Here is a 72,089-nt window from a genome sequence, read left to right as displayed (position 1 = left end):
TGTCGGCGGATGATTTGGTTTATGCGGAGGTTTGTAGGGTGGAAGGTGAGCACCAGGGGCGTTCTGTCCTTGTTACGGTTGGAGGGGTGGGGTCTGAGGGCAGAGGTGCGGGATGTGGACGAGATGCGTTGGAGGGCATCTTTAACCACGTGGGAAGGGAAATTGCGGTCTCTAAAGGAGGAGGCCATCTGGTGTGTGTTCTGTGGTGGAACTGGTCCTCCTGGGAGCAGATACGGCGGAGGCGGAGGAATTGGGAATACGGGATAGCATTTTTGCAAGAGGTAGGGTGGGAAGAGGTGTAATCCAGGTAGCTGTGGGAGTCGGTGGGTTTGTAAAAAATGTCAGTGTCAAGTCGGTCGTCATTAATGGAGATGGAGAGGTCCAGGAAGGGGAGGGAGGTGTCAGAGATGGTCCAGGTAAATTTAAGATCAAGGTGGAATGTGTTGGTGAAGTTGATGAATTGCTCAACCTCCTCGCGGGAGCATGAGGTGGCGACAATGCAGTCATCAATGTAGCGGAGGAAGAGGTGGGAGTGGGAAACATCCTACCCACATCTATCCTGTCACATCCCGTAAGAATGTTGTAAATTTCAATGAGCTCAACTGTCATTCTTTGAAATTCTAGAGTACAGAACCAGTTTTTCAATCTTCTCAAATTACAAACTTGTACATATACAATGGAACAAATACAACTTGCTTACAAATGGGAGTAAACAGGACAACATGAATGATGCTTTTGCTTTTACAATTGGTCGTGTACTCACTATTTCCTTCAAAACTTTAAATTCCCCTTTACACTTGATCATGTGCTGTGTAATAGCAGTGAATACATTTGAAGCAGTTCAGAGAATATTGTGCAGACTAATATCTGGAATGGCCAGGTTGTCTTAAAGCATGGAAACAGACCCTTCAGTCCAACCAGTCCATGCTGACCATATCAAAAGCTAAACTAGTCCCACCTATCTGACCTTGGTCCAAAGATTTCTCATTCACATACTTATCCAAATATCTTTTGAAGGTTGTAACTGTGTCTGCATCCATCACAGTTAGGTCCAAGATGGCAGCAGGATGGGCCTCCACATCCAGAGCTCGTCTGCTCCATCCGCTGAACAAGCCATAGAACTGTACAGCGCGGAAACAGACCCTTTGCTCCAACTCATGCACATTGACCATATATCCTAAATTAATCTGGTCCCATTTGCCAGCACCCGGCCCATATCCCTCTAAACCCTTCCTATTCATGTACCCATCCAGATTCCTTTTAAATGTTGTACTTGTACCAGACCCTGTTGGGGGGAGGGGCCAGTGTGGGGGAGGGGCCGGGGTATGGTGGGCCGGTGTTGTGGGGGGGGGCAGTGTTGGGGGTGGGGCCGGGGGTGGTGTGGACTAGTTTGGAAGGACTGGATTAGAGTGGTGCTGGAAAAGCACAGCAGGTCAAAGCACCTGCTCCTCTGAGGCTGCCTGACCTGCTGTGCTTTACCAGCACCACTCTAATCGAGACTCTGGTTTCCAGCATCTGCAGTCCTTGTTTTTACCTAGTTTGGAAGGACTATTCATCTGAACATTTTATTTCTTTATTTTTCACATTTATGTTTCCTGAAGTGTTTGTACTAAAGAAACTGTAACTAGGTATGTTTGTATCTAAGATGGCACCGTAAGTGGCAACTTGTAAACTTTTCCCTGAAGTCATTTGAGTACATGTGACAAAAAAGCTACTTTTAAGATTTTAATTCCTCCAACAGTTCTTTCCACACGCGAATCATTCTGCGTTAAAAAAGTCACCCCTCATATCTTATTAAAACTTTCTCCTCTCACCTTAAAAATATGCCCCTCGTTTTTTAATCCCCCACCCTAGGGAACAGACACCTGCCATTCACATTAGCTATACCCCTCATGATTTTAGAAACCTCTATAAGGTAACCCTTCAACATCCTATGCTCCAGTCAAAAAAGTCACACTGCCTGGCCTCTCCTTATAATTCAAACCGGCCATTTCCATTAACATCTTGGAAAATCTTTTCTGAATTCTTCCCAGCTTAATAATATCATTTTTATAACTGGGTGACCAGAACGGGACACAGTACTCCAGAAGAGGCCTCACCAACATCCTGTACAACGACAACATGCCCTCCTAACTCCTATACTCAAAGGTCTGTTAAATGAAGACAACTGTGTTAAATGCCTTCTTAACTATCCTGTCTATATGTAATGCAAACTTCAAAGAATTATGTACCTGAACCCCTAGGTCTCTTGTTCTACAACACTACCCAAGGTCTTATGTGGGAAAGTTGGACATGGAAAGTAGGAACAGGCAATTTGACCCTTCGAGCATGCTCTGCCATTGAATATGGTCATGGCTGTTCATCCAACTCATTACCCTTGTTCACTCTCACCCCATACTCTCTGATCCCCATAGTCTTAAGAACTATATATAGCTCTTTCTTGAAAACATTCAAAATGTGGCTTCAATCACTTTCTGTGGCAGAGAATTCCACAGGCTCATCATTCTCTGGGTGAAGACATTTCTCATCTCAATCCTCAGTACCCTAACTGTATCCTTAAACCATGATGCCTGGTTCTGAACTGCCTGGTCATTGAGAATATCGTTTCTGCATTTACCCTGTCCAGTTCTATTAGAATTTCATAGGTTTATATGAGACCCCCCCTGCCCTTAATTTTTCTAAAACTCAGTGAATATAGTCCCAAATGATGCAGTCTGTCTTCATGTAGCAGTCCTGTAGACCCAGGAATCAGTCCAGTAAACGCTTGTTGCACTTCCTCCATAACCAGAATATTCTTCCTTTGATAAGGAGACTAAAACTGTGCACGATGCTGCAGTTTGTTGCCTCCCTAAGACCCTGCACAATTCCAGCAAGACATCCCTGCTCCTGTTCTCGTATTCTCTTGCTATGAAGGGCAACATATCCTTTGCCACCTTCACCATCTGCTGCACTTGCATGCTTACTTTTATAAGGACACCCAAGTCTTGTTGTACCTGCCCATTTCCAATTTATCACCATTCAGATATTCATCTTCCTGTTTTTGCTACCAAAGTGGATAACCTCTCACTTATCCACATTAGACTGCATCCGCCATTCATTTGCACATTCACTGAACCTCTCCAAATTGCACAGAAGCATCCTTCTTATAGCTCACCTTTCCACCCAGCTTTCAGTTGTATGCAAACCTGGAGATATTATATTTAGTTCCCTGATTTACATCATTAATATAGATTGCAATTAGCTAGAAACAAGCACTGATGTCAAGCAGAACCTAATGGTTACTGGCTGCCACAGAGAAAATGATCCATTTATTCTTACTCTATTTCCTGTCTGCCAGCTAGTTCTCTATCCATGTCAGTGCACTGTACCTCAATCCCATGTACTTTAGCTTTGCTTGTTAATTTCTTATGTTGGACTTTATCGAAAGTCTTCTGAAAATCCAGATAAACCACATCCACTGGCTCCCAATTATCAACTTTATTAGTTTCGTCCTCAAGAAACTCCAACAGATTTGTCAAACATAGTGATGGACAGACTAGACATATCCATTGAAGTTCAGAAGGGTAAGATGCCAGTTGATTGAAATATGATCCTGAGATGTTTGACAAGATAGATATGAAAAAGATGCTTCCTCTTGTGGGAGAAAGTAACCCTCTAGTTGTACAATGTAAAAAAACTAAGGCATCGTTAAGTTCTGACAGAATTTGGGAGAAAAATATTTTCTCTAAGGGTTGTTATACTTTGAAACTTTCTTCCTCAAAAGTTAGTGAACGCCAACTCCCCGGATATTTTTATGGGAGTTGTAGATTATTTGTTGATAAGCAGATTATTGGGAGCAGGTGGAAATGTGGAATAAACTGATCAGCAATAATTGCATTGCATGGTGGAACAGGCTTAAGGGGCTGAATGGCCTACTGCTCAATGGCATCACCATCATCGAATCTGTCAACATCCTATGGGTTACCATTGACCAGAAACTGAATTAGGCTAGTGGTATAAACACTATGGCCGCAATAGCAAGTCAGAGGCTAAGAACCTTGCAGAGAGTAATTCACCTCCTTACTCTCCCAAGACTGTCCATTATCTACAAGGCACAAGTCAGGATTGTGATGGAACCCACTTTCCTGGGTTACTAGTGGTGTGCCACAAGGATCTGTTTTGGGACCACTGCTGTTTGTCATTTTTATAAATGACTTAGACGCAGACATAGGTGGATGGATTAGTAAATTTGCAGATGACACTAAAGTCGGTGGAGTAGTGGACAGTTTGGAAGAATGTTACAGGTTGCAGTGGGGCCTTGGATAAACAGCAGAATTGGGCTAAGAGGTGGCAAATGGAGTTCAATGCAGCTAAATGTGAGATGATGCACTTTGGGAAGAATAACAGGAAGGCAGAGTTCTGGGTCAATTGAAAGATTCTTGGTAGTGTGGATGTGCAGAGGGATCTTGGTATCCATGTACGTGGATCCCTGAAAGTTGCCATCCAGGTGGATAGTGCTGTTAAGAATGCATAGTGTGTGTTAGGTTTCATTCGTAAAGGGATTGAGTTCCGAGCCGCAATATCATGCTGCAACTATACAAAACGCTAGTGCGGCTGCACTTGGAATATTGTATACAGTTCTGGTATTTCGGGAAGGATGTGGAAGCATTGGAAAAGGTGCAGAGCAGATTTGCCAGGATGTTGCCTGGTCTGGAGGGAAGGTCTTATGAGGAAAGGCTGAGAGACTTGAACCTATTCTCATTGGCAAGAAGAAGGCTAAGGGGGGATTTGATAGAGACATACAAGATGATCAGAGGATTAGATAGGGTAGACTGTGAAAGTCTTTTTCCTAGGATGATGACGTCAGTGTGTATGAGGGGGCATAACTACAAATTGAGAGGTGATTGAGTAAAGAACTTGCCTCTGACATCTGTCTTAAATCTGAGAGTGGTAAGGGTGTGGAATGCCCTACCTGCTAATGTAGTCAACTCAGCCACATTAGGGAGATTTAAACAATCCTTAGATAAGCACATGGATGATGATGGGATAGTATAGGGGGATGAGCTGAGAATAGTTCACAGGTCGGCTCAATTTCGAGGGCTGAAGGGCCTTTTCTGCGCTGTATTGTTCTATGTTCTATGTGTTAGCTCCAACAACACCGAAGAAGCTTGACACTATCCAGGACAAAGCAGCCAACTTGTTCGGGTACTACATCCACAAACATCCACTCACCACCACCCAAACTCAGTAGCAGCAGTGTGTACCATCCACAAGACACACAGCAGAAAATCACCTAAGCTCCTCAAACTGCACCCTTCAAACCCAGGCCACTACAACCTAGAAGGAAAAGGGCAGCGGGTACATGGAAACACAACAATTTGCATGTTCCTCTCCAACCCATTTACCCCATCCGGATTTGGAAATACATTGCCATTTGTTCAGTGTTACTGTGTCCAAATCCTCGAGCTTCCTTCCTAATGGCCTTGTGCTCACCACCACTACCTTAGACTAAGATAGCAGTTTGAACGCAGTGCTGAGTTCAAGCTTCATGCTTGGGACTTACCTGCCTCTGTCTGCTTTCTTTTTCTTTCTCCATTTGCTTTTTCCCCCCCTTTTTCTTAAGGTCTTTTTAAGAGCAGACCTGGCAGTGCAGAGGAGAGAGAGCCATCTATTCAAGATGACAGCACTGGCACAGTAGGCCAACTACTCTAGGCTGGCTACATTTGTTTTTATTTCTGTCTGCTTCTCTTTTTTTTACTTGTGGAGTTCTGGAGAGAGAGGCAGCAGTAGCAATGGCATTGCGGGAGGCAGTGTCAGGCGGAGACCTGGTACTGTAATTGGAAGCAGCTGTGGGCCTGAGGCCAGTGTGGTTACAGCAAGCCTGAAGTGTTAGTGAAGGAGGACCCCGGCATCTGCAGGGTCAAGAGCAGAAAGCCCGAGGTATCCTGGAGAATGAGCCAAAGTGGAGGAGTCTGAACCCTTGCAAGAAGTGCGCTTAAGAAAGACTGTTGAACTCTTACCTTTATTCCTTTATATTTCAATTTAATACTAGGAAGGACTGTAATGTTAACTTTTAACTTTCTTTATTTTTCTATTTATACTCAGAGCAGCAATAATGCTTTGCTTTTAACTTTGTCTCTCTATTTTACTACTTGTATCTAAGTTTTGTATGTAGGTACTTTTGTCCATAACATGGTGCCATGTGCAATGATGTACATTTTTCACTGAATTTCTGTACTTGAATGCATGTGACAATAAAGCTTAAATCAAAATCACGGGTACTTAGGAAATGGCAATAAATGCGGATCAAGCCTACTTAAGCCCACATTCCGTAAATGAAAAAACATTTTTTTCTTTTTCTTACTTGTCACAGTATCATCTCCTATTGCTTGTATTGTCATTCCTTTCATAGCGAGAAGGCTGAAGAGATTAAGCACTCACAGACCTTCCCTTTTGTTCTCTTAGTCATTGTCACGAGAGTTCTATAGCATGGAAACAGACCCTTTGGTCCAACTGATGTGTGCTGACCAGGTATCCTAAACTGATCTAGTCCCGATTTGGAGTTGGACTGGGGTGTACAAAATTAAAAATCACGCAACACCAGGTTATAGTCCAACAGGTTTAATTGGAAGTACGCTAGCTTTCGGAGCGACGCTCCTTCATCAGGTGGTGTGTCACACAACCACCTGATGGAGCAGCGCTCCAAAAGCTGGTGCTTCCAATTAAACCTGTTGGACTCTAACCTGGTGTTGTGTGATTTTTAACTTTGATCTAGTCCCATTTGTCAGCATTTGGCTCACACTCCACCAAACCCTTCCTATTCATATGCTCATCCAGATAGCTTTTAGATGTTGTAACTCTACCACCTCCTCTGGCAGTGTGTTCCATATCTCCCACTTCGCTGCCTTTAAAATGTTATTTCTCTTTTTTTCCAGTTCTAATGTGTTCTGCTCAGAAATCATGAAGTGGTTTACAGTATTGAAGGAGGCATTTGTTCCATTGTGCTGGCTGTTTGCAAGAGTGAATTATTTCATCCCTGCCCCGCCCCCTGCCCTTTCTCATTATTTGCCATTCAATTTGTATCAGCCCCCTCTTGACTTTTCTGCCAAATGGTAACAGTTTCTCCCTGTCTGCTGTGCTTAGATCCTCTCATCACTTTGAACACTGTCTCAAACTTCACTTCTCGAAAGAGACTTAGCCTAGCTCCTCCACTCTGTCAATTGAACTTAAGTCTCTGTTCCTTCAAATCATTCTCACAAATCGTTTCTATACCCCTCCAGTGCCTTCGAATTCATCCTGAAGTGTGGTGCCCAGAATTGGACACAATAGTCCAGTAGAGGCCAAACTAGTACTTTTCAAGGGTTCACTTCACTCTGCCCAAGCCATCTTTGATAGTATGTGCACATATTCCCCCGGAACTCCCTGTTCCTGCAGGGCCTTTACATTTGTCCCCTATAAGATTGCCTCTCCTTGTTCTTCCCACCAACACATATCACTTCTCTGCATTAAATTTCATCTCCCATTTGTAAAATCATTCCACCAGACTGTCTGTGTCCTCTTGAAGTTGATCACCATCTTCTGCAAAATGCTTCCAAGAATTTTCATTTGAAATTCTGCCCTGCAGACCTATGTCTACGTTTGAATACTGATTAGGAAAGCATTAAGCTTTTGTACTGACTCTTTTGGTAACTGTCTAATTTCCTCCAGTACAGTCATCTGCCACTACTCTCTATCACCTGTGATTGAACCAGCCTCCCATATACATCATCCGGGGTGGTGGGGATGGGGGGGAGCGTGGGGAGCGGGTGGAGGTGTGAGTGGTGAGGTGGTAATGACTCAGGACTAGTAATCAAGAGATAAAGCTAATGTTCTCGGAACACAGGTGCAAATTTCCACTGGCAGACGGTGAAAAAAATCTGCAATTAAAATGGGGTCTAATGTTGTCAATTGTTTTTATTAAAAACCACCAGCTGGGATCATGACTGACCTTGAGGGAAGGAAATTTGCCATCCTTACCCAGACTGGCCTACATCTGACTCCAAACCGATAGAATGGCCCATGGAGCCATTCAGTTTAAGGACAACTATATATGGGTAATAAATGCTGACCAAAGACACCCACATCTTATGAAATAATTTTTAAAACCTGAAGTGTTAACTGTTTCCCTCTTGACAGATGCTGCTATGTATTTGCAGCATATCCAGCACTTGGGGCAGGCTGGTTTTGTAGAAGGGTCTCAGAGAGTGCAGAGTTGCGAGTGTGGTGCTGGAAAAGCACTGCAGGTCAGGCAGCATCCAAGGAGCAGAAGAATTGACGTTTTGGGTATAAGATCTTCATCAGGAATGAGGCTTGTGGGCGAAGATAGCAGGGAATGTGATGGGTAGATGAAGCTGGGGGAGAAAGTGATGAGTCGGAGGGGAGGGTGGAGTGGATAGATGGGAAGGAAGATGGACAGATCAAGAGGGCAATGCCAAGTTGGAGGATTGGGATAAGGTGGGAGGGGAAATGAGGAAACTGGTGAAATCCACATTGATCCTGTGTGGTTGCAGGATCCTGAGGCAGAAGAGGAGGCATTCTTCCTCCAGGCTTCAAGTGGTTAGGGTCTGGCAATGGAGAAGGCCCAGGACCTGCATGCCCTTGGTGTGTGGGAGGGGGAGTTGAAGTATTTAGCCACAGGGTGGTGGAGTTGGTTGGTGTAGGTGTCCCAGAGATGTTCTCTGAAATGATCCACAAGTTGGCATCCTGTCTCCCTGGTGTAAAGAAGACCACATCAGGTGCAACGGAAACAGTAATGCTGTGTGTGGAAGATTACAATGAGATCTTGATCAGATGATCCTGAGAAGTGGCAGGTGGAGTTTAATTCAGATAAATGTGAGGTGCTGCATTTTGGGAAAGCAAACCTTAGCAGGACTTATACATGTAATGGTAAGGTTTGAGGGAGTGTTGCTGAACAAAGACACCTTGGAGTCAGGTTCATAGCTCCTTGAAAGTGAAGTTGCAGGTAAATAGAATAGTGAAGAAGGCGTTTGGTATGCTTTCCTTTATTGGTCAGAGTTTTGAGTACAGGAGAAAGTGAGGACTGCAGATGCTGGAGATCAGAGCTGAAAATGTATTGCTGGAAAAGCGCAGCATCCAAGGAACAGGAGAATCGACGTTTCAGGCATAAGCCCTTCTTCAGGAATGAGGAAAGTGTGTCCAGCAGGCTAAGATAAAAGGTAGGGAGGAGGGACTTGGGGGAGGGGCGTTGGAATTGCGATAGGTGGAGGGAGGTCAAGGTGAGGGTGATAGGCCGGAGTGGGGTGGGGGCCGAGAGGTCAGGAAGAAGATTGCAGGTTAGGAAGGCGGTGCTGAGTTTGAGGGATTTGACTGAGACAAGGTGGGGGGGAGGGGAAATGAGGAAACTGGAGAAATCTGAGTTCATCCCTTGTGGTTAGAGGGTTCCCAGGCAGAAGATGAGGTGCTCTTCCTCCAACCGTTGTGTTGCGATGGTCTGGCGATGGAGGAGTCCAAGGACCTGCATGTCCTTGGTGGAGTGGGAGGGGGAGTTAAAGTATTGGGCTATGTGGTGGTTGGGTTGGTTGGTCCGGGTGTCCCAGAGGTGTTCTCTGAAACGTTCCGCAAGTAAGCGGCCTGTCTCCCCAATATAGAGGAGGCCACATTGGGTGCAGCGGATGCAAGAGATGATGTGTGTGGAGGTGCAGGTGAATTTGTGGCGGATATGGAAGTGTCCCTTGGGGCCTTGGAGGGAAGTAAGGCGGGAGGTGTGGGCGCAAGTTTTGCATTTCTTGCGTTTGCAGAGGAAGGTGCCGGGAGTGGAGGTTGGGTTGGTGGGGGGGAGGGTGGACCTGACGAGGGAGTCACGGAGGGAATGGTCTTTTCGGAACACTGATAGGGGAGGGGAGGGAAATATATCCCTGGTGGTGGGGTCCGTTTGGAGGTGGCGGAAATGACGGCGGATGATACGTTGTACATGGAGGTTGGTGGAGTGGTAGGTGAGGACCAGTGGGGTTCTGTCCTGGTGGTGGTTGGAGGGGCGGGGCTCAAGGGCGGAGGAGCAGGAAGTGGAAGAGATGCGGTGGAGGGCATTGTCGACTACGTCTGGCGGGAAATTGTGGTCCTTGAAGAAGGAGGCCATCTGGGTTGTAAGGTATTGGAACTGGTCCTCCTGGGAGCAGATGCGGCGGAGACGAAGGAATTGGGAATATGGGATGGCATTTTTACAGGGGGCAGGGTGGGAGGAGGTGTAGTTTAGGTAGCTGTGGGTGACGGTCGGTTTATAGTAGATGTCCGTGTCGATTCGGTCACCCGAAATAGAAATGGAAAGGTCTAGGAAGGGGAGGGAGGAGTCTGAGACGGTCCAGGTGAATTTGAGGTTGGGGTGGAAGGTGTTAGTAAAGTGGATGAACTGTTCAACCTCCTCGTGGGACAAGGCAGCGCCGATACAGTCATCGATGTAGCGGAGGAAAAGGTGGGGGATGGTGCCAGTGTCGCTGCGGAAGATGGACTGTTCCACATATCCTACGAAGAGGCAGGTAAAGCTGGGGCCCATGCGGGTGCCCATGGCTACTCCTTTCGTTTGGAGGAAGTGGGAGGATTGGAAAGAGAAGTTGTTCAGGGTGAGGACCAGTTCAGTCAGTCGAAGGAGGATGTCGGTGGAAGGGTACTGGTTGGGACGGCGGGAAAGGAAGAAGCGGAGGGCTTTAAGTCCTTCGTGATGGGGGATGGAGGTGTACAGGGACTGGATGTCCATGGTGAAGATAAGGCGTTGGGGACCAGGAAAGCGAAAATCATGGAGGAGGTGGAGGGCGAGGGTGGTGTCCCGAACATAGGTGGGGAGTTCTTGGACTAAGGGGGACAGGACCGTGTTGAGGTATGCAGAGGTGAGTTCGGTGGGGCAGGAGCAGGCTGAGACAATGGGTCAGCCGGGGCAGTCAGGTTTGTGGATTTTGGGCAGGAGGTAGAAACGGGCGGTGCGGGGTTGTGGGACTATGAGATTGGAGGCGGTGGATGGGAGATCCCCTGAGGTGATGAGGTTCTGGATGGTCTGGGAGATGATGGTTTGGTGGTGGGAGGTGGGGTCATGGTCAAGGGGGCAGTAGGAGGAGGTGTCCGCGAGCTGGCATTTAGCCTCAGCGGTGTAAAGGTCGGTGCGCCAAACTACTACCGCGCCTCCCTTGTCTGCTGGTTTGATAGTGAGGTTGGGGTTGGAACGGAGGGAGTGGAGGGCTGCACGTTCCGAGGGTGAGAGGTTGGAGTGGGTGAGAGGGGTGGAGAGGTTGAGGCGGTTAATGTCGCGGCGGCAGTTGGCTATGAAGAGATCGAGGGCAGGTAAGAGGCCAGCACGGGGTGTCCAGGTGGATGGGGTGTGTTGGAGGCGGGAGAAGGGGTGGTCAGAGGGTGGGCGAGAGTCTTGGTTGAAGAAGTAGGCACGGAGGCGAAGGTGGTAGAAGAATTGTTCAATGTCACGCCGCGTGTTGAACTCGTTAATCCGAGAGCATAGGGGAATGAAGGTGAGGCCTCTGCTGAGGACTGATCTTTCATCCTCAGAGAGGGGTAGTTCTGGAGGGATGGTGAAAACACGGCAGGGCTGGGAGCTAGGACCTGATGTGGGGCTGGAGTTGGGAGTGGGGGCGGGGTCGGAGATCGGCCTGGGGGCGGAGTTGGGCGTGGTGTATTGAGTACAGGAGTTGGGAGGTCATGTTGCGGTTGTACAGGACATTGGTTCAGCCACTGTTGGAATATTACGTGCAATTCTGGTCTCCTTCCATTTGGAAAGATGTTGTGAAACTTGAAAGGATTCAGAAAAGATTTACAAGGATGTTGCCAGAGTTGTTGGATTTGAGCTATAGGGAGAGGTTGAAGAGGCTGGGGCTGTTTTCCCTGGAGCGTCAGAGGCTGAGGGATGACCTTATAGTGGTTTATAAAATCATGAGGGGCATGGATAGGATAAATAGGCAAAGGGACAACTTTTTCACACAGAGTGTGGTACATATATGGAATGCACTGCCAGAGGATGTGGTGGAGGCTGGTACAATTGCAACATTTAAAAGGCATCTGGATGGGTATATGAATAGGAAGGGTTTGGAGGGATATGGGCCGATTGCTGGCAGGTGGGACTAGATGGGGTTGGGTATCTGGTTAGCATGGATGGGTTGGACTGAAGGGTCTGTTTCCGTGCTGTATGACTCTTAAGTACAGGTAAATTTCTGTTGAATGTAGAAGGATCCTTTGGAGCCATGAACGAAGATGAGGGGGAAGGTGTGGGCACAAGTGTTGAACTACTTGCAGTATTTGGGGAAGGTGCTGGGTGTAGGGGGTGGGCTGGTGAGGGGGGGTGATGACGCAGGGGTGGGGGGGGGCGACTTTTACAAGGGAGCTGCAGAGGGAATGGTCTCTCTGAGACACCAATAGGGGTGGGGTCTGTTTGTAGGTGCCATAAGTGGCGGAGGATGATGTGATGTATCTGGGGGTTGGTGGGGTGGAAGGTGAGGGTCAGGTGGGTTCTGTCCTTGTTGCGATTGGAGGGGTGGGGTTCAAGAGTGGAGGAGTGGGAAATGGAGGAGATATTGCAAGAGGGCATCGTTGACCACATGGGGAAATTGCAGTCTTTGAAGAATACACAATAGACAATAGGTGCAGGAGTAGGCCATTCAGCCCTTCGAGCCAGCAAACCATTCATTATAATCATGGCTGATCATCCACAATCAGTATCCTGTTCCTGCCTTATCCCCATAACCCTCGATTCCACTATCTTTAAGAGTCTATTCATCTCTTTCTTGAAAGTATCCAGAGACTTGGCCTCCACAGCCTTCTGGGGCATAGCATTCCACACACCCACCATTCTCTGGGTGAAGAAGTTTCTCCTCAACTCTGTTCTAAATGGCCTACCCATTATGTTTAAGCTGTGTCCTCTGGTTCTGGACTTACCCATCAGCTTCCTGCCTCCAGAGTATCTAATCCTTTAATAATCTTATACGTCTCAATCAGATCCCCTCTCATCCTTCTAAACTCAAGTGTATACAAACCCAGTTGCTCAAATCTTTCAACATTTGATAGTCCCACCATTCTGGGAATTGACCTCGTGAACCTACACTGTGCTCCCACAATAGCTAGAATGTCCTTACTCAAATTTGGAGACCAAAACTGGACACAATACTCCAGGTGCGATCTCACCAGGGCCCTGTATAGCTGCAGAAGGACCTCTTTGCTCCTATATTCAATTCCTCTTGTAATGAAGGCCAGCATGCTATTAGCTTTCTTCACTGCCTGCTATACCTGCATGCTTGCTTTCATTGACTGATGTACAAGAACACCTAGATTTCGTTGTACTTCCCCTTTACCTAACTTGACTCCATTTAGATAGTAATCTGCCTTCCTGTTCTTGCCACCAAAGTGGATAACCACACATTTATCCACATTAAACTGCATCTGCCATGCATCCGTCCACTCAACTAGCCTGTCCAATCACCCTGTATTCTCATTACATCCTCCTCACATTACAAAATCATGAGGGGCATGGATAGGATAAATAGACAAAGTCCTTTCCCTGGGGTGGGGGAGTCTGGAACTAGAGGGCATAGGTTTAGGGTGAGGGGGGAAAGATATAAAAGATATCTTAGGGACAACTTTTTCACACAGAGGGTGGTACATGTATGGAATGAGCTGCCAGAGGATGTGGTGGAGGCTGGTACAATTGCAACATTTAAAAGGCATCTGGATGGGTATATGAATAGGAAGGGTTTGGAGGGATATGGGCTGGGTGCTGGCAGGTGGGACTATTTTGAGTTGGGATATCTGGTCAGCATGGACGGGTTGGACTGAAGGGTCTGCCTCCCAGCTTTGTGTCATCAGCTGGTACAATTGCAACATTTAAAAGGCATCTGGATGGGTATATGAATAGGAAGGGTTTGGAGGGATATGAGCTGGGTGCTGGCAGGTGGGACTAGATTGAGTTGGGATATCTGGTCAGCATGGACGAGTTGGACTGAAGGGTCTGCCTCCCAGCTTTGTGTCATCAGCAAATGTGCTAATATTACTTTTAATACCTTCATCTATATCATTAATGTATATTGTAAACAGCTGCGGTCCCAGCACCGAACCTTGTGATACTCCACTAATCACCGCCTGCCATCCCGAAAGGGACCCGTTTATCACTACTCTTTGCTTCCTGTCAGCCAGCCAATTTTCAATCCAAGTCAATATTTTACCCCTAATACCATGTGACCTAATTTTGCTCACTAACCTCCTATGTGGGACTTTATCAAAGGCTTTCTGCAAGTCCAGGTACACTACATCCACTGGCTCTCCCTTGTCCATCTTCATAGTTACATCCTCAAAATATTCCAGAAGATTAGTCAAGCATGGTTTCCCCTTGGAAAATCCATGCTGACTCTACCTGTTCTATTACTGCTATCTAAATGAGTCATAATTTCAGCTTTTATAATTGACTCCAGCATCTTTCCCACCACTGACATTAGGCTAACCAGTCTATAATTCTTGTTTTTTCTCTCCTTCCTTTCTTGAAAAGTGGGACAACATTAGCCACCTTCCAATCCACAGGAACTGATCATTATTCTTGAACATTGGAAAATGATTACCAATACTTCCACGATTTCTAGAGCCACCTCCTTAAGTACCTTGGGATGCAGACCATCAGGTCCTGGGGAGTTATCAGCCTTCAGACCTAACAGTCTATCCAACACCATTTCCTGCCTAATATAAATTCCCTTCAGTTCATCCATTACTCTGGATCCTTCAGCCACTATTGCATCTGGGAGATTGCTTGTATCTTCCCCAGTGAAGGCAGATCCAAAGTACTTATTCAACTCTTCTGCCATTTCCTTGTTCACCAGAATAAATTCACCCCATTTTTGTCTTCAAAGGCCCAATTTTAGTCTTAACCATTTTTATTCTTTTCACATACCTAAAAAAGCTTTTACTATCCTCCTTTATATTTTGGCCAGTTTGCCTTCGTACCTCATTTTTTTCTCCATGTATTGCCTTTTTAGTTATCCTCTGTTGCTCTTTAAATGTTTCCCAGTTCTCCGGCTTTCCCCTCATCTTGGCTATGTTATACTTCTCTTTTATCTTTATACAGTCCTTAACTTCTCTCGTCAGCCATAGCCACATCTACCTCCCCTTAGGATCTTTCTTCTTCTTTGGAATGAACTGATTTTGCATCTTCTGTTTTATATCCAGAAATACCTGCCATTGTTGTTCCACTGCTATCCCTGCTAGGGTATTGAACCATTGAACTTTGGCCAGCTCCTCCCACATAGCTCCATAGTTCCCTTTGTTCAACTTCAATACTGACACTTCCAATTCTCCCTTCTTCCTCTCAAATTGCAGATTAAAACTTATCATATTATGGTCACTACCTTCTAATGGCTCCTTTACTTCGAGGTTCCTGACCATTTGGAATGTTCTGTGGTGGAATTAGTCCTTTTGGGAGCAGATCCAATGGAGGAATTGGGAATGAGGGATGGTGACTTTACAGAAAGCAGGGTGGGAGAAAGTGTAAACCAGGTAGCTGTGGGAGTCAGTGGGTTTGCATTAAATGTCCGTGGTTAGTCGATTGCTGGAGATGGAGAGGTCCAGGAAGGGGAGGGAGGTGTCCAAGATGGTCCAGGTGAATTTGAGGTCAGGGTGGAAAGTGTTTGTACAGTTGAACTGTTCAACCTCACCATGATGAAGGTCTCCAAGCCCTCTGTTTTTTCCTCTCACACCGACCTAATTAGTACCCTTTCACTGACACCCTCATTCGCCTGGCTGAACTTGTCCTCACCCTCAACAACTTCTCCAATTCTCCACTTCCTCCAAACCAAAGACATAGCCATGGGCACCTACATGGGCCCCAGCTACGCCTGCCTCTTCATTGGGTATGTGTAAAGTCCATCTTCTGCAGCTACATTGGCACCATTCCACACCTTTTCCTCCACTACATCGATGACTGTATTGGCGCTACCTCATCCTCCCACGAGGAGGTTGAACTGTCATTAACTTCACAAACATCTTCCACCCTGACCTCAAATACACCTGGACCATCTCAGACACCTCCCTCCCCTTCCTGGGCCTCTCCATCTCCAGCGAGCGACTAACCACGAACCTCTACTACAAACCCACCAACTTCTCCAGCTATCTGGACTACACCTCCCACCCTGCCTCCTGTAAAAATGCCATCTCTTATTCCCAATTACTCCACCTCCACCGCATCTGCTCCCAGGAGGACCAATTCCACCATAGATCATCTCAGATGGCCTTCTTCAAAGTCCACAATTTCCCCTCCCATGTGGTCGACGATGCCATCCAGCTTATTTCCTCCATTTCCTGTAATTCCGCCCTTGAACCCTTCCCCTCCCAACATAATGACAGAACCTTCCAGCCCTCACCTTCCACCCCACCAACCTCCAAATACATCGCATCATCCTCCCCCACCTACAAACAGACCACACCACTAGGGATATATTTTACTCCCCACCCCTATCAGCATTCTGGAGAGACCATTCCCTCCGCGACTCCGTCAGGTTCTCCACCAGCTTTCACCTCACTCCCGGCACCTTCCCCTGCGACCGCAGGAAGTGCACAACCTGTGCCCACACCTCCATCCAAGGCCCAAAAGGATCCTTTCACATCTGACAGAAATTTACCTGCACTTCCACACACATCATCTATTGTATCCATTGCACTCGACATGGTTTCCTCTACACTAGGGAGACAGGATTCCAACTTGCGGATCGTTTCAGAGAACATCTCTGGGACACCCACACCAACCAACCCCACCGCCCTGTGGCTGAACACTTCAATTCCCCTCCCACCCCACCAAAGACATGCAGGTCCTGGGCCTCCTCCATTGCCAAACCCTAACCACCCAACCCTGGAGGAAGAAAGCCTCCTGTTCCACCTTGGGACCCTGCATCCACACGGGGTCAATGTGGATTTCACCAGTTTCCTCATTTCCCCTTCCCCCACCTTATCTCAGTCCCAAACCTCCAACTTGGCACTGCCCTCTTGATCTGTCCATTTTCCTTTCCCATCTATCCGCTCCACCCTCCTCTCCGACCTATCGCTTCCTCCCCCACCTTCATCTACCCATCACATTCCCAGCTACCTTCACCCAGCCCTACCCCTCTCCAATTTATCTGTCAGTCCCCGGCCCACAAGCCTCATTCCTGACAAGGGGCTTATGCTCAAAACGTAAATTCTCCTGCTCCTCGGACGCTACCTGACGCTGTTCTTTTCCAGCACCGTATTCTCGACTCTGATTTCCAGCATCTGCAGTCCTCACTTTCTCAGAGAGTGTAGATGAGGTAGCAGATCCCCCTGACAGTGGATGCTTCCCCAGAACTGCACTGCAGGGTCAGCCTAGATTGTGTGCTCAGGTCTCCAGAGCAGAGCTGGAACACAGATCCTGCTATCTCAGAGGCAAGGCACATGAGACCTTGGCTGACATGTGTGAGAAATTACGTACCTGTGTTTGTTGAAACTTTCAGACTTTCCTCATTCTAGATTAAGAAAATGATCTTTTTTATAACAATCAGTGAGAATTCAGAGTTGCAGAAACATTCCTGTTATTTCAGCATCGTCATGGGGCAAATGTTAGGCTTTCCAGTAATGCCTAAATCCCAAATAAAAACATGCAAAATGAGTTGCAGAAAATATGTACAGTTTTAATTTTTATTCTAATGAAGGAAAATGAACATCATTATCCTTTATTGACATTTAAGCGAAACACTAGCTGCAAGTTATGATGCAGCTCTGAACACAAATAAATCAAACAACTGACACAAATATTTTTAAAAATGCAAATTAAATATTAATTACTACTGTTAAAGTTTGAAAAAGCTGATTGGTTCTTTTCCTTTCATACACCTGAGGTTTTAAACTGGTGATAAAGCAGACGGACTGAAAGATCTACAACAGGAGAAACACTTAATTCTCAGGGAAATTGGTTGAATAAATTACCATCACTGTCTTTATCGAGGATGGTCTTACTTTCTGGTCTGGGACACCTGCCAGAACATACATAGACTCATTGTAGCATGGGAAAGATGTTAGTAGGTGCATCCACACTGACTCTCTGTAGACCAATCCTATCAGTCTCATTCCCCTCTATTGTGGTGGTCCTGGAAAGTTTATTTCCCTCAGGCAGAGAGTTCCAGGTCATTACCACTCACCGTGTAAAAAGATGTCCCTTCTCACATTTCCCCAGCATTTCTTAACCAACACCTAAAATCGGGGTACTTTCACCCTTGTATGCCAGGCAATGGAAAAGCTTGTCTTCAGCTACCTAATCTATCATTATCTTGCACAACACTATCAAATCTCCCTCTGTGCTAGAACAATGCCAGCTTCTCCAATCCAACCTTGAACTAAAGTTGCTCATTCCTTTAACTATTTTACTACATTTCTATTGCACTCTCTTGGCACCGTCAGAAAATCTGTCCATCCACCCTGGTGGGCTGTGGCTAGGAATGGTAATATAATCAGGTATGTGTTGCATGGAAACCATGCTAGTACATCACATAACCTTCATCTGTTGGAATTCGCTCTATTGACAGGTTAGGCCTGTCTCTCACTACTTTGGGATCATCATAATGAAACCCACAGGGAGCTCAGAATTCACTGGAAACCTAGGAGTTGTTCCAGATTCTAATTTAATCAGCATCTCCACCCCACTCAACTTCTCTCCTCCCTGGACATTGAATCTTGTCCCAGTTCTATGGGACGGGGAACAATGTCCAAGTGGTTATGTGTTATCAAGAGAGTTGACAATATAGTGCTCTACAGAGAACTGGATTTCTTAAAGAATGTTATTTGGTCAGAGTTGGGGGACCAATGTTCACTGTAAAGTTTTGTTGTGAATTACCAGTTTTGACATTGTATGGTTCCTCTTTAAATTTGCTTTTAAGACTGCACATTCGCAGTTTTTGACAGAGGGCTATCTTAGCAAGGGTATTACTGCAGACACTGGCTGTTATGTCTCATAATGTTTTAGGTCTGGGCTTCTGACAAAAGGTTAGCAATCCCTGAAGTGTTAATGCCATCATCCTATTTCCACTGATGCTGTCTAAGAAGCTGAGCATTTCCAGCATCTTATATTTCAGTTTTGCAATAACGACTGTTTGTTTTGAATGAAAATTGGCTTGTGTACACCTGCTTCCAATTTCAAAGTTTTACTCCTTGTCTTGGGCATATGCAAACACATTACAAAATTTCAATTGTATTGTAATGTAGGATCATGTAAATAAGCAGAACATTGCTCAGTTTGGAACACTGAATGAATCTTTAAAGCAATGAGTTCTGACTCTGCATCACTCTTGTCAACATCTCTTCAGACTTAGCCTGGAGCCTCTAGCAATTAAATATTAACTTTGGGACAATAAATTGGGCAAAGAAAAGTTAGGAGAAAAATCACCAGGGCATTGAAATATTGTTTCTTAAAACATTTCTTTGAAATATTTGGAAAACTAGTAGGAATTGGGGTAAAAAAGCTGGTTGAAATGCAGTCGAGAATTATCCAGTCAACATTGAGAATCTATTCACTTTATGATTGACCAGGGTTCTGTCATGATGGACATGTTGGGTGACCAATGGTGGGAGGGTGTGGGTCAGGAGGGCATGTGTTGGGAGAGTTGGTCAGGGGTTGGTGATGGAACATTGTAGGTCAAGGGTGTGGGAGTCAGGATCGGGGGAGGGTGTGGAAATAGAGATCTGGATGGAGGGGAGTGGGAGTTGGGAGCAGCAGGAGTGGGGTGGGGACTGGGGAAGGGTGTGTGAATCGGGGTGGGACAGGATGGGGATTGGCGAGAGGGGGTATGGGTGAGAGGATGGGAGCGGGAATGAGCAGTGGGGTTGGGAAGGGGGATAATAGGGGAATGAGAAGTTGGGAGAGATCAAATGATGACACCTCTAATACCAAGTCCAACCAGAGTAGGTCCACTGTTACAACAGTATCAGAGCTGAAAACTATTTTCTGTTGCATAATTCTTTTGTTACAGTGCAGGGTGCACTAAATTGAGTCTCGATAAATGATCTTTGAACTAAGAAAATCAGCACAGGACAGAGTGAGACCAGCAAGCTGAGGGAGCTGGCTGGGACTAGAGACTGCCTTTCACAACTTTGGGTAAATTTTTTGTAGCAATTGCACTTTGTGAATTGAACACCAGGTGGCTCTCTGACTGAAGTATGTTGTAGTGATCAGACTCCAGAGTCCACTGAATCATTCTCATGCAGTGTTTCTCAACTGGTGAGGTTGTCTAGGTGGGACCTCCAGGAAAATCAACATTCCTTCCAATGAAATGGCAACCACAGGCTTCTCAGAAATGACCCAACCATTATCTCTTTTCTTACAGTTTAGCAATAAACTTATTCTTGGCAAAACCACTGCAATTTTTAATGTCCTTAAATTTTCATTCATGGTTAATAATACTAAAATGCATGGAAACATAAAACGACCATTACTTGGAATAGTAGGATTTTGATTTTATCATGGTGGGACTGGACGTTTCTTCACAAGATGTTTGGTGGCACTCAAGATGCAGATGGCTGAGAACCACTGTTCTAGAGGGTGTGTCAATAAAGTCACCAGCTTTTACCAGACCCACTGGTAAGTTTGTTTGGGGTTAAATAGCAGGGAAGCCATCAACAATGCCTTGTGCTGAAGCTGAGGTTTTGGAAAGATGACCAACGATCAATCACGATATTTTATATCTTTCGAGGTGAGGTATCCCAATTGTTGTACAGTTATTTACATCACAGAATGGGCCACTCAGCTCATTGCCGGCTCCCACACAGAGCAAAATGCTGTGACATTTTGAGGGGGATATATACCTGTGTTTTCTGTAATATCACAGTGCTATATTCATTTCATATAATTGCAGCAGAGCCAAGTTTCTTTTATCCTTGGCCTCACTCAATCCACTATTTTTAAAAACAATCCTGAAATGGAGAGAAGGAGCAGAGTGTATAAGAAAGGCACAATGGTTAATTGGGGAACCAATTTTGGCAACTGGCCCCAAATGTTAGGCATACCATTAATTGTAAATGCAGTAATAGTCATACAGATAACATAAAATACAACATGTAGTACAGTGTACAACAGTGCAACATGTTGTACAACATGTATAACAATGACCTCAGACAGAGCTGTCCAATCCATTAGCTCCTAGCCACATTAGTAATCTTGATGCAGCTAATTGCATTTTTAGTTCGTGAGTATAAAATCTAACTCTTGGACATGTGGTCTGAAATGATTTGAACAAAAAGACTCAGACAGCAGGAGAATGGAAAAATAATTTGGGTGTGAACATATGTTTTGGAAGTGTTTCTGAGATTCTTCAAAGAATGAGTGGGAGACCCTCATTGTCTCTCCACTCACAGAAATTCAATCCAATATGCTCATGTTAGGACGCAAAAGTTAATCAGGAAACTAACAGCATAATGTTGGATGACTTGGGGAATGTTATAAATGATTTCAGAAACCACATCATAGGTGATCATCTGAAAATGCCCAGGGCCAGCTAATTGGACGAATGCCCAATGAAAAAGACCTAGCGACAAATCTTTGATTTTTTTTCCAGAGGGCAACCAGGGAGTTAAAGTGGAGGAAAACGAGGTGAGTACAGCTTGAGGAAATCTATTGGACTTGAAACATTAACTCTGTTTTTCTCTTTACAGATATAACCCGACCTGCTACGTTTATCCAGTATTTTCTGTGTCTGTTCAACACAGCGTTAATGTTGAAAGTAATGGCAGAGATTTTGTGAGGTACCATTGAGGATATTTTTGGAAGGCTTACTGAGAAGTGGGGTAGTGTGCGATGCAATAGCCAGACAGTGCCTTCGTTCAGTTTCAAGGAACCAGCACCCAGTGAATTTATCCTTTGTGGTGGACAAGATGATGTAACATTAGTTTCAGGGTGCTGGTAATACATCACAAAACCTGGAAGACAGTGATTAGGGTATTGAAGATAGCATGCCATTTAACATTTCTTGGGCAACACGAGGATACATGTTATTACTTGAATAAAATACAGGGAACCTAGGGTGACAACCTAAGAGTGGTGAACGATGAAGATATCCTTGGATTTGTATAACAAAGAGAGACAGGGATTGGATCTGATCAATATGTTAAAGATACATTACAATCAGTCAATGGTGTTTTTGAGGTGATAGGGACCAATGGATTTAGGGGACACAAAGGTAACCAACACAATAAAGGAAGTGAGGCTTGAGCTCTTGAAGGTTTACTTATCCCAGAGAGTATTGATATGTGGAGGAGCATTCCAGATCAAACAGGATTTATTTACAATGCTTCACGAAGGTGACGAGACAGAAACAGTTTATATGGATGGGTAAAAGTGAATCATTTGGGGGGTTATTAGGATTCGTGTTCCCCAAAGGGAGGCAAGAGGAAATGTTTCATTAGTGCACCACCAGGGTTGATTCACAGGATGGTCCTTGAAGGTATCAGAATGAAGGAAAGTTGCCACATGGATATAGGATAAGCCGAGATTGGAAGAAGCATATATGAACCTAATGGCTTTTTCATGCTCCAATGTACAAATGTAAACATTAACCCATCAGAGTTTGGTTCTCACTCTCCATGGCTTCATTAAGAATGAGCTATGACTCAGTACGGTTCAAATAAAGTAATGAGACACATTTCACCTGTAAAAAGCGAACAACAGACAAGACAAACCTAATAAAACATACCCCCCTTCTGCCCTGTTAGACTATATTGACAACAGTGCACGGTGCAAATGGAAATGAGATGGTGTTAACCATTGTTGACCAGCTCAGTTCCCCTTATTTTTGGCACATTTACACATCTAGAATTTATTTACTGGATTTTGTAAGTCAGGAATCTGTATCTTCATGCAGTTTCTTCATTGTGTGGAAGGATGCTCAGTGTTTTGGCAGACACCAGTGTTCCACTTGTCTGAGCATAAATTCCCTTTCTGCCAGCGTCCTTGCTTGTTCACTCTTGGTTCACCAGTGATGGGAATGAGGCGGAGGAACTGAATTCATGTCCCGGACACTGTCTCAGAACTGGCCAGCGGTGCTGGGGTCACACTGCAAGAGGCGGACAATGGATGGGTCCTTTTTTGCTCCATTGATGAACTCTTCCAGTGAAAGTCTGCCTAAAATCCAAAAACAAGAGATGGTTCAGAATGAGAATTTAATGGTGAAACGCATTTTCCTTCCAATAGGTTTGACCCTTTTTGATAGATATGCTTCTTTCCCACTACACACCCTGAGCCCTCAAAAAACTTACTCAACACAACTTGTATTTATATTGTATTGTTGACGTAACAAAACGTCCCTACTGTTACATGGAACAAGTTGTCTCGGAAAGCTTTACCTCGATGTCAAGGTTTCAGTCCATGACCAGACCTCCCAGTAATGGATAACTTCACTTATATTGCTAACACACTCCCTCAAGTTGCCTACATTGCCTTAGAACAGAGAAGGTTGAGGGGGGGAATCTGACTGAGGTGCACAGAACTCTGAGGGACATAGGTAGGTTAGGTAGAAATACCTTTTTCCCTTTGGCAGAGGGCTCAATAACAAAAGGCATAGATTTAAGGTAAGGGGCAGGAAGTTTAAAGAGGATTGAGAGGAGAATATTTTAATTCAGAGCATGGAGGGTATTTGGAAAGCACCACATTATTTAAAAAATGTTTAGATGAGTATTTGAAACTCCATAGAACTAGACTTTGGGACTGGAGTAGATAGGTGCTTGACAAATGGAGTGGACATTCATTAAGCCAAAAGAACTCTTTCCGTACTGCAAAACTATGATGAGACACCTGCAGTAATTTCCAATGCAGGAACAACCAGTTTGAAAACCAAAAGGAGGAGGTTTGCCTAATGTCAGTAGAGAAACAATTCTGGCCATTGTACACAGGTGAGACTTGCACTGGATGGCAGCATCAAGCCAGAAAGCTCAAAAATGCCTTCTCTCCTAATGTGTTCAGAAACTTGTGAAGAGTAGACGACAGAGCAAAATATCTAGCATTGAGGTGTTCACCTGATCGAGCATGCCAAACATCCACAACATATTGAAACACCCAAGGCTAGGTTGGCAAGCAGGAGGCTGGAGGAACGGAACAAGCCAGGCAGCATCAGAACTTAGAGAAGTCGACGTTTCAGGTGTAACCCTTCTTCAGGACTTGGGTCACGCCTAAGACATCGACTTCCCTCTGGGTGCTGCCTGTCTTGCTGTGTTCTCCTAGCCTCCTGGTGCTGCCTGGCTTGCTGTATTCTCCTAGCCTCCTGGTGCTGCCTGGCTTGCTGTGTTCGCCCAGCCTCCTGGTGCTGCCTGACTTGCTGTATTCTCCTAGCCTCCTGGTGCTGCCTGGCTTGCTGTGTTCGCCCAGCCTCCTGGTGCTGCCTGACTTGCTGTGTTCGCCCAGCCTCCTGGTGCTGCCTGACTTGCTGTATTCTCCTAGCCTCCTGGTGCTGCCTGACTTGCTGTATTCTCCTAGCCTCCTGGTGCTGCCTGGCTTGCTGTGTTCTCCTAGCCTCCTGGTGCTGCCTGGCTTGCTGTATTCTCCTAGCCTCCTGGTGCTGCCTGGCTTGCTGTGTTCGCCCAGCCTCCTGGTGCTGCCTGACTTGCTGTATTCTCCTAGCCTCCTGGTGCTGCCTGGCTTGCTGTGTTCGCCCAGCCTCCTGGTGCTGCCTGACTTGCTGTATTCTCCTAGCCTCCTGGTGCTGCCTGACTTGCTGTATTCTCCTAGCCTCCTGGTGCTGCCTGGCTTGCTGTGTTCTCCTAGCCTCCTGGTGCTGCCTGGCTTGCTGTGTTCGCCCAGCCTCCTGGTGCTGCCTGGCTTGCTGTATTCTCCTAGCCTCCTGGTGCTGCCTGGCTTGCTGTGTTCGCCCAGTCTCCTGGTGCTGCCTGACTTGCTGTATTCTCCTAGCCTCCTGGTGCTGCCTGGCTTGCTGTGTTCGCCCAACCTCCTGGTGCTGCCTGACTTGCTGTATTCTCCTAGCCTCCTGGTGCTGCCTGACTTGCTGTATTCTCCTAGCCTCCTGGTGCTGCCTGACTTGCTGTATTCTCCTAGCCTCCTGCTTGCCAACCTTGGATTCCAGCATGTGCAGTTTTTTCTTTGACTCTAACCATGGCTGGGTTGGCCTGGTCATGTCGACAGAATGCCTAACACATTCTTCCCAAAAGTGAATCTTTCATGGACAATTTCAGACTGGGCTGCACTCTCCTGACAGTCAAAAGAGGCTGTAAGGGCACTCTGAAGACTTCAATTTTAATATCAGCCACTATTTCTGGGAGAAGCTGGCCCAGGGTCTTTGCACATGATGCAACCAGAAAAATACAGTCTTGCCTCCTTTGAAAGCAAACAGATATTAGATGCAGAGAGGAAACAGAAGGAGAGGACTTCCTGAGCCAGCATCACGTCTAAAACTCAGTCATCTGCAAAATCACATCCTGTTTAGAGCAAATCAGCTGCAGCAGTCACCTACTTACCTACTGGAACCCCAACAAAACCCAGAAAATAGCCATGATCACTTTTATGAATAAAATAAAACAAATTTAAACTTGGAGACACATAAGAATCATAGATAATGATCCAATTTCATTTTGAAAGTCTCAATTGATCTTGGCTCCACCACACTCTTCGGCACCACATTTTCCAGACTCGAATACAAGATAATCAGAGGGTTAGATAGGGTGGACAGGGAGAGCTTTTTTCCAAGTATGGGAACGGCAAACACAAGGGGACACAACTTTAAAGTGAGGGGAGATAGGTATAAGACAGATGTCAGAGGTAGTTTCTTTACTCAGAGAGTAGTAAGGGTATGGAATGCTTTGCCTGCAACGGTAGTAGATTCGCCAAGTTTAAGTGCACTTAAGTCGTCATTGGACAGGCAAATGGATGTACATGGAATAGTGTAGGTGGGATGGGCTTCAGATTATGACAGGGCGGCGCAACATCGAGGGCTGAAGGGACTGTACTGCGCTGTAATGTTCTATGTTCTATGAACCACTTACTGAAGGAAATGCTGTTTCTAATGTCCCCCTTGCGTCTTGTGTCAATTATTTTAAATCAGTTTTCACTGGCTCTTGTTCCTTCCAACACTAGGAACAGTTTCTCTCGATTGACTCTGTCCAGACCCCTCTTGATTTTGAACACCTCAGTCAAATCTCTCCCTAACCTTCTCTCCTTCAAGGAGAACAGTATAGACCTCTCCAATCTTTCTACATAGCTGAGGTGCTTCATCTTTGGAAACATTTTTAGGAATCTTTTCTGCACTCTAATGCATTTTGATCTTTCCCACAATATATCAGTTGAAGTTGAAACAGTGTTTTAAAAGGTTTAACATAACTTCCTTGCTCTTGTACTCTTGAAAAATACAGGTTTGGTATCCATTATTAATTCTACTGTCAATTGTCTTGCCATCCTCAATGACATATGTACATATAAACTTGGGTTTCTCTGGTCCTGCACCCACTTCAGAGTTGCATTCTTTATTTTATTTCGTCTCTCTGTGTTCTTCCTACGAAAACAAACCACTTCACACTTCTTGACCATCCATTTCATCAACCTGTTCTACACTATCTTCCTCACAGTTTACAATACCTCCATATCTTGTCTCAGATTTTGAAATTGTGTCCTGAATACTAAAGTATTGAGGTTATTTAATATACCAGGAACAGCTAGGGTCCTAACACCTGGCGGTCTACACTACAAACCCGTTCCCTGTTCGAAACACAACCATTTACCTCTACTCTGTTTCCTGTTAATTGTTCTGTCTGTGTTGCTACTGTCTCATTCTTATTCCATGAGCTCTAAGGTTCCTTGAGTCTGTTGTGTTTCACTCTATTAAAGTCCATGTATACCACATCAGCAACATTACCCCCATCAACTCTCACCCTTAGCTCATCAAAAAACACGAGTTAAAAATGACAAATCTGTGCTTGCTTCACTAATTAATTTGCACTTGTCCAAGTCATTTTCTATTCTTATTCTTTCATTGTGGTTGTATCATTAGTAAGGCCAGGACTTTCTCCCCATCCCTCATTGCCCACAAACTTGCTAGTCCACTTTAGAGCAAGTTAAGAATCAACCACAATGCTGTGGGTCTAGACTGTCATGTAGACTGGGTAAGGATGTCAGATTTCCTTCCCTAAAGGGGGTGAGTGAACTAGATAAGTTTTAATGTTAGACAATGGTGGTTACTGAGACTAGGTCTGTATTCCAGATTTATTAACTGAATTCAAGTAGCTGCAGGTGCCTTAGTGGGATTTGAACTGATATCCCCAGGTCAATAAGCTGGACCTCTGGAATATGGGTCTGGTGACATTACCATTGTGGCACCTGCATACGGGTTACTCCAGCTCAGCTCACAAAGGTAAAGAATAGCTCACTGACCATGCTGTCACTTACCATCTGCATTGGTGTCCATCTGACGGAAGATTTTTTCTGTTCTTTTCTCCGGGGTAGCTTCATCCTCGGATAACTTCATTACTGATGAAACCATCTTGTAGATAGCCTGTTCGAGGACAATAAAACCATTGCGAGAGTTTATTTTGTAACTCCTAGAACTTGTTGCATGTGTGGGTGATGGAGGTGAAGGTAAATTATTTGATTAGGGATTTAGATGAGCATTTGAATGAAAAAGACTTGCTGGGTGACAGGAATAGAGTGGGGAGAAGAAGAGTAATTGAACTGCTCCATCGAGAGCTAGCAATGCAACTCAATAGGTTGAACAGTCTCCTGGCCTGTAAGGTCTCTATAGGCTTTTCTTAAAAATATAACCTGAAATTGAATCAAATTCAGACAACTTTAGCACTACAGGCTCCAACGTGTTGTGTGTTGATCGCATCCTGTACCTGGAGAGAGGTGTATGCTACGTTGGTTAGGGGTCACCCAAATGTGATTGATAGCAAGTCTTACCCAGCATTACAACAATGCTTACACCAGCTCCATAGGATAAGGTGCCTCACCGCAATGGCCAATCCACAGGACAACAGGAGACAAGACAGTGTTTGGAGAGCATTATTTACGGTTAGCTTGGTTCTGACAACAGTAACACTGAAATAAATATCACTCTTCGAAAAACAAATGTCAGTGTCAAAGTAAATCAATCCAAAAACAGATGGAACAGTTGAGGTAAGAAGGTCACGTGGAGGTTGGGGGGGTGGGGAGGTGATTTCATTAACCACATGGACTGGCGAGAAAATAAAAGTCCATTCACTTTTGACTCACATGATGAGCAACAATTAGTGATGTAGCTTACTGAATTTTCTTAAATCGTTGCAGAGTGGTAGAGGCCATTTGGCTCATCATATTTGTGCTGGCTGTTTGGAAGAGCTAGCCAGTTAGTACACATCTCCTGTTCTTCCTGCACAGTCCTGTAAATTTTTACCGTTCATATAAGTACACGAATAGGAGAGGGATATGAGCTAGGAGCTGTTGGGACTAGTTTAGTTTGGGATTATGTTTGGCATGGACCAGCTGGACTGAAAGGTTTGTTTCTGTGCTGTATGACTCTATGTATTTAACTAATTCTCTTTTAACAGTGATGGATAACAACAACTGTGTAATAACAATTTCCATGTGTCTCCTCTCTTTTTGTGTCAATTATGTTAAATTAGTTTCTTCCGACCATCCTACCACTGCAAAAAAGGTTCTACATTGATATCGTGAGCCCACCACTGCCTGGCTTCAGCGTCAGATTGGTTTCGGAAAAAGAGAGGAATTTTAGTTTGAGCAATTGCAAGGAGGCAAGACAGGAAGAAACTAACTAAAGATGCAGCAAGAGGAGCAGGAGTTCCACATAAAGAAATCTCCCTTAGTTTCGACGGAGAATCTTATACCTGGACTATCTCCAGCATCTCAGATTTGCTGATGTAACCGTTTCCATCGACATCGTACATGTTGAAAGCCCACTTCAGCTTCTGTTCCAAACCTCCCCTGGAAGTCACACTCAGTGCAATGATGAACTCGCGGAAATCTATTGTGCCATCTCCATTGGTGTCGAAGGTACGGAAAACATGCTCGGCAAACTTGGAGGCATCGCCATAGGGGAAAAAGTTGCCATAGAGTTTTTTGAACTCTTCCATCGTCAGGTATCCACTGGGGCAGTCCTTCACAAATCCCTTGTACCATTCCTGGATCTCATTCTCCGTGAACTCTGTGTTTTCCCGTAAATCCTGCAGCACCTCGGGGCGCAGCTTGCTGTTCTGTTTGCCCATCCTCACCACCTCACAGTGTAACTGCAGCTGGAAAGGAGAGAGCAGAAAGATTGCCCTGTCAATGATTCACAGAGTGAGTTATTCCTGGGGTAGTTTTACTGACAATCTCAAGAGAAAGATTCCATTCAAGACCCTGGACTAAACATTGTCACTGATGTGGCATGAGAAATGTAGCTGCCAACAGTCACACAGCAAGATCTCTTAACTGTGATGACCAAATAGTCTCTTTCAGAGTATCAGATCAAGGATCAAACATTATGAGTGGGAGAATGGCCATCGGAATTATTTCCAGACAACTTTCCCATGCCCCTACTTTCCCCAAAATGCAGGATTCAGGAAACCCCTGCCTCCGGGAGAGGGTAAAGCCAATGTGGAATCACTCAGTAACTCTTCGCTTCCTCTTTCAAAGAGTCTCTACTGATATTGAATTGGGCATCTATAACAGAACAGATTCCATGGATCCATTCAGCTTTTCAGTTTGCATAACAAGTTACAAGTAACGTGTGAAGTTGTGGATGAGACAAAACAATGAAAATGGAATTGATGATAGGAAGGGAAAGTGATACAAGTGTCACAGAGTTAATGGCCCATTGCTGATTATGAAAATATCCTCTTAGTTAATTGCTGCCCAGTTCAGTATCAACTTCCTGCTGACCAGGAACTGTTTGACAAAAAGATGCTTGGGAAACAGCAGGGACATGTGTACTTTTCTGGTCAGTTTTATTCCAACTTACACATCTTGGATGTCTGACACACCCATTATTTATTCTCTACAGAGAAACAAGTACATAGATACACACCAATTCTCCCCATAGCCAACGTAGAACTGTCATTTGCTGCCTAGTTCCAATTGATTTCAGGCTCTCTGTTGGACCCTATTGGATGAGAAAAGTATTGTATCCCAATCCCACCCACTCTGGCTCTGTACCTCAATCCCACCCACTCTGGTTCTGTATCCCAATCCCTCCCACTCCGGCTCTATACCCCAATCCCTCCCACTCCGGCACTGTACCCCAATCCCTCCCACTCTGGCACTGTACCCCAATCTCTCCTACTCTGGGTCTGTTTCCCAATTCCTACCACTCTGACTCTGTATTCCAATCTCTCCCACACTGGGTCTGCTTCCCAATCCCTCCTGCTCCCTGGTCTCTCTTGCTCCATGTGGTCTCGTGTCCTTTATCTGAATCCAGATGTGATTCCAACATGTTTGAGCATTAACCAATACCCAAAATGTCCAGGAGTCACTGTCTCTCCCCAGTCAGTTGTGTAACTGGGGCTGTTCTGGTTTTGTAATGCTCATATCTTCACAATAATTAAGGAAACAGAATAAAGGCTGCAGTTCAAGTTGAGGGGGAGGGGGCGGTGGAGGAGAGTGAACACTCTTGTTCAGAAATTCACAAAATCGAATTATTTAATCACCACTAGAAATTCCGGCTGGAATGTAATCCGCGCCCATGTAGTTAAGGGAGGGTGGGAAATAGAGCATTAGCCATACAGTTATTTAGGAGAAAGTGAGGACTGCAGATCCTGGAGATTAGAGTCGAGAGTGTGGTGCTGGAAAAGCACAGCAGGTGGAGCAGGAAAATTGATGTTTTGGGCAAAAGGTCTTGATGAAGTGCTTATGCCCGAAACATGGATTCTCCTGCTCCTCGGATGCTGCCTGACTTGCTGTGTTTTTCCAGCACCACACTCTCAATACATTTATTTAGTGGCCACCGAGTCATAACTGTTGAATCAACAGGCAATGGATGAGGTGATTCACTCAACTCTGGGATCACACTGTGCACATACAGTAATGTCCAGGAGGGGTGTTCAGCTCGTTCTCTGATTGGTAGCCATTGTGTCTGTGTTAATTTTTCAATGAGCCACTCCATTGGTCTCGCTCCCCTGCTCTCTCCCCATTGCCCAACTTGTTATATTCATTCTTAATATTTACCCTTTATGTATTCTGAACATTACGAGTTGAATCTGCTTCCACTGCCCTTCCAGACAGTGCGTCCCAGACCACAACAACTTGGTCAGTAACAATCGAAATCTCATCTCCTACCTGTGTCGTTGGCCAATTATTTTATATCTGTGTCTATGGTGATTGCTTCCAGTGGCAGGAGGGTCAATCTGTAGACACAACCCACAGGTTAAATACATTATCATTACTTAGAATATGGAACATTACAGCACAGTACAGGCCCTTCGGCCCTCGTTGTTGCACCGACCTATCACTCCTCAATTTAAAGCTATATCCCCTCGTGCTAGCCATCACCATCTGAGGAAAAAGGTGTCACTGTCCACCCTATCTAACCCTCTGATTATCTTATATGTCTCAATTAAGTCATCTCTCAACCTTCTTCTCTCTAATGAAAACAGACTCAAGTCCCTCAGCCTTTCCTCGTAAGACCTTCCCTCCATTCCAGGCAACATCTGATTAAATCTCCTCTGAACCCTTTCCAAAGCTTCCAAATCCTTCCTATAATGCGGTGACCAGAATTGTATGTAATATTCCCTGTGCGGCTGCACCAGAGTTTTGTACAGCTGCAGCATGACCTTATGGTTCTGAAACTCGATCCCTGTATTAATAAAAGCTAACACACCATATGACTTCTTAACAACCCTATTAACCAAGGTGGCAACTTTGAGTGACCTATGTACATGGACACCCAGATCTCTCTGCTCATCTACACTACCAAGAATCTTACCAAGTTAAAAATCACACAAACCAGGTTATTGTCCAACACGTTTAATTGGAAGCACACTAGCTTTCGGAGCGTCGTTCCTTCATCAGGTAGTTGTCTGATGAAGTAGCGGCGCTCAGATAGCTAGTGTGCTTCCAATTAAACCTGTTGGACTATAACCTGGTGTTGTGTGATTTTTAACTTTGTACACCCCAGCCCAACACCGGCATCTCCAAATCAAGAATCTTACCATCAGCCCAGTCCCCTGCATTCCTGTTACTCTTTCCAAAGTGAATCACCTCACACTTTTTCTCATTGAACTCCATTTGCCACGTCTCAGCCCAGCTCTTCAGCTTATCTATGTCCCTCTGTAACCTGCAACATCCTTCCGCACTGTCCACAACTCCACCGACTTTAGTGCCATCCGCAAATTTACTAATCCATCCTTCTATGCCCTCATCCAGGTCATATATAAAAAATGATAAACAGCAGTGGCCCCAAAACAGATCCTTGTGGTACATCACTAGTAACTGAACACCAGGATGAACAGTTCCCATCAACCATCACCCTCTGTCTTTTTTCAGCTAGCCAATTTCTAATCCAAACTGTTAAATCACCCTCAATCCCTTACCACCATATTTTGTACAATAGCCTACTGTGGGGAACACCTTACTGAAATCCATATACACCACATCAACCGCTTTACCCTCATCCACCTGTTTGGTCACGTTCTCAAAGAACTCATTAAGGTTTGTGAGGCACAACTTACCTTTCACAAAACCGTGTTGACTATCCCTAATCAAATTATTCCTTTCTAGATGATTATAATCTTTTCCAAAACTTTACCCACAACTGAAGTAAGGCTTACTGGTCTATATTACTAGGGTTGTCTCTACTTCCTGAAGAAGGGTTTATGCCCAAAACGTCAATTCTCCTGCTCCTCAGATGCTGCCTGGCCTGCTGTGTTTTCCCAGCACCACATTTTTCAACTCTGGTCTCCAGCATTTGCAGTCCTCACTTTCTGCTAGTTGATCTACTCCCCTTGTTGAGCAAGGGGACAACATTTGCAATCCTTCAGTCTTCTGGAGGAGAGGAGAGGAGAGGAGAGGAGAGGAGAGGAGAGGAGAGGAGAGGAGAGGAGAGGAGAGGAGAGGAGAGGAGAGGAGAGAGGAGAGGAGCGGAGCAACACAGGGCGGCACAGTGGCTCAGTGGTTAGCACTGCTGCCTCACAGCACCAGGGACTCGGGTTCGATTCCCGCGTTGGGTGACAGTCTGTGTGGAGTTTGCATGTTCTGGCTGTGTCTGCATGGGTTTCCTCCAGATGCTCTGGTTTCCTCCCACAGTGCAAAGATGTGCAAGTTAGGTAAATTGGACATGCTAAATTGCCCACAGTGTTAGGTGCATTAGTCAGGGGTAAATATAGGGTAGGGGAATGGGTCAGGGTGGGTTACCTCTTCGGAGGGTTGGTGTGGAATTGTTGGGCCAAATGGCCTGTCTCCATACTGTAAGGATTCTAATCTAATCACTTCTGGCACTATTCCTATAAACAATGATGACATAAAGATCAAAGCCAAAGATTCTGCAATCTCCTCCCTAGCTTCCCAGAGAGTCCTACGATAAATCTATTTTCACACTTTTAAGAATTTCTAACACCTCCTCCTTGTGAACCTCAATCCCATCTAGTCTAGTAGCCTGTTTCTCAGTATTGTCCTTGACAACATGGTCTTTTTCTAGTGTGAATACTGATGAAAAATATTCATTTAGTGCTTCCCCATCTCTTCAGACTCCACGCACAACTTCCCACTTCTGTCCTTGATTGGCCCTAATTTTACTCAAGTCACTCTTTTATCCATTACATACCTATAGAATGCTTTAGGGTTTTCTCTAATCCTAGCCGCCAACAACTTCTCATGTCTTCTCCTTGCTTGTGTTAGCTGTCTCTTTAGGTCTTTCCTGGCTACCTAGTAACTCTCACTCGCCCTAACTGAGCCTTCAGATCTCATCCTAACATAAACCTTCTTCTTCCTTTTTACAAGACATTCAACTTCCTTAGTAAACCACGGCTCCTCCGCTCGACAACTTCTTCCCTGTCTGACCGGTACATACTTATCAAGGACACACAATACCCTCTGTTTTCTTTCAGCTGTTCCTTGAATAATCTCCACATTTCTATTGTGCCCATTCCCTGCAGTTTCTTTCCCCATCCTATGCATCCTAAATCTTGTCAAATCGCATGATAATTGCCTTTCTCCCAGCTGTAGCTCTTGCCCTCTAGTGTATACCTATCCCTTTCCATCGCTAAAGTAAACATAACTGAACTGTGGTCGCTATCACCAAAGGGCTTACCTACCTCCAAATCTAACATCTGGCTGGGTTAATTACCCAGTACCAAATCCAATGTGGCCTTGCCCCTTGTTGGCCTGTCTACATAATGTGTCAGAAAACCCTCCTGCACACAATGGACAAAAACTGACCCATCTAAAGTACTTGAACTACAGCATTCCTGGTCAATATTTGGGAAGTTAAAGTCCCTCATAACAACTAGCCTGTCACTTTCGCTCCTATCGAGAATCATCTTTGCTATCCTTTCTACTAAATCGCTGGAACTATTCAGAGGCCTATAGAAAACTCCCAACAGGGTGACCTTTCCTTTCCTGTTTCTAACCTCAGCCCATACTACCTCAGTTGACAAATCCTCAAACATCCTTTCTGCAGCCGTAATAATGTCCTTGACTCACAATGACACACGCCCACTTCTTTTACCATTTCCTCTGTTCTTACTGAAATATCTAAATCCTGGAATCTGCAATAACCATTCCTGTCCCTGCTCTATCCATGCCTCTGAAATGGCCACAACATCGAAATCCCAGGAACTTAACCATGCTGCAAGTTCACCCACCTTACTCCAGATACTCCTGGAGTTGAAATGGACGCAATTCAAACCAACTTCTTGCTTGCTGGTGCCCTCTTGCAACCCTGAAATCTTATTTCAGACCTCTATACTCGAATTACAATTTAGGTTCCTATCACCCTGCTGAATTAGTTTAAACCCATCTGAACAGTACTAGCAAATTCCCCCCCAGGAAAGTGGTACCCCTCTGGTTCAGCTGAAGACCATCCTGTTTGTAGAGGTCCCACCTACCGAAGAAAGAGCCTCAATTCTCCAAGAATCCAAAACCCTCCCTCCTGCATCATCCCTGTAGCCACTGAGTTCAACTCATCTCTCTCCCTATTCCTTGCCTCACTAACACATGGAGAAAGTGAGGGCTGCAGGTGCTAGAGATCAGAGCTGAAAATGTGTTGCTGGAAAAGCGCAGCAGGTCAGGCAGCATCCAAGGAGCAGGAGAATCGATGTTTCGGGCATAAGCCCTTCTTCAGGACATGGCTCGGGCAACAAACCAGAGATAACAACTCTGTTTGTTCTTGCTCTAAGCTTCCACCCTAGCTCCCTGAATTTCTGCCTTAGATCCCCATCCCTCTTCATATCTGTGTTGTTGGTGTCGATGTAGATCATGACTTGGGGCTGCTCCTCCTCCCCCGCAAGGATCCCGTAAACATGATCAGAGACTTTTTTCCGTCTGGTTCTGGTTTCCACCTTCACGCTCTCTGCCTGATTACATTCATTGAAAATTCTACTGTTGACTTTAGAGTTTGGAGCTCTGCCTATTCCCAGCACTGCTTGCCTCTTCACAGTTTATCTAATTTGTTTTCTGCGCAGACCGCACAGCAGTGAATGTGAGGCACCATTCTCGGTGCTATTTGTGTGACCACATCCGAGCTGCCTATTTGTAGAGCTCTGTAATCGGTAGGCAGGAAGTTAGGTACAGCTGCATGGAGGAATCTAAAACATCCACAAACCCACAAGGTGAAGTTTCAGAAGCTCATTTTACACACCATCGACAACAAGTTGACTGTGTCCACAGAACTAAAATGCACCTGACACAGAATCATAGTTACTTGTCTCTGCATGATTTCCTTCACTGCAGTCACCCAGCTTGTCACTTATGACTCAATATCCCTCTCACGCTCAGAAGCTGAAAGTACTGTGTCTGGATACAAGTCTCACTCTAGAGGCCTGAGCACACAGTCTGAACTGACATACCTAGTGTAGTGCTGAGGCAATGCTGCACAAGCAAGACTGTTAGATACCATTGGTACTAATACGAGGAGAACAGGAGCTTTCTCCATTGCCCTGGACAGCCCTGATCCCTCAAACCAATGTCATGAATAACACATTATGAGACCGTAAGACATAGCAGCAGAGATGGGCCATTCAGCCCATCGAGTCTGATCCACCGTTCAATGAGGTCATGGCTCATCTGTTAATCTTTAACTTTAATTTCTTGTCTTTTCCCCAGAAACCTCAATACTGATTAAAAATCTCTCTCTTTTCTCTCTTTCTGCGTCATTAATCACATTGCCATGTTTAGGAACTTCCTGAGCGCAAATTGGTCACTGCATTTCCTACCCTACGACAAAGGCTACACTTCTAAGGCACCTCATTGGTTGGAAAGCACTTTCTTGGGGTGAGGGGTGGGTGATGCTGAAGTTGGTGGGCAAGTGCTTTTACAATTTACAGGTTCCAACTGCAGTTTGCAGGCTGAGAGTGGGGAGACAGTGGCTGAAGCATCCTACTGCACTGTCCTGCACTGACATTGACCAGGCAGGATGGTTCCTGGCTTTTACTCACTCTGCTGAAATCATATTGGGACTTAGCACCTTGTACATGAATATATTCTGTGAGTCAATGTGACTGGGAGTTGCAGTATTTCAGGAAGGGAGTGAATGCTTGACTTTTATATACGCTTATCAGTAATTAGAGACAATTCCAGATTCCAGGAAAAATAGTGAAAGTGACAAGCATAGTCTATGAGTATTTTTTCCATTTGTTCATGTGATGTGGGCATCTCTGGCTGAGTCATCATCTGTTGCCCATTCCTAATTGTCCTCGAACTGAGTGGCATTTCAGAAGTTAGGGATGGGGTGGCACGGTGGCTCAGTGGTTAGCACTGCTGCCTCACAGCGCCAGCAACCTGGGTTCAATTCTAGCCTCAGGTGACTGTCTGTGTGGGGTTTGCACATTCTCCCTTTGTCTGCATGGGTTTCCTCCCACAGTCCAAAGATGTGCAGGTTAGGTGGTTTGGCCATGCTCTATTGCCCATAGTGTCCAAGGAAGGGGGTACTGCAGGTCTGGGTGGGATACCCTTCAGAGAGTCATGTGGACTTGGTGGGCCAAATGGCCTGTTTCCATATTGTACAGACTGTATGAACTATTGAACCACATTGCCGTGGGTCTGGGGTTACATGTAGGCCAGACCAGGCAATGGCAGATTTCATTCCCTAAACAATCTAAGTGAATCAATAGGATTTTTAGTGATAATCAACAGTGTTTACTTGGTCATTATTAGACCTGCTTTTAATTCCTGATTTTCACTGATTCACATTTTGCCATCTGTCGTGGTAGGATTTGAACCGATGTCGGCAGAGCAGTAGCCTGGGTCTCTGGATTACTGGTGACCCTATGCCATTGCCTTCCCAGGAAGGACAAAACTCAGTTTACAAAGCAATGGACTTGAGTAAAATAGAAACAAGTTGAAATATCAGCTAATGATAGTTATATGGAGTTGTTCACATTAAGACAATTTAATGAACTATTGAGAGATAGGATACAACCTACTGTCTCTACGACATAGCAGCCAGTTGCTATCACCTGCAGAAATTCACCAAAGACCCTTCCAAACCCACAACCACGTCTACCCAGATGGACAAGGACAGCAGATACATGGAACATCACCCCCTTCAAGTTCTCTTCCAAGTCACTCACCACCCTGACTTGGAAATATATCGCTGTTCCTTCACTATCACTGGGTCAAAAGCCTGCAATTCCCTCCCCAAGGACATTGTGGGTCAACCCAGAGCAGGTGGATTGCAGCGGGTCAAGAAGGCAGCTCACCCCCACCTTCTCAAGGGGCAATTAGGGATGGGCAGTAAATGCTGGCCCAGCCAATGACACTCACATCCCACAAATGCAAATAATAAACAAAAACCTTTCCATTATGTTCACGTTGGACCAATGAAATGGCCTTGCTTTCTGAGTAAAGCCTGCTGTATTTAAGCACAGATTAGCCACAGTATATTTGCTCTCGAGTTGCCCACTCTGGTGGGACTTATTGCTGGAGATCTCACAGGTGACTACCCCCTACAATTCCCATACCTCACTCGCCTGTCAACAGCAGCCCAAAAAATACTAGGATAACTGACGCACATTGCATTTATGTAGTACCTTTATAAAATGAAATGCCCACAGCATTTCACGGGAAACTGTCACTGAACATGGACACTGAGCCGAAGGAGGAGACACTGGGACGAAGAAGGGTTTATAGGGATCTGGGCCAAATGCTGGCAAAGGGGTCTAGCTTAATAGAGGATATCTGGTCAACATGGATAAGTTGGAAGTCTCTCTGACTGTAAGTGATCAAATAATGGGAGAGTCTGAAAGGAGAGAGGGGTACAACAGCCTAAAGATGGAATTCCAGAATTTCTGGCGCTGGCAGCTGAAAACATGGCCATCAATGATGGAAGGACATGAGAGAAGCACGCCAGTGCCAACAAAATATAGATGAGATTGTCCAGGCAAGAAGTGTTGGAAGTGCCCATTCCCCAGGAATGTAGCAAGAGAAAACGGTTAACCTCGTTTTCATAACTATTCCTAAAACTTCTGCAACATGTTTGTTATGAAAGTGATAAGATTTGAAACATTATGACAAAGGTATAGTTTACATGGAACGTCAGGGGAAAGTGAAAGAGTTTCATGTTATAAAACTAAGCAAGCTATACTTATTCTCTTGAATGATCACTTCCACCTTTGCATCATTCACATTTTAGTTTAAGGCTTTGTTGAGTTTGTCATTTCTATTGTTCACCAGGAACAGCAGTAGCAGCACAACTAGTAACTGTGCCATAAAGGATTGACCCTGAACTTGGCTCAGTGCATGGCATTCTCACTGAGTGGTTTGTAGGTTTGACTTCATGCCAGAGTTATCAGTCTCAAACTTCAGGTTGAGATTCCTGATGGACGTATTGATGGAGTCCTGAACTATTAGAGGGCCAGTAACGAATAACCACCTCAGTCTCAGAGGGTCAGTGCTGAGGGAGTGCCACACTGACAGAGGGTCAGCGCTGAGGGAGTGCCGCACTGTCAGAGGGCCAGCGTGAGGGAGTGCCACACTGTTGGTGGGTCAGTGCTGAGGGAGTGCTGCACCGTCGAAGGGTCAGTCTTGAGGGAGCATCGTGCTATCCGAGGGTTAGTGCTGAGGGAGTGCCACACTGTCGGAGCGTCAGTGCTGAGGGAACACCGCACTGTCAGTAGGTCAGTGTTGAGGGAGTGCCGCACTGTTGGAGGGTCAGTGCTGAGGGAGCACCGCTCTGTCTGAGGGTCAGTGTTGAAGGAGTGCTGCACTGTTGGAGGGTCAGCACTGAGGGAGTGCCGATTGTTGGAGGGTCAATTCTGAGGGAGTGTCACATTGTTGGAGGGTCAGTGCTGAGGGAGTGCCGCATTGTTGGAAGGTGAGTACTGAGTGAGTGCCGCACTGTCAGTGGGGTGGTTTTGATACAGTGATGCACTGTTAGACCAGTAGTGAGTGAGTGCAGTACTGTTAGCCAGACAGTGTTGAGAGGGTCCTTCATTGTCAGAGATGAGATGTTAAGCTGAGGCTCTACCTCGTTCTAAGGTGGAACTAGCACTCACTCAGGCCACATCAAGTTGTTAAATGTCCAACTGCATTATCATTTGCACAATTGGGGTGGGAGAGGGGCGTAACTTAAGATATCTTTTTGCCAACGGACATACTAAAGAATTATATCTAATACATTGCTAATTGAAAAAGACAAAATGCGTTTGCATTTATTTAATGCCTTCACAACCTCAGGTCCAAAGATATCTGCCACAGCCAATGAAATATTTCTGACGTGTAGTACTGCAGGAAATATGATTGTCAATGTGCACAGAGTGCATTGTCAATCACAGTAAAACAAATGTACAAACAGCACTCAATAGTTCCTGTTTCCTGAGGGAAGTGATAGCTCTACTGGAAGCTGTTGTGACCACAATGAGGAAATCTAGTGTTACAGTATAGCTCACCCTCTGCTAATGCTCATCACCTCAAATAACACCCCCACCCCCAACCCCAACACAAACAAGGTTAAAGCAGAATGAGCCCAATCAGCCAATCACTGCCCCGTCAGCAAAGTGAAGCAAGAGGTCATTGACAGTGCAACCAGACAGCATCTGCTCCTCAATAATCTTCTCACTGACTCTCAGTTTGGATTAATAGCTGACCGATAACACCACTAGGCCATCATCTCTCTAAAGAATGTTGTATGTGGTTATTTAGCTCAGTGACTCTGGCTGTGCCTTAGTGTGATGCAGGATGCTTCAGCAAATCCAGCTCTGTCAGGGTCTGTCTCAGTGTATCTCTGTCCTTTATGCCAAGTCTCAATAGGTCACTGTGCGTCACACCATCTCTCTGTGTATTTACCTGGACCACGCAGCTCCAGATGTCATTACAGACTTTGTCTGAACAAGAATGAAAGAACTGTGATGAAGTGGGGTGAGGTGGGAATGCCTATTGCCATAATAGAAAGACAGCATTTGACCAGGTGTAGTATCAAGAAGCCTGAGTCAAGTTGATGTCAATGGGAATTGGGGGAATACTCTCTGGTGGATAGAAAGGTGGTTGTGATTACTCGAGGTCAACCATCTCAGCTCCAGGACATCTCTGCAGGAGTTCCTCAGGGTGGTGTCCTAGGCCAAACCATCTTTAACTGCTTCATCAATGACCTTCCCTCCATCATTGGGTCAGAAGTGGAGATGTTTGCTGATGATTGCCAATTTTTCATTACCGGTCATGACCCCACAGAGTGAGGCAGTCCGTGTCCATCTTCAGCAAACTTTAGGGAACATTGGGCTGTCAAGAGGTAAGTGATGACTGCACAGAAACTGACCATCTCCAAAAAGAGAGAATCTAACCATGGCTCCTTGTCATTCAATGGTGTTACCATCACTGAATTCACCACTAACAACATCCTGGAGGGTATCGTTGACCATAAACAGATCTGAACTCACTGTGTAAATACTGTGGCTGCAAGAGCAGGTCTTAGGCTCGCAAACTGCAGGGAACAATTCACCTTCTGATTCCCCAAAGCCTATCCAAAGAACAATCAGGAGTGTGATCGAATGTTATCCATTTGCCTACCTGAGTGCAGCAGGTACACGGGAACACCACTACCACCTGCAAGCTTCTCTCTGAGCTACATACCATCCCAATTTGGAATGTTGTGACTTTTGATTTATTGTCATTGGGTCAAGCTCCTGCTGCATTCACACTACATGGATCGGAAGGATGCGTCACCATCTTTGTAGGCAGTTAAGGACATATAACTGATGTTGGGCATTAGCAAAAATGCCAGTGTTCCAGGAATGAGCATAAAAATCGACTGAAACAGGTTTTTCTGCCACATGGTCAGATAGGTAAATGCACAGAGAGATGGTGTGATGCGCAGTGACCTATTGAGACACAGCTTAAAGGACAGAGATAGACTGAGACAGACCCTGACAGAGCTAGATTTGTTGAATATCCTGCATCACACTGAGGGACAGCCAGAGTCACTGAGCTCAACAACCACATACAACGTTCTCGGGGAAATGATGGCCTGGTGGTGTTATCAGTCAAATACTAATCCAGAGAAACAGGTAGTGTTATAGAATCATACGGCACAGAAACAACCCTTTGGTCCAACTCATCCATGCTGACCATGTTCCCAAACTAAACTAGTCCCATCTGCCTGCATTTGGCCCATATCCCTCTAAACCTTTCCTATTTATGTACTTATCCAAATGATTTTTCAAATGTTGTAACAGTACCTGCATCCACTCTCTGTGGAAAAAGTTGCCCTCACATTGTTTTTAAAACTTTCTTATCTCACTTTAAAAATATGGCCCCTTGTTTTGAACTTCCCCACCCTAGGGAAAAGATCTTTGCTATTCACCTTATCAATGCCCATCATGATTTCATAAACCTCTATAATGTCAGCCCTCGATCTCCCATACTCCACTGAAAGAAGTCCCAGCCTATCCATCCTCTCCTTATAACTCAAACCCCTAATTTCCAGCAACATCCTGGTAAATCTTTTCAGAACCCTCTCTTTCCTATAATAGGTCGACCAGAACTGGACACAGTATTCCAGAAGAGGCCTCACCAGTGTCCTGTACAACCTCAACATGACATCCCAACTCCTATACTCAAAGGTCTGAGCAATGAAGGCAAGCATGCTAAATGCCTTCTTTATCACCCTGTCTATGTATGACACAAATTTCAAAACTTATGTACCTGAACCCCTAGGTCTCTCGGTTCTACAACAATACCCAGGGTCCTATCATTAATTGTATAAGTCCTGCCCTTGTCTGTTTTACCAAAATGCAATACCTCACATTTGTCCAAATTAAACTCCAAACGCCACTGCTCAACCCATCGACCCAACTGATCAAGATTGTTTTGGAATCTTATATATCTTTTTTCAATACCCACAAATTTGGTGTCATCTACAAAGTTACTAACCATGCCGCCAATGTTCTCATCTAGATCGTTTATATAAATGACAAACAAAAGTGGATCCAGTACCGATTCCTGCAGAACACCGCTGGTCACGGGCCTCCAATCGGAAAAATAACTGTCCACCATCACCCTCTATCTCCTACTGTTAAGCCAATTTTGAATCCAGTTGGCTAGCTCATCCTGAATCCCATGTAATCTAACTTTACTAATTAGTCTACCATGTCAAAGGTTTACTAAAGTCCATGTAAACAACATCATAAGATCTGCCTTCATCAATCTTTTTGGTTACATCCTCAAAAAACTCAATCAGGTTTGTAAGACACAATTTCCCTCACACAAAGCCATGCTGACTATACCTAATCAATCCTTGCCTCTCCAAAAATGTGGTTAGGTGAATTGGCCATACTAAATTGCCCGTAATGTTAGATGAAGGGGTAAATGTAGGGGAATGGGTCTGGGTGGGTTGCTCTTCGGAGGGGCTATTTCCACACTGTAAGTAATCTAACCTAAAACAAATGCTTATGAATCCGATCTTTCAAAATCACCTCCAACAACTTATCCACTAGTGTCAGGCTCACATGTCTATAGTTCCCAGGCTTCTCCTTACAGCATTTCTTAAATAAAGGCACAACATTAGCCACCCTTCAGGCCTCTGGTACTTCACCTGTGGTTATAGATGATACAAGTTTGGGAATTAGACAGAATAGGTAGAGAGAAACTGTTCCCTCTTGTGAAAGGATCAGGAATGAGAGGGAATAGATCTGAATAGTTTAGCAAAAGATGCAGCGAGCATTGCAGAGAACATTATCCGAGAGTTTGGGAAGGAGGCAGATTCAACTGAAAGAAGGTGGGAGAATGGCACTAAGTGAATTGCTCAGCTGGGGGGGGGAAATGATGAGCTGAATGGCCTGCTTCTGAGCTGTAACTATTCGGTGACCAGCTGGTCCACATATGCTTCAGGGTCAGTGCTGAGGGAATGCTGCACTGTTGCAGGGTCAGTGCTGAGGGAGTGCTGCACTGTCAGAGAGTCAGTTCTGAGGGAGTGCCGCACTGTCAGAGGGTAAGTCTGAGGGAGTGCTGTACTGTCAATGGGGTGAATTCTGAGGAATTATTGAACTGATATCTTTTGGTGTGATACTATTCTGTATTTCATGTAAAAGATCACATGGTACCATTTCTAGGAACTGGATGGGAAGTACCCCTGGTGTCCTGGCCAATATTTATCTCTCAATCAAGATTCCTGAAAGGTAGTCATAATCCTATTGCTGTTTAAGGAAGCTTTCTGTTCACAAGCTAGCTATTCTGTTTCCTATACGACACCAGTGATTACGTTTCAATCGTAATATATTGGCTGGAAAGCACATCATGCTGAAAAATGTGTTGCTGGAAAAGCGCAGCAGGTCAGGCAGCATCCAAGGAGCAGGAGAATCAACGTTTCGGGCATAAGCCCTTCTTCAGGAATTTTCCTGCTCCTTGGATGCTGCCTGACCTGCTGCGCTTTTCCAGCAACCCATTTTTCAGCTCTGATCTCCAGCATCTGCAGTCCGCACTTTATGCTGTCCTGATGTTATGAAGGCACTATGGAAATACAAATCTTGTTTCTTTAGGGGTTAAGATGACAAGAAACAAGTATACCTCTGACGAGGACAGTGCAATTGACGTGGTGAACATAGACTTCAAAAAGAAATTGTACACAACAAAATTTATAAAAGGGAGAATGGCAATTTGGATTCAAATTTGGTTGATTGACAGTAAACAGGAAGCTATGGTTATAATTGGATGTCTTTCAGGTTGGAGGAAGGTTCATCGTGCAGTTCTACTTGGTCAGTGTTATTAAACTAGGCCAGGATGTTTTTCACTGGAGCGGAGGAGGATGAGGGGTGACCTTAGAGAGGTTTATAAAATCATGAGGGGTATAGATATGGGGAATGACAAGGGCTTTTCTCCCTAGGATTGGGGGGGGGAAAGAGTCCAAAACGAGGGGGCATAGTTTTAAAGTGAGAGGAGAAAGTTTTAAAAAGGACATGAAGGGTAACATTTTTTACACAGAGAGTGATTCGTGTGTAATGAAGTGCTAGAGGAAGTCTCTGTATTAATGACAGAGACCACAGTGTAAAAGTTGGCTATTCCAAAGTTTTCAAGTTCGCAGACGATTATGAGAAGGGCTGTATAGAACTCCAAAAGACATAAGAGAAGTTCGTGAGGTGGGTGGATAGGTGGCAGATAAAGGTGAATGCAGAGACTTTTAAGGTGGTTGATTTCAGTGGCCAGATACAAAAATAAATAATTCTAAAGTATATAATTCTAAAAGAGGTTAGAACCAGAGGAACCCAGGTGTATTTGTGCACAGATCATTGAAGGTGGCAGAAACAAATTACGACAGATGCTGGAATCTGAACTGACAACAAAAAATGCTGAAGATCACAGTGGGTCAGGCAGTTTCATGGAGAGACAGCGAGCTAACGATTCAAATTGAAATGACTCTTCAGAGCTGAAGTGAACTGTGGAGGGGGCAGCATTTATGCTATGATTGGGAGGTGGGTGGTAGGACAGGTGGACAGAGCAGTTAATAAGGTAAATAATATCTTCGGCTTTATCAGTAAGGTCACAGAATACAAAAGCATGGAGGTGAACTTGTGTAAGATACTAGTTAGACCTAAACTGGAGGCCTGTGTACAGTTCTGGTTATCACACTGAAGATGGATGTGAAAGCATTGGACAGAATGCAGAAAAGATTCACATGAATAATTCCAGTAATGAGGAACTTCAGTGACATGGATAGATTGGAGAATTTAGGACTATATTCCTTGGAGAAAAGAGTATTGAGAGGATATTTGATCGAGGTGTTCACAATCAGCATGGAATTAGACAGAATAGGTAGAGAGAAACTGTTCCCTCTTGTGAAAGGATCAGGAATGAGAGGGAATAGATCTGAATAAACTAGCAAAAGATGCAGCGAGCATTGCAGAGAACATTACCCGAGAGTTTGGGAAGGAGGCAGATTCAACTGAAAGAAGGTGGGAGAATGGCACTAAGTGAATTGCTCAGCTGGGGGGGAAATGATGAGCTGAACGGCCTGTTTCTGAGCTGTAACTATTCGGTGACCAGCTGGTCCACATATGCTTCAGCAGAAAATCAAGTCGAGTAAAGAAAGGGTCAATTGATTTCAGCACCAGCTAGGCCTTCAATTTGCTGTCCATGTAACTGAAGGGCTGCAACAGCAAGAAGCCCTTATAGACTTCAAACTGCACCATCTTTGTACCTCAGATCAGGTGCTGGAGGAATCTTTTTGTTCAAGGTGAAAGGAGGGGGCTAAAGACACGGTTTTTGTCATACTTATGCTGCTGTCTTGATCTGATTCACATCTACAAACCAGCCTGTGATGTTTTGAGGGCGTCAATCAAATTACATCCTGACAGTGGACTTGGAGCAGGTGAACAATTAGATTTTAGCGAAATGGATTTGGCTGGATGAGCAATTTTTAGGAGAGTGCTGATAGTGTAAACTGAACAGATGCAATCCAACAACACCTGAGAGATACAGCTGTGGTTCAGTTCAGGTGAACCCATCCCAAATCTTACATTTATCATTACTTTGCCTGGTGCAGTACTGTTCCAGTATCTTCATCTTTAATTATTGCAAACGATGCTAGCATGGGTAGTGAAAGACCCTTGTTAAATTGGGAAAAGAGAAAATGAACTGTTTTGATTTAACCCTGAAGGTGTGTCAGAGGTGGAATGGGGAAGACAGAGGACTTTGAGGGTTGCCTGTATGTTGTCCATTGAGAGACTGGAAACCAAGATACGATCTAGTTGACACTGGGGTACCAGGGAAGGGGAGTGTGTTGTGAAGTGTGCAGCCTGGTTTGCTGCAATGCAGATATCTAAAGCTGGGAGAGCTCTTGTGCATTTAAAAAAAAATTAAATGCTGATCTCTTTCTATTCCTGTACAGTATACACCCACCTCTTTAGGCTTCTCAAAATGCCTGCATTTAACCCTGATTTCCCCACAGCAGCTTCTGTCTTCATATAACCCCACTGTACAACTCCTCAACTTCCCAAGCATACACTCTAGCTATGTTTGGAAATGATCGCCCTGTTCCCAGTCAGAAATTAGTGCAGCTCCTTTTTGAACCAGTTAATTGCACCAGTGTGTTTCCAGCTTTATGGCCGGTCAGTCCCACAGATCCTTTCACATGGGGAAATAAATTCCTACATTGCTACAAGTGTTTCTAGAATGTTCTTCTCTTTATTTTCCTTTCGTGCAGAACTAGCTTGGCGAGTAAGGTTGAGTTACAAGGTTATGGGATTGACCCTGACTCCTGAGTGCACACAATCCCAGTGCCGTACTGAAGGAGGGCTGCACTGTCAGAAGTGCCGTCTTCTGTCTACCCTGTCAGGGGAAGGATTCCACAACTCTATTTTAAGAACAAGGTCAATGAGCTGAAGATTTGTCACCCAGCCAGCATGACTACAATCAGATTATCTGCTCGTTTCCTTCTGGCTATTTGCAGGAGCTTGCTGCACAGAGTTTCGCTATTATGTTTCTTGCATTGATAATACTTCAGAAACATTTCAATGTCTACAAACAGCTTTGAAATCCTTTGAGGCTGTGAAAGGTGCTAGAGAAATGCAAAGTGTTTTCCTGCTGAAGGTACGGTCTGCCAGTGTTGTTGTTGGGAGCAGTAGCTGCGTGTCACATTCTTGCAAGCTTTGAATTTCCTGCGTGGCCACCATTTGGGAAATTAGACCCAAAGCTATGGCCATTTCCCTGGAATTGCCTGTGAATCCCACAGGAACATGGATAAGGGTAACATGTGCTAACCATCTCAGTCCCTCACAGCATATATTTGCCCTCTTTGACCTCAATCCTGACCCCATGACTAATCCCTTAACCCTGTCACTGACACTAACACTGAACCCTAAACTCCATCACTAATCATGGCTCAATCCATCATTATTCTGACTAAACCCTAAACCCCATCACTGACTCTAAAACTAAACACAAAACACAAACCTTGACCCCAAAACTCAACCCTAAACCCCATCACTGACCCCTAAAAATCCTAAGTGGTACAATTGACCGCAGTTACCCAACCTAGGCACTAAACTTTAAAGCTCATCATTAGTTGAAACACTGACCCTAATGTTAATCTCTCAAACCCATCACTGATCCTAATGCTACAATTTACAGGATTTGTTAAGAACAATCTAAGCAGCTGCATCAGTGGGATTTGAATGCCTGGCCCTCGAGATTAATCTTTCAGTATGATTAACCTGTAGTTACCCTACAAAATATTAAACATTACCGCATAAAGCAGAATTCCTGACAAGGATTGCTGCCCCTAATATTGACCCTATAAAGCTCTGTACACAACCTAATTGTCAAAAATCAACACATTAATTTTAAATTTCACCAATATTTGATTATTATTAGAGCAAACTCATGGGGTGTTTCTGTACCCCTTCTGCAGCCTGCTCTCTTACACATTACTCACGCTCAGACCATTTTACACAGCTTGACACACTCAGTACAGCCTCTCACACCCGTTAACTCATATCCTTGCCCACTGATTCTGTCAAACTCACTCAATTTGAAAACAGATGAACAGGCGCACTGTCAGCCATTCGGCCCATTATGCCCGCTCTGACATTCAATTAGATCATGACTGATCATCTACCTCAAAGCACTCTCTCTGTATCCCTCGATGGTCATTACTTTCCAGAAATGTGCGGATTTCTGTCTGGAACCTGCCTGATTCACGAGTTTCTGATTCTCTCAGGCTCCTGTCGCTGTACGTGCACAGATTTTTCACTCTTCCTCAATGGGCTTCGCTCATTGATCTTCCCAAAACTCACAGACAGCTCCCTCCAATCACTGAGAGTGGCCCCCACATTCATTCTGTACAGGACACCCACCCTGAACCAATCACTCAATCCCTGGGGCACACATTCATTCTCAGACATCCCACTGAGAAGATTTTTTTTTTTGCCCCGTCTGACTCTCATTTTGCTGCCTCCTTTTCTCATACCCGGGTGGACCCAATATTCATTCATCTCCACACTCTCTCTTACACATGCTAATTCTCTGTCTGTGTGTCTGCCTCTCTGCTTTGCTCACACGCACGTACACGATGTTTTTTAAAAAAAAATGCCATCGATTTCCCACTCGGGTTGACTGCTGGTCATTGTTGTTACACAGCCTGGTTTCCTGCCTATTTCGGACACTTTTACACACTTTGCCTTCCCAGTTCAGTACTTCTCCTGCCTGCTCCCTTTTGTCTCCCGTGTGAGGTCTCGGTTCTGGCCGGAATTTAATCGCCTCCAATGGACTCACCAAACGCTGGGCTCCTGCTCACCCGGGGGACACAGGCAGAGGGAGGGCTCGCTGTGTTCACGCTCCTCTCCCGGGGCTCAGGGGATCTGCAGCCTCTCTGTCCCCGCTCCCACTGAATTCTGTTTCGCGGCAAACAGCCTGGGAACCCCCGGGGAACTGAATGAGATCAGAGCTGAGACCTTACATGGAACAAGGAGGAAGAGGAAGTCAAAGCGAATCAAACTGCAATACTGGCGTGGGAGGGAGGGCGCTGTCAGCACAGAGTGACCCAGACACACAGGGTGACACACACCCTCACACACACACAGACAGACAGGGTGACACACACCCTCACACACACACACAGACAGGGTGACACACAGCCTCACACACACACACAGGGTGAAACACACCCTCACACACACAGACAGGGTGACACACACCCTCACACACACACAGACAGACAGGGTGACACACACCCTCACACACACACACAGACAGGGTGACACACAGCCTCACACACACACACACACACACAGGGTGAAACACACCCTCACACACACACAGACAGGGTGACACACAGCCTCACACACACACACAGACAAGGTGACACACAGCCTCACACACACACACAGACAGGGTGACACACAGCCTCACACACACACACCCACACACAGACAGGGTGACACACAGCTTCACACACACATACACAGACAGGGTGATACACACCCTCACACACACACACACACACACAGACAGGGTGACACACAGCCTCACACACACACACCCACACACAGACAGGGTGACACACAGCTTCACACACACACACACAGACAGGGTGACACACAGCCTCACACACACACACACAGTGACACACAGCCTCACACACACCCTCACACACACACACACACAGACAGGGTGACACATAGCCTCACACACACACACAGACAGGGTGACACACCCCCTCACACACACACTGACAGGGTGAGACATTCCCTCACACACAGAGGGTGACACACACCCTCACACAGACACACACACACACACACACACACACAGACAGGGTGACACACACCCTCACACAGACACACACACAGGGTGACACACACCCTCACACACACACACACAGACAGGGTGACACACAGCCTCACACACACACACACACAGACAGGGTGACACACACCCTCACACACAGAGGGTGACACATACCCTCACACAGACACCCAGGGTGACACACCCTCACACACACACACACACACACAGGGTGACACACACCCTCACAGACATACACACATTCACACAGTCACCCTCCCACACACACACAGACAGGGTGACAAACACCCTCACCCACACACGATGACACACAACCTCACATGCACACACAGGGTGACACACACCCTTACACATATACAGACAGGGTGACACCCACCCACACACAGACAGGGTGACACACACTCTCACACAGTCAACCCCCCACACGCATGGGGTGATTCACACAGTCACCCTCACACACACAGACAGAGTGACACATACAGACAAGGTGACACATACTCTCATACAGTCAACCCCCCAACACCCACACGCAGGGTAACACACACTCTCACGTAGTGACACCCCATGCACAGACAGATTGATACACACCCTCACACAGTGACCTCTAACAGACAGTTTCACATAAAGAAACCGACACAAACCCACACATTGCAACACTAAACCTTCCAAACACCGGGGTGGCATGATGGCACAGTGGTTAGCACTGCTGCCTCACAGTGCTTGAGACCTGGGTTCAATTCCTGCCTCAGGCGACTGACTGTCTGGAGTTTGCACATTCTCCCCGTGTCTGCGTGGGTTTTCTCCGGGTGCTCCGGTTTTCTCCCACAGTCCAAAGAATACTAAATTGCCTGTAGTGTTAGGGGAATGGGTCTGGGTGGGTCGCTCTTCGGAGGGTCGGTGTGGACTTGTTGGGCTGAAGGGCCTGTTTCCACACTGTAAGTAATCTAATGACACAGGAACAATAAGAAATTGAGTGATACGTACAGAAAAATACAGACTCACATTCACAGACTGAGGCACAGTGATATACATACACATATAGTCTCATATACATTCATCAACAGACACAGAATGGCACAGAGCCTGTCTTTCTCTTGCACACACACATAGTGACAAATGTATACCGTGACTCAAACACTGTCACACATAGGCATACACAGCAATGCACACACAAGATTGATGTACAATCACACATGCAATCATATGCAAATACCCACTCATGCACAGTAATAACAGCAAAAGGCCAAGCAAAAGTTTAAAAAAAAGAGAAGATGGGTAGGAATATAAAAACATTGTAAGAGCTTTTGCAAGAATGCAAAAGGGAGGAGAGTAGTTAAAGTAAATATTGGTCTCTTAGAGATAGAAACAGGAGAAACAATCAAGAGGTTGAGGAAGTGGCAGTAGAAAACACAAATGTCATGACAGGGAATCACAGGATTAATGAGAGTGAAGATCTAATGGTTGTTTATATCAGCAGAGAGATAAATATTCAAGAAATTTAAATCCCCTGGATCTGAAAGTCCATATCTTAAGGTTCTAAAAGAGATAGCTGTAGAGATAGAAGATCATTGGTTATATTTTCCCAAAATTCTCCAGCTGTTACAATGCCAGCGGATGGTCATGTCAGACCTCAGACTGAAGTCTGGCTTGATATGACAATCTTGTTTCTTTGTTTTAAGTGAGTTGGTTTCCCACTGGATCATAAACACACAATGCTGCTGATTTAGCTTATTAATTTATCATGCAAAAGAAACAAAGATTAAATAGAATAAACCCAGCTATTTACATATTGCACAAATTTGAAGATTTAAGACTTTAAGAAATAGGAAAAGGAGTGGGCCATTCAGCCCCTCAAGCCTGTTCCATCATTCAATAGGATCATGGCTGATCGGACACTCCTCACGTTCACTTTCCTGCCCTTTCTCCATAACCCTTTATTCCCTGGCTGATCAAGAATGTACCTACATCGGCCTTAAATATACAGAAGGCACCTCCCCCCACTGCCTTCCCCATCCCCACCCCAAGTTTCTGTGCCAAGGTGTTCCAAAGACTCTCAAGCTTCTGAGAGAAGACATTTCTCCTCATCTCAGTTTTAAGCTGATGCTCCCTTTATTCTGAAACGATGCTCTTTTGTTCTAGACTCTCCCATGAGGGGAAACATCCTCTCAGCATTGACCCTGCCAAGCCCCTTCAAAATCCAATATGTTTCAATGAGATCACCTCTCATCCTTCCAAACGCCAGGGAGTAGAGTCCCTATCTGTTTAACCTTTGCTCATATGACAATCCCTCCACCGAGGATCATACTCATGAACCCTCTGTAATCTGTCTCCAATTAAATGATCCTTAAATAAGGGACCAAAGCTGCTCACAGTGCTCCAGATGTGGTCTCACCAGCCCCTTGTACAGTTACAGTAAGACTTCCCTTCTCTTATACTCCAACCCCCTTGATATAAGGGCCAACATTCCATAACCCTTCTTGATTCCCTGCTGCCCCTGTGTGCTGGCTTTCTGTGTTTTGTGCACAAGTCCCCCCAAGACCCTTTGTGTTGCACATTTCTGCTGTTTCTCCCCGTTTAAATAATACTCTGTTCTTTTCTTCTCTCTTCCAAAATGAAAACTGCATTTTCCCACATTACACTCCATTTACTAATGGCTTGCCCACTTATTTGACCTTTTAGAAATTGCTTGTATCCCTCTTGCGATCTGCCTGCCCACCCATTTTTTTGTCATCTGTAAATTTGGCTATAGTCCATTTCCTTCCTTGCATCAAGTCATTAATATATATTGTAAACAGTTGCGATTCCAGCACTGATCCCTGTGGAACCCACTGGTCACAGGTTACCAACCTGAAAAAGAACCCATTACCCCCACTCGCTGTTTCCTGCCCATGAGCCAATTCTCTATCCATGTCGCATGCCATTGCTCGCAAGACAAAGCTTTTCACTGTGCCTCGGTACATGTGACATTCCATTCCATTCCATTCAATGTCAATATACGACCTCCAATACCGTGGCTCTTATGTAACAACATTTTGTAAGGTACCTTGTCAAATGCCTTTTCAAAATCCAAATACAACACATCTACTGGGTCCCTTCTATCCAATGTGGTTTAGATTTCCTCAAAAAATTCTAATAACTGAGTCAGATATGATTTCCCTTTCATGAAGCCATTTAGAAACACACAGTAAGACATGCTGCCATTAAACTGCAAAATCCCCTTTACAGTATGAAACAATCCTTTACAGATCCTGTAGGTGTCACTCCAGACAGAATCTCCTCCTCTATCTTGTCTATACATTTATCCTCACTCTCACTTCACCTCCCAGTTTGGAGAGAATCTGAAAGCCTCTTCCTGGAGCTTTCATACTTTTTCAGCTTCATATATCTTCTTCATGTTTATATCTAAATATTTATTGCCTGGAACAATTGCTAAATTACTTATTCTGAGGTAAACTATTTTTAACAAACCTTAACCCTCTTCAATCCCACCATTGGGGAACCCCATTTCCAGCAAGTATTGTTTATTCTCCCAGCCCAGCCAATCCTGCTGCTTCCTGGAGAGGGTAAACTCCATTTTACTGGCTCAAAAACTTGGAACCTCCCTTTCTTCCACAGCATTGTGGGTATTCTTACAGCTTACGAACTGCGGTGGTTCAAGAAGGCAGCTCACCATCTCAAGATGTCAAAGGATGGATAATAAATGCCAGTCTTGTCATAGGTGACCACATCCCATGGGGAAAAAGAAAGAAAATGCAACATTTGTGCTCTGGACACTGGTTTGAAACAGGAGCAGGAGGAGGCCATTCACCCCCTCGAACTTGCTGTGCTTTTCAGTTGGGTCAGTCTTAGTCCCGACAGCTACACAGTCCAAAGATGTGCAGGCTAGGCAAATTGGTCATGCTAAATTGCCCAAAGTGTTCAGGGATGTGTAGGTTAGGTAGATTAGTCAGTGGTAATGTAATGTAATAGGGTAGGGGCATGGGTCTGGGTGGACTTGGTGGGCTGAAGGGCCTGTTTCCATACTGTAGGGAATCTATGAAAGAAAAGAACCTCTTGCATTGTTGGCCTTTACATATTTGCTCAGGCCTGGAGCCATGATCTTTCTGGTGTAGGTGCAGGGTGGGGGTATTAAGTTGTGGGGGTGTGGAGTTGTGGGGGTGATGTTGGTGCAGGGGTAGGTGGGGGAGGTGCTGGGGGAGTTCCAGATTTCCACCACCATGCGAAAGTGCTTCCTAATTTTGATCCTGAACAAATTTCCGTTCACAGGCATGTTTCATCACATGTCCCGGCATCACTCAAACAGGTGAATTTCGAGGACACCATAATGAAAATGTGTTTACACTTCCTTCCTTCTCTCATTGAGGACATCAGGAGCTGCAGGCTGGGCAGATTTTCAGTGTCTCTGACTGAAAAACCATTGATCGCACTCTTCTATCACAGGGGGAAGAACGGGATCAACTGCAGACTCTACTGGGACTAGAGATGGATATCAAATAGATTGAGCCCTGAAGTGGCTGAGTAGACAGTTAGATGGACTGAATGTCCATTCAACACACCTGCTGCGGACAGCAGGCAGAGAGAGGACAGTTATAGCTTCAGGAATATGCTGATGTATCAGAAAGGTTGATTGGTTCCAACTCAAATTGTTTAACCACATTTGTTTCTGACGAAATGTGGAAATGATAACATAATGATTATATCATTAGATAATCTCTGTTATCTGTCTATAATGAAGTCCATAAAACCAAAAGAAATAGGAACAGGTAGTAGGTCATTCGGCCCCTCGAGCCTGCTCCACCATTTAACAGGATCATGGCTGAGCCAATATTCCTAATGCCTACTTTGCTGTTCTTACCCTGTAGCCCTTCATTCCTGAATGAACAAGAATCTATCTATCTGTCTCAGCCTTAAATAAGTACATCAACACTGCCCCCACAGCTTTCTGTGGCAAGGAATTCTAACTTCATTGAGGTCTACAGCACAGAAAAAGACCCTTCAGTTCATCAAGTCTGCACCAATCAAAGCCAATCACTAATCTAATCCCATTTCCTAGCACTTGACCCATATCAAATACACATCTAGATACTTCTTCAATGTCCTGAGGGTTTCTGCCTCTGGCACCCTCACAGGCAATGAGTTCCAGATTCCCACCAGCCTCTGAATAAAAATCCTCACATCCCCTCTAAACCTCTCACCTTAAATCTATGCCCTTGGTCATTACTCCCTCCACCAAGGGGAAATCTTCCTCCCTGGCTAGATGCCTCTCATAAATGTTTCAGTCATTTCCCCCTCAGTCTCCAAGGAGAACAATCCAGTCTGTCCAATCTCACTTCATATTTGAAATTCTCCAGCCCAGGCAACATTCCAGGAAATCTCTTCCATATCTTCTTCAGTGCTGTCACATCCCTCCATAATCTATCTATTCTACTTGGTAGTCTAGAGGCCTATAACCTTGGCCTGGAGACATGAGTTCAAATCTCACCACAAATTTAAATTTGATTAGTCTGGAATATAAAGACAAATGTGGTGCTGGAAAAACACAGCAGGCCAGGCAGCATCCGAGGAGCAGGAGAATCGATGTTTCGGGCATAAGCCCTTCTTCAAGAATGAGGCTGGTGTGCCAAGGGGGCTGAGATAAAGGATAGGGGGAGGGAATTTCGGGAGGGGTGCTGGGAATACGATAGGTGGAAGGAGGTGAGGGTGAGGGTGATAGGCCGGAGAGGGGGTGGGGGCGGAGAGGTCGGGAAGAAGATTGCAGGTCAAGAAGGCGGTGCTGAATCCGGAGGTTGAGACTGAGATAAGGTTGGGGGGAGGGGAAATGAGGAAGCTGGAGAAATCTACATTCATCCCGTGTGGTTGGAGGGTTCCTAGGTGGAAGATGAGGCGCTCTTCCTCCAGGCGTCGTGTGGTCAGGGTCTGGCGATGGAGGAGGCCAAGGACTTGCATGTCCTTGGCAGAGTGGGAGGGGGAATTAAATTGTTCAGCCACAGGGCAGTTGGGTTGGTTGGTGCGGGTGTCCCAGAAGTGTTCCCTGAAACGTTCTGCAAGTAGAGGAGACTACATCGGGTGCAGCGGATACAGTAAATGATGTGTGTGGAAGTGCAGGTGCAGGCCCATCGCAAATTCACCTGCACCTCCACACACATCATTTACTGTATCCACTGCACCTGATGTGGTCTCCTCTATATTGGGGACACAGGCTGCCTACTTGCGGAACGTTTCAGGGAACACCTCTGGGACACCCGCACCAACCAATCTAACCGCCCGAAACGTCGATTCTCCTGCTCCTCGGATGCTGCCTGGCCTGCTGTGTTTTTCCAGCACCACATTTTTCAACTCTGGTCTCCAGCATCTGCAGTCCTCACTTTCTCCTAATATAAAGATAAAGGTAATCATGAAACGACTTCATTGTGGCTGAAAACCCATCTGGACCATTAATGTCCTTTAAGGAAGGAAATCTGCTGTCCTTACCTGGTCTGGCTTATGTGTGACTCCAGACACATAGCAATATGGTTGACTGGCCTCTCAAATGATCCGGGCAGAGCTTCGGTTGTATCAAACTGCTGCAAAACCTAAAGAAAGCAATGAGACCGGACCCGCCAGCTGGCATTGACCGAGGCACCAGAAATGACAGCAGCCTGTCGAAACCGAACAATGCTGTAATGTCTCTTCCTCATTAACATCTGGTGCTAACATTGGGAGAGCTATCCCAGAGGCTACAGCATGCATTAGCCTGACGTCTTATGGAATCATATCCTTCAGGCAATATTCCAGGCTCCGCTATCTCTATCCTGCCATGCAAGACAGCTCCACTAGAGGTGGGGACACGGAGGTATGTAGTCAGGAGGGTGCTGACCTGGGAGTTCTCACTATTAACTCTGGATCTCGTTACATCCCATGGTATCAGGTTTAGCACTGGCAAGAAATCTCCTGCTGATTACCAGACATCACTGAACCCCTTCATCACGCCAACACTTGTGGACATGGAGACCAGGAAAATAAAATGAGGAAGTTTGACCACAAAGAGTAATGGTGTTGGTGGGACCCACTGTCCTCTATGTGCCCTGTTCCTCTTGCTTCCACCTGCTCCAGCACGCTCTCATTCCTGGTACTTCCTGGGTGGACAGGAAATGAGGCGTCATTGTGGCACTGTCACATTTGGGGGCTACACAGAGTTTCAAACAAACTGATGTAGACCAAAACCAATCACATTTACACAAACGTGAAGTTTCACATTCAGTGAATTGTCACCCATGTCACCAAAATGCCCTCGGTAGGTTTTCTGCTTCCTCTCTCTGTCTGTCTCTCCCACCACCTCTCAGTGTAATCCCTGCTTCCACAGCTGGGCTGGATTGAGCTCGCTCCATCATTGCTGCAGTTACAGTGGTCGGTACTGGGGTCACGATCATTGTTTTAGAATAAGGAGAAGCAGATTGAAAACAGAGATGGGGAGAAGTTACTTCTCTCAAAGGGTTGTGAATCCATGGAATTCAGTCCCCCAGATACTGCAGTGGAAACTGGGACACTGAGTAGATTTGAGGATGAAATAGACTTTTAATTAGTAACAGGTTGAAGAATTACAGGGAGAGGGCAGGAAAGTGATTGAGGCCCTGGTGGTATTGAATGGTGGAGCAGGTTTAAGGAGCTGAATGGCCTACCCCTGTTCCTACTTCCCATGCCCCCTTTGTTGACTATTAATGACCTGGAGGTAAGGATACAGTGCATCATTTCCACATTTGCTGAAGACACAAACAACAATGCAGTCAACCATGGTGAGTTCTCTCACAGATGTCAGGAGGGGATGGATTGTTGGGGAAATGGACAGACAGATGGCACATGAAATTTAGTGGAGAAAACTGAGAAATGATTCATTTTGTCAGGACGAATGAGGAGAGGCCATGCAAACTGCATAGAGCAATGCAAACATGGGGCTATACATGTCCTAGTCTTTGAAGATAACTGGGTAAGTTGAGCAAAAAGCCTTCAAGATGCTTGGCCTTATTCCTAGAATATAAGTTCTGATAAAAGTTTGTAAATTCCTGGGTAGGCCCCAGCTGGAGCACTGTGACAAGCCTGGACACTACTCCTTAGGAAAGATACCAAGGTCTTGGAGAGAGGTTTAGCTAGAGAGGTTCTGAAGAAGACTCATACTGCATTTGAAATGTTAACTCTATTTCTCTCTCCACAAATACTAGATCTGCTGAGTTTCTCCAATATTTTCTGTGCCTGTTAACCAGAAACATGCCAAAGATGAAGGAGTCCTGTTAGAGTGGACAGACTGGTGAAACTGGGATTGTTCACCTTAGCACAGAGCAGGTTAAGAGGTAATTTAATTGACATGTTCAAAGTGGAGGGGCTTGACAGAGCTGATATAGAGAAATTGATTCCAGTGGTAGGCAATCGGTAATTATCGGTAAATAAAGTGACAGGTAAAATTGCCTCTTTGTTTTCCACATTACATGAGTGTTGTGATCTGGAACATATTGCCTGGGGACTGGATTAATGTTTAACTGTAAAATGTTTCAGTACTATTGGGAAAGGCCAAGTGGGTGGCACTAACTGAAAACAATTCTTTCAAAGAGCCAGTACAGGGATAATGGGCCAAATCACCTCCTTTTTGTACATTCTATGGTGCAGTAACATGGGACAGTAGCCAAACATGCATCAATGTAAAATCTGCATCATATGAGGTCTAAAGTCAGAGACTGAATTATTTATGTATTTCTGTGCTGGCGATGAGGTGGTGGGGTGGAGAGTTGACTGTTGTATTGGATGCTGTCACTAGACTGGTAATCCAGAAGCTCTGGGGACACAGGTTCAAAACCCAAGGTAATTGGGTGGAAACACTGCCACCAGACTTCCTCTCCAAACCACACACCATCCTGACTTGGGACAAAAAAAATCGTCATTCCTTTACTGTGCCTAGAATTCTCTCCCTGTGTGTCTACATGTGAGGTTGTTCAAAAGGAAGTTAGCAATTGAGAATGGGGATTACATGGTATGTCCTTTAGAACACCAATTCAATACAAGGTAAATTCCCCACTGAAGGCTGCTCCTTCAGAGAGATAACTGAGTTTGGTTTAACCTGTGGGTCACCACACCCAGGTGGGGGGAAAGGTTAAGAAGGAGAGTCCTTCATGCTAACCTCAGTCGATGCGGGAATTGAACCTGTGTTGTTGGTGTTACACTGCATCATAAAGATGGCATTATACATTGTGTTTGGACTTCCAGAAGGCATTCGACAAAGTACTTCACAAAAGGTTAAATCATATACAAGAGACTGCATTGTTGGAGGTAGCACTTTGGTATGGGTAGAGAATTGGCTCATGGGCAGGAAATAGCGAATGGGAATAAGGGGTGCTTTTTCAGACTGGCGACAAATGACCAGTATGTTCCACAGGGATCAGTGCAGGGACCACAACAGTTTATAGTATACAACATATGAATGACTTGGAGCAAGTAAGTGAATATACTTTAGCCAAATCTGCAGCTGACACAAAAATAGGTGGAAATTATGGAAAGGATATAATCTGTTTACAGAGGGACATCTATAGGTTAAAGAAACATAGAAAATAGGAGCAGGAATAGGCCATTCAGCACTTCGAGCCCATACCACCATTCAATACAATCATGACTGATCATGCAACATCAGTATCCAATTCCTTCCCTTCCACTTACCCCTTGGTCCCTTTAGCTGCAACAGCCATGTCCGGCTCTCTCTTGAATATATCTAATGAACAGCTTCCTGTGAGAGAGAATGCCACAGGTTCACAACTCTCTGAATGAAGAAATGTTTCCTCATCTCAGCCCTGAATGGCTTACCTCTTATTCTTAGACTCTGACCTCTGGGTCTGGACTTCCCCAACATCGGGAACTTCTTCCCGGATCCAGCCTATCCAGGATTTTATATGTTTCGAAGAAGTCAGTAGAATTTGACAAATGGAGTATAATGTGTGGAAATACAAAGTTCTTCATATTGGAAGAAAGAACAAAAGAACAGAGTATTATTCCAACAAGGAGAAACAGCAGAAAGCTGTAACACAAAGGGACTTGGTGGGACTCGTGCACGAAACCCAGAAAGCTAGCACACAGGGGCAGCAGGGAATCAGGAAGGGTGATGGGATTTGGTTTTTATTTCAAGGGGGGTTGGAGTATGAGAGTAGGGAAGTCTTACTGTAACTGTGCGAGGGGCTTGTGAGACCACATCTGGAGTACTTGAACAGTTTTGGTCCCTTATTTAAGGAGAGATATCATTTCATTGGAGGTAGTTCACAGAAGGATGGATCCTGGTTTGGAGGGATTGTCTAAACTGGAGTTTAGAAACATGAGAGGTGATCTCATTGAAAAATTTCAGATTCTGAAGGGGCTTGACAGGGTAAATTCTGAGAGGATTTTTCCCCTCATGGGAGAGTCTAGGACCAGAGGGCAGAGTCTCAGAATAAAAGAGTGCCAATTTAAGACATGATGAGGAGGAATTTCTTCTCTCAGAAGGTTGTGAGTCTTTGGAACTCCTTGGCATAGAGAACCATGGGGGCAGAGTGCTGGTGTATATTTAGGATAGAGTCGGGATCATTTGGGGATAGGTAAGATGAACAAGGGAAGGATTTACACAGTTAATGGCAGGGCCCTGGGGAGTGTTGTCAAACAGAGAGACCTAAGGGCGCTGATGCATTGTTTTTTGAAAGTGGTGTCACAGGTAGACGGGGTGGTAAGGAAGGTGTTTGGGATGATTGGCTTCATTGCTGAGACCATTGAGTATAGGAGTTGGGTAATAAACACTGCCTGGCCAGCGACACTCACATCCCAAAGAACAAATTTTAAAACAAAGAAAGTGAGGTCTGCAGATGCTGGAGATCAGAGCTTAAAAATGTGTTGCTGGTAAAGCGCAGCAGGTCAGGCAGCATCACAGGAGCAGGAGAATCGACGTTTTGGGCATAAGCTGTTCTTCAGGAACAAATTTTAAAAGTCTGATATAACTTAACTATAAAAGGGTCGAGAACACATGTATTATATGGTGACTGACCAACGGCATTAGAAATCACCTGAGTCAAATGTTTGCTGCAATTTTGGAATGATCCAGAGGAGGGCAGCAATTCCACATGCCAAAACGCTCCAGTAATTGTATCAACTTTAGCCCCATTTGTCATTAAAAACTTTGACTTCCTCCCCCTCTTTCCCCAACAACATTCCCCGTCTCCTCCTTGTATTCTCTTGGCTGTAGCTGATGAAGGGATGGACTCATTGAGGTGTTGAAAATGGTTAGCAGAGTTAATAACTATTTCCTCTGGTGATTGCAGTGCAGAACTAGCAGTTTACAGCTGGGCTATTCTTGGTCTAATTTAAAAAAACAACTTCCTCACAAAAAGGAACTCTGTTTTCCGAAAGGTTGTTAAATAGTTGGAGGTTGAAAAGGACAGAACTGAGAAGGATGGATTGATTTGGGGGATATGGGAGTATTAAGAGTTCTAGCACGAAGGTGGTTATTGGAGTTAAAATATCAATCAGCCGGTTCCCTCCCATCAGAGTCTGAGACATTTCAATAAGTCACGTCTCATTCTTCAAAGCCCCAGTGTGGAGAGGCACAATCTCCTGAACATTTCCTCAGAAAGTCAACCCTTCCAAAAAAACCTTCTCTACTGCTTCTATTGGAATTATATTCTTTCTCAAGCATGTTAGTCAATCATCTTCCACACTAATATGTGACCCTCTATGCCATGGGCTTTGATTCAGTGAAATAGCCTTTCATGTGGCACTTTATCAGATGTCTTCTATAAATCTAGGTCCATATATCTACATGTTCCCCTTTATTCATGGTACTCAAAGAATTCTGATGATTTAGTCAATCACCATTTCCCTTTCACAAACCATGTCTGATTGCATTATAATTTTCTAAATATCATGCAACTGCCTCCCTAATAATGAATCCTCACATTTTTCTTATGACTGATGGTCATATCATATAATTAGTCTATCATTTCCTCCGTTTGTTCTCCTTCCTTTCTTGAACGAAAGTGTCACATTAACGATTCTAAATCTACTGGGACCTTTCCAGAATCTAGGACCATCACTAATAATGTGATCTTTGCTACCTCTTCTTTTATGACCCTAAGATTAAAATCATCTGATCCAGGGGAATTATCCACCTTTAGCTTGTTAGTTTTTCCAGTACCGATTCTGTAGTGATTATGATCCACCCTCCTGCTCATCTTTTTGTCACAATTAGTCAGCTGTTTAATTCAGTTCCATGCAATCAAGTCTTGCTCAGTGAATATAGTCAATCACTCCCATGAGACCTCTCTACTGCTCTAACTCTGGCCTCTTGTACATCCCTGAGTTTGATCACCCTATACCTGCAAGTCTTCAGCTGCCTCAGGCCTAACCCCTGAAATTGGCTCCCTAAATATTTCCATCTTCCTATTTCTCTCTCACCCTTCTAAGATATTCCTTCCAGAAGAACGTAAGAAATAGGAGCTGGAGTAGGCCGTTCAACCCCTTGAGCCTGCTCTGCTATTCAATACAATCACGGCTAATCTCATCTCAGCCTCAACTCCACTTTACTGCCCGCTCCCCATAACTCTTCAATCTGTTACTAATTAAAAATCTGCCCATTTCCTCCTTAAATTTACTCAATGTCCACCAGTCTGGAGCAGTGAATTGCACAGATTCATGACCCTTTGAGAGAAGTAATTTCTCGTCACCTCGTTTTAAATCTGCTGCATCTTATCCTAAAACTTTGACCTCTCACTAAATTACCCCACGAGCCAATGCAAGCAAATATAACTAAAAGCCCCGCACATTCTGGCCATCTGAAGCAAGCATAGGGCAGGAATGACTCAGTTTGTAAACTAGCGCAGATGCTGCCGTACGGGCAGCATGGTGGCACACTGGTTAGCACTGCTGCCTCACAGCACCAGGGTCCCAGGTTCGATTCCATTCCTCGGGCGACTGTCTGTGTGGAGTTTGCACATTCTCCCCATGTCTGCATGGGATTCTTTCGGGTGCTCCGGTTTCCTCCCACAATCCAAAGATGTGCAGGTTGGGTGGATTGGCCATGGGAACTTGTCCCATAGTGTTCAGGGATGTGTACATTAGTCAGGGAAAATGTAGACTAATAGGGAAGGGGGATGGGTTATACTTCGGAAGGTCAGTGTGGACTTGTTGGGCCAAATGGCTTGTTTTAACACTGTAGGGATTCTTTGATTCTATTAAACGTCCTCTCTACGGGTTGACGGGAAACTAAATATCAGAAATTAGGAGGGAAAGTGACGTTGCAGTCTTTATTTGCTGGAGACGAAACGTTGGAATTGATACCCTTAGACAGCAAAAGAGAAATCAGATCAATGTTTCCCTCCACCTCCAGCTATGGCTTACTGATTGTTGCCCATCAACTAGGCTCTCTCACCCATCTCATTCAATCCCCATTTAAAGTCGGTTACTGGCTGTGAATTCTCTGCAGCACCATTCATCAAAGTGGAGACTATTTATTTACGTAAACGACAAAGAGCCATTTGATGTCCTAAGGTCAGTTTAAATGCTCAGGTCTCTGATTTAGATTGGAGCAGAAAATACTTCCTTTAAATCATTACAACAAAGAGAGACCATTCTGCCCATTGAGCTGTGACAGTGCTATCCCAATGAATCCCTTGTGTCCATTAGAACATAGAACATAGAAAAGTAGAGCACAGAACAGGCCCTTCGGCCCATGATGTTGCGCCAAGGATTATTCCTAGTCTAAACTAAAATAACCTAACCTACACACCCTTCAACTCACTGCTCTCCATGTGCATGTCCAGCAGTCGCTTAAATGTCCCCAATGACTCTGCTTCCACCACCACCACTGGCAACGCATTCCATGCATTCACAACTCTCTGTGTATAGAACCTACCTCTGAATCCAGATAGCCAAATCTCCCTGTATCCCATACTTCCTGACTTTATGAATTCTTTCCACAAAACTCTGAAAACTTTACACTTACTTATTCAATTCCATCTGAAAGTTGATATTGAATCTTCTGCCACCCCACTTTCAGGCAGCGCTTTCCAGATCACAACAACCCATTGTGTAAATTAATCTGCGTCCCATCTTTGCCAACTCCGTTAAATGCTGACAAACGGAACTAGAAATCTGGTCGGTATTGACAAGTTGGACCAAAGGGTCTGTTTCCATGCTGCACATCTCTCTGACTTTACAACTCTAAAAATCTGTGTCATTTGGCTCATGGAAAGGATGAAAAGATAAGGACTTTTCCCTGGGGGTAGGTGAGTCCAGAACTAGAGGGCATAGGTTTAGGGTGAGAGGGGAAAAATTTAAAAGGGACCTAAGGAGCTACTTTTTCACACAGAGGGTGGTGCATGTATGGAATGCGCTGCCAGAGGAAGTGGATCACACAATGAAATAAACATTTCTGCAGAGATGATATTTTTTTGAAAATATAAAGGCAAAGGGAAAACAAAATCTCTGTGGACCAGGAAACGGGAAACACAAGAGAAAATGTGAAGACTTCTTATGTCAACTTTTTTTCTGTCAATGGAGCTGAATTGCTGACAACTGTAGAGTGATGTTAGATATCCAGTTGTGATTCCAATGGATTTGAATTTGAGTCTCCAGAACATGTTCATGATCTAGCTTTTAAGTTTTTTTGCCAGGTTAACAGAAATCTGTCAGCTTTGCAAGAGAACAGGGAATATGATGTATACTTCTCAGTGTTTCTTATTTTTTCTAACTCTTGGGTCTGCAGAAGAAAATTCCGTGTCCAGAGAGGGTTGCTAGGCAACCATTACCATGAGCCTTGTAAACCATTTTTTTCAGTAAACCCTATCTGTTATCTCCTTGAAAGCTTTACTGAGCTGTTTCTCCCAAGTTACTTAATCTCTAGTAAAAAGTAAGTGGTTTACAGCTCACATTAACCTTAAGTTACCAATAAATCACATTATAAAACCATCCTCAATCAAGATAATGTACCAATATGTCCATATGGCCCAGACAGTCCTTAAATATAAATACGTAATCCCAACAATAGACAAAAAATGCTGACCTTAACAATGATAGCCCTGTTCTAAGAGCTTGTAATAGTCAATAATAATGATCTAATTATCAATGGCTGTTCAGGCTTTGATTAATTCTCAGTGTTTGTTTATTTAAAATAGTAAACTTCAAGCAGATATTCCAGATTTCTGTGTCTTTATTTTGCAAATCCAAATCAGGCTTATTTCCAGGAACGGTCACAAGATTATATATCGACAGGACATGGAATTCCTAAAGATAAATGCTCTTAAAGGGCGAGTACACATACAACATAGATAATTATGTAACTGTGATATCAATATCTATTGAGAATCTGAGAAAAAAAAGAGGAGTGAAGGAGCTGTTGTAGAGAGCTGTAAGATAAACAGCAGCATTGTGAATATTAGTATGGAAATGTTAGGAGTTTGTTAGAACTCCTGTAAGTGGTGCAATAGTCACTTGTAGATCCAACAGAGGAAGTGTTACCACAGATTCTGGGAGAGTCTTGTCCTAGAGGTCAGCCTCTACAGTGCAAGATTGAACACAGGCCTCATGTTAGAGAGAACACATGAGGGCTGAACACCAATCTGCTGCGTCCATGGTGTTAGGGAAGCTGCCCAATCCATGGGGGCACCTACAGTGACTTCATATTTCAATGGAGTGTGGGTGGTAGGGGGTTGACCTTACAGAGGTTAATGAAATCATGAGTGGCATAGATAAGGTGAATGTCAAGGGTCTTTTCCCTAGGGTGGGGGAGTTCAAAACCAGGGCATATTTTTAAAGTGGAAGAGAAAGATTAAGAAAGGACACGAGGACAATGATTTTTACACAGAGAGTGGTTTGTGTATGGAATGAACTGCCAGAAGAAGTGGTGGAAGCAGTAACAGTTACAACACTTAAAAGTCATTTGGATAAGTTAATGAATAGGAAAGGTTTGGAGGGATATGGACAAGTGCAGGCAGGTGGGACTAGTTGAGTTTGGGATTATGGTTGTCATGGACTGGTTGGACCAAAGGACCTGTCTCTGTGCTAAATAACTCATTAGGAACAAAGAGACCTTGGAGTTCAGGCTCATAGTTCCTTGAAAGTGGAGTCGCAGGTAGATAGGATAGTGAAGATGGCATTTGGTATGCTTTCCTTTATTGGTCAGAGCAGTGAATATAGGAGTTGGGAGGTTATGTAGCAGCTTTAGGATGTTGGTTAGGCCACTGTTGGAATATTGCATGCAATTCTGGTCTCCATCGTATCGGAAGGATGTCGTGAAACTTGAAAGGGTTCAGAAAAGATTTACAAGGATGTTGCCAGGGTTGGAGGATTTGAGCTGCTGGGAAAGGCTGAACTGGCTGGGGCTGTTTACCCTGGAGCATCAGAGGCTGAGGGGTGACCTTACAGAAGTTTATAAAATCATGAGGAGCATGGATAGGATAAATAGACAAGGTCTTTTCCCTGGGATAGGGGAGTCCAGAACTAGAGGGCATAGGTTTGGGGTGAAAGGGGAAAAATTTAAAAGGAATCTAAGGAACAATGTTTTCACACAAAGAGCGGTGTGTGTATGGAATGAGCTGCCAGAGGAAGTGGTGGAGGCTGGTACAATTCCAACAGTTAAAAGGCATCTGGATGTGTATATAAATAGGAAGGGTTCAGAGGGATATGGGCCAGGTTCTGGCAAATGGGACTAGACTAATTTCAGATATCTGGTCAGTAGTGGCGAGTTGGACTGAAGGGTCTGTTTCCGTGCTGTATGGCTCTTTAACCTTGGAATTGATGATGTCACAAATACCAGGATTGCCCACGAGAGGGAGTCAAGTGCTACCAATGAAGAAAACTTAAAGATGCAGTATTTAAGTTTTGCCAGCTTAAAAATGCACCAATTCTAACTGTAAAAGCAGTAAAAATATCCTCACAAGGAACGTATTCCTGAAAAAGGGAAAATTCTTCAAAAAGTGCAACTCCAAGAGATGGAAGATGAACACCAGCAAGGACAACAAACCTCACAGAGTCATACAGCATAGAAACAGGCCATTCGGTCCATTACGGAGAAAGTGAGGACTGCAGATGCTGGAGATCAGAGCTGAAAATGTGTTGCTGGAAAAGCGCAGCAGGTCAGGCAGCATCCAAGGAGCAGGAGAATCGACGTTTCGGGCATGAGCCTCAAGAAGGGCTCATGCCCGAAACGTCGATTCTCCTGCTCCTTGGATGCTGCCTGACCTGCTGCGCTTTTCCAGCAACACATTTTCAGCATTCGGTCCATTACGTCTATATCGAACCTTTTGAAGTGAAATTAATGAAAGTGAGAAAAATGTCTGATAGGTACACTGAAAAATGGAGGTTTGAGTTTAAATTAGACCCTGGTGCAGCAGATTCAGTTTTAGCTGATCAGTTTGACCTGTCTGATACTGAGTCAGTCAGTATCATACCAGAAGGTTCAAGGTGGAGGATGCCCAGTCACAACCATCTTAACCACAGGAGCTGAACAGTCAATGGGACTCTCTATATCTTAAAGAAGCAAGGTAAATTGTCGATTAGTCAGGAATGGATGCAATAAGGTCCTCTAGAAACAGTCTAGAAAGAGTTGTTTTTCTGCTTGGAGTTCTTTGCTGCAGGAATGTATGCTGTAGATCTTCTGTACTTTGACTTCCAGATGACATTTAATAAGGAGTCAGCTAGGAGGTTTCTATATAAAGTAGGGGCTCATGGTACGGCATGGAGAGAAGATTAGCTGGTTGCAGAAAACAGATTGTGTGTACATGTGGATGCAGAGAGTTTTCCTATTGATTCCTGTTTTCCTGGGGCATTATGGGTCTACCCACAGCACATGGACTGCAGCGATTCAAGAAGGCAGCTCACCTCCCACCTTCTCAAGGGGCAACTAGGGCCAGGGCAATAAATGGTGGCCCATGCATGAATAAATAGAAAACTTTAAGAAGGGTCACTGACTTCAAATGTTAATTCTGTTTCTCTCTCCACAGATCCTGTCTGACCTGCTGAGTTTTTCCACTAATTTCTGTTTTGCTTTCAGATTTCCTGCAACCGCAGTTTTACATTTTGTTTTTTGTTTAACACAGTGTAACATCTCCTCCAGGGGAGCCCACTTTGAAGAATCTGCTCCTCTCTCCAACAGGATTTCCATTCTCATCTGTTTTCTTGTCCACCATCGTCACTTTCATTGTCACTCCTGCTGTTGGAATTTGTCAAAATCCCTTTGCATAGTCAAACCTCATTCCTCAGTGACTGTCAGACTCACCCCTCCTGGATTTGAACTGCAGTTTCATTCTTTGTATTTTACATTAACCCAGGATCACAGGTAGCTCTGTGATATATAGACAGCTGCTCTTGCTGCATTCTGAGATCCACACTCAGTGCCAGCTGCTGCCATATGCTCTCTCTCTCTCTCTCTCTCTCCCGCACCCACCCATCAGCAGCGCCTCACGCTGGCTCAGAGCTGCCTTGCACCCTCAGTTCCACTTCATTGTCCAGCTTAGTCTGACAGTTCTGAAGGAGGGTCAACGGACTTGAAAGATTAACTCTGTTTCTCTCTCCACAGGTGCTGCCAGACCTGCTGAGTTTCTCCACCAATTTCGGTTTTTGTTTAAGAATTTGGGGCAGCACGGTGGCTCAGTGGTGAGCATTACTGCCTCACAGCAGCAGAGGCTGAGGTTTGATTCCAACTTAAGGCGACCGTGTGTGCAGTTTGCACATTCTCCCCGTGTCTGTCTGGGTTTCCTCCCGCAGTCCAAAGATGTGGAGGTTAGGTGAACTGGCCATGCTAAATTACCCATAGTGTTCAGGTATATGCTGGTTCGGTGGATTAGCTGTGTGAAATGTAGGATTGTAGGGTGGGGTGCCCTTTGAAGTGTCAGTGTGGACTTGATGGGCTGAATGGCCTGCTTCCACACTGTAGGGATTCTATGAATTATCTTCTCTATTTGAAATTGCCTCTCCTGGTTCTTCCCTATAAAAGGTTTCGCTTCACATTTCTCTGCAAGACATTTTGGAGTCAGTGAGGACTGCAGATGCGGGAGAGTCAAAGTTGGTAAATTGTGGTGCTGGAAAAGCCCAGCAGGTCAGGCAGCATCCGAGCAGCAGGAGAATTGACGTTTCAGGCCTAACCCTTCATCACGATTGGGGAAGGGTCCTGTCTGAAATGTTGACTCTCTTGCTCCTCAGATACTGCCTGACCTGTGGGGCTTTTTCCAGCGCTACACTTTACCAACTCTGCATTACACCTCGTCTACAAAAGTCTCAAGTCTTTGAGGCTTGAGTCCTGATTCCTCTTTGAGGTGGGAGCCATGCGATCTTTTCTATGTCTTTGCAGAGCAGCCTCAGATTAATATGTTCCTCTCAGTACTGCACTGCAGTGCCAGCTGACATCATGTGCTCAAGATCCAGCGTTACATCAATGATGTATTGAGCTAATATTCAATTGCATGAACTCCCAGTCAAACACTGACACCCTCATTATATCAGCTGCCCTTTCAAAAGGAAAATATACATTTTCCTTTCTGGCTGCAGGCAGGCAGCTAATCAAGCCCAGCTGTAAATTTCTGTTGAATCAGTTTCTGATATTAAACTATTCCATTTTTCTGTTTCACTTTGTTAACCTCTCTATTAGTGAAATGTCAGGAAGGAGTCTCAGGGGACGCTCTCGGATGAGGTATCGGTCTATCTTCAAGCGGGAATGATGAGCAACACAACGATAATGCCAGCAACACAAACCGTTCATCAGGCCGTGGGCCAGGAGCAGGTGAAAGCATAGGCCCAAGCCCAGGGCGTGGCTCTGTGTTGCTCTTTAATCTGGCAGATCCTGTCTACTGATTTGACTTGATTTATTATTGTCACATGTACCGAGGTACAGCGAAAGGTTTTGTGTTGTGTGCAGGTCATATTGTACAAAGTGCATTAGGGTAATGGAACAGAGCGAGGAATACAGTGTTATGGTTACAGAGAAGGTGCACACAGAGCAAGGTCAACATTAAATTTAAAATTTGGGAAGTCCACTCAGAAGTCTAATAACAGCAGGAAGAGGCTGTTTTTGAATCTGTTCTGAAGAATAAACAAACTTTAATATCTTCTGCCCAATTGGGAGAGAGTATAACCGGGGTGGGAGGGATATGTGATGATGTTGGTTGCTTTCCCAAGGCAGTGGGAGGCTCTCACCTTTCTGCCATGAACCTTTGTGTCACTGCACAAACTAATTCACAACACACTGATGTTCAGGCACATCGTACAGGACCTACCACAATCTGAGTCAGAAGGGTAGGGATACTCACTTAGCTCTTCTTGAAGACAGTTGGCACAGACATGATGGGTCGAATGGCTTCTTTCTGTTCCGTAACCATTAATCCCAGGCTTCCATGTCATGTCCAATCATATTATAGCTCAGCTGACATCACTGAAAGAGGGTGTAGGTTTGCTCACTGAACTGGAAGGTTCATTTTTAGATTTTCGTCACCATACTGGGTAACATCTTTAGTGACCCTCCAAACAAATCACTGCTTATGTTTTCTGCTTTCTATTTATATGTTTGGGTTTCCTTGGTTTGGTTGATGTCATTACCTGTGGTGGTCATTTCCTATGGTGATGTCATTTCCTGTTTTTTCTCAGGGGCTGGTAAATGGAGTCCAAGTCGATGTGTTTGTTGATGGAGTTCCGGTTGGAATGCCATGCTTCTAGGAATTCTCATGCATGTCTCTGTTTGGCTTGTCCTGGGATGGATGTGTTGTCCCAGTCAAAGTGGTGTCCTTCCTCATCCGTATGTGAGGATACCAGTGAGAGAGGGTCATGTATTTTTGTGACTAGTTGGTGTTCATGTATCCTGGTGGCTAGTTTTCTGCCTGTTTGTCCAATGTAGTGTTTGTTACAGTTCTTGCACGGTATTTTGTAAATGACATTAGTTTTGCTCAAAAGCCGCTATCATTGAAAGAGATTGTCAGGCATTTATATTCATGGTTGTTTGTGGGATCTCACTCTGCACAGATTGATTGTTACATAGCTCTACTATTGAATCCAGATGGCTACTCCCCAAATACTGCAGAGGGCATGAAGCTTGCTAGCAGCAGTGTGTGTACTACCTTATAACAGAAAATACCCTCAAAATGTTTATCATTGGCTTTAAAGTGCTTTTACAACATATTAAAAGATGTTTGGATTCATGCATGAACAGGAAATGTTTGGAGGGATATGGGCCAAGTGCAGGCAGTTGGGACGAGTTAAGTTTAGAACTACAGTCAGTTCTTCTGTACAACGATGGTTGTGTTCTTTTGCAACCCCGTGTTATAGAAAAAAAATAGAAACAGTGCTTTAAGTGTTGGCGATGTAATTGTGTTACAATCAACACATGTTTCAAATGTTTGTGCTTTCGAAACAGCGTCCCCAATTCACCAGTCACGTTACAGCAAATTTACATTGAGGAAGTGCATGTTATATAGCAGAATGACCTGTAAGGTCGGCATGGACTGGCTGGACCAAAGGGTCACTTTCTGTACTGTATGACTATGAGATCTCCTGAAATTGTGGAAGGCACTAAAGGAATGCAAGGAAATTGTTCATTCGTTCATTCTTTCTCTCTCTTTGACCTTTCTTCTATCTTTCTGCTTTGGCTGGTTGGCAGAATCAGAACTGACTCCTCTATGTTGCCTCCCACGCTCCCTCCTTCCATTCCTTCATCTCCCACAAACTCCCTCAGCTTGGGAGTTGGGTCTGTGTGTACCGCAGGCTATAGCCACTGCTACTTACCTCTGACATGGTGTCACAGAACCGGTCCCTTTTTCTAAAAGCTGTTCCTTTTCTCAAGGTTACTGTGTCCTTGATGTTTTCCACAGGGGTCATAAAACACTCCTGGCTCCAAGGTGGCTACTTTCGTACAGAGATAAAGAAGGATTTTGAGAGGCCTTTTGTTTATATGTAAACAGATGAGACTTCAGGCCAAAGTGGCTGAGTTTTAGAAGAGACCTGTATAATGAAAGGGGAGTGGTCAGCTCTCTAACTGGGCAGTTCAGTCCAGAACTAGTTGGGAGTTCAGCTGTGTGAGAACAGGCTGCAAAACTCTCTCTCCTTCTGCTTTTCTAACTTCAACCCGTAAGCCTTTGTTTCATTTTTACTGTGTTTCAGGGAGTTTGCTTATTGGGACTGTTGTGTATATTCGGAACAGCATGATTAAGTCTAATATGGATAGATTGAGTTCTGTAGGGGTTCTTTATTCTGTCCTTTGGGTTTCATTATGTAATTTTGTGAATAAAGTTTT

At 44.8% G+C, this 72,089-nt stretch overlaps 1 protein-coding gene across 1 annotated transcript; it reads right to left on the bottom strand.

Moving 5' to 3' along the window:
• Positions 1 to 17,638: 17,638 nt before the first annotated feature.
• On the bottom strand, positions 17,639 to 48,992 carry LOC122560318 (neurocalcin-delta-like). Its single transcript, XM_043710914.2, has 4 exons — positions 48,812 to 48,992; positions 28,816 to 29,220; positions 27,383 to 27,488; positions 17,639 to 23,119 (listed from the first exon to the last, which is right to left on the bottom strand). The coding sequence occupies exons 2-4, from the start codon at positions 29,191 to 29,193 to the stop codon at positions 23,022 to 23,024; spliced, it is 582 nt and encodes a 193-aa protein (XP_043566849.1). The 5' UTR covers positions 29,194 to 29,220; positions 48,812 to 48,992; the 3' UTR covers positions 17,639 to 23,021.
• Between the last annotated feature and the right edge of the window lie 23,097 nt (positions 48,993 to 72,089).

This window comes from Chiloscyllium plagiosum, unplaced genomic scaffold (genome assembly GCF_037043375.1).
Source record: "Chiloscyllium plagiosum isolate Xiang-an unplaced genomic scaffold, Cpla_swu_hap1 HiC_scaffold_15, whole genome shotgun sequence".
Classification (NCBI taxonomy): domain Eukaryota; kingdom Metazoa; phylum Chordata; class Chondrichthyes; order Orectolobiformes; family Hemiscylliidae; genus Chiloscyllium; species Chiloscyllium plagiosum.
This window is presented reverse-complemented; position numbering and strand designations above follow the sequence as displayed.

Bases quoted from the DNA above. Each gene is read 5' to 3' on its own strand.
- LOC122560318 (XM_043710914.2), bottom strand. From the start codon at position 29,193: ATGGGCAAACAGAACAGCAAGCTGCGCCCCGAGGTGCTGCAGGATTTA. The intron at 27,489-28,815 runs GTATAAGATTCT...GTCCTCGAACAG, and splicing joins AGATGCTGGAGATAGTCCAG to GCTATCTACAAGATGGTTTC. The intron at 23,120-27,382 runs GTAAGTGACAGC...TTTGGATTTTAG, and splicing joins GATGGACACCAATGCAGATG to GCAGACTTTCACTGGAAGAG.